This window comes from Rhipicephalus sanguineus, chromosome 7, assembly GCF_013339695.2.
Source record: "Rhipicephalus sanguineus isolate Rsan-2018 chromosome 7, BIME_Rsan_1.4, whole genome shotgun sequence".
NCBI lineage: Eukaryota > Metazoa > Arthropoda > Arachnida > Ixodida > Ixodidae > Rhipicephalus > Rhipicephalus sanguineus.
In genome coordinates, this window is record NC_051182.1 from 155,729,895 (window position 1) to 155,801,983 (window position 72,089).

Sequence of the window (72,089 nt, forward strand, 5' to 3'; positions counted from 1 at the left end):
CCGATTGATATGAAAAAATAAAATAACAACGAAAATACCCCGGACCTAATGGGACTTGAACACGGGCCCTCTGCGTGGTAGTCGACTGTTCTACCACAATGCCACGCTGGTGCTTTTAACTCATTTGTAATAAGACCCTATACAGGCGTCATGTCGAGGAAGAAATCGCGTTAACCTATGTAATACAGGGCGGCAGAACAGTAAAATAAGAACCAGTCGTCACACAATTCTAATTGCGCAACGAGTGTGCGGTTTAATGCTTTCCACCTACTGCAATGTCGTCATCATCATCATCATCAGCCTGTCTACGCCCACTGCAGAGCAAAGGCCTCTCCCATGTTCCGCCAATCAACCCGGTCCTGTGATTTCTGCTGCCACGTGATACCAACAAACTTCTTAATCTCATCTACCCACCTAATTTTCTGTCTCCTCTTGACGTGTTTGCCATCTCTTGGAATCCAGTCGGTTACCCTTATTGAGCACCGGTTATCCTGCCGACGTGCTACGTGCCCGGCCCATATCCATTTCTTCTTGATTTCAACTGTGATATACTTAACCCCCGTTTGTTCCCTCACCCACTCTGCTCTCTTCCTGTCTCTTAAGGTTACACCTATCATTTTCCTTTCCATCGCTCGCTGCGTCGTCCTCAATTTAAGTTGAGCCCTCTTTGGAAATCTCCAGGTTTCTGCTCCGTAGGTAAGTACCGGTAAGATGCAGCTTTTATATACTTTCCTCTTGAGGGATAGTGGTAGACTGCCATACATGATTTGATAATTCTTGCCAAATGAGCCCCATCTCATCCTTATTCCTCTAGTTCTTCACTGCACCTTATTCTTCACTGCAAAGTGCTCAGCCGTAATCCTTGATCGTCATCAGCCACATGCAACATCAACCAAGTTCGTATTATACTTTACAGATGTCTATCGGGTATCTCGCTTATCCGCGGAAAGAAAAATACTGGCGGAGAGAGTGCTATTCTACTTCCCAAAAATTATGATATATGGCGTAACCGATACCTTGCGGAAAGCCAAAACTTCAAACACAGTTGACCTTGTACAAGAACAAAGCTGCGCTCAGAACTCGCGTTAGGCAGTACCACAATCGTGGGTGATTTTTTTTTTCTTTCCATGGCTGAAGCGCATTCCGTTTCTCTTATTTGTGTCGAAAGTTGTGATAGCTTCTTGACGTCAAAATGGCGTTGCAGCAGAAGAACCGGAAACAGGGGGCGCATTGCTTGCCGAGCTCACGCCAATCGGCTCCTGCTGAAATGGACGGTGAATTACACGGACACATCGAGAAGAGCACCGCCGGTGACGTGATGCATCCTATGTAGAGGTTCCCCGTTCGGGTTAAAAGAAATGACTAACGGTTACGCGCCGAGTGGCGTGAGCAAAACATGTCGGCGGCGCACAGGTCTAGTATCGCACAGCCATGTATATTATCTATAGCAAGAGGGTGGAAAGGGAAGCGGAGGCTAGAAGAAGGGATATGAGGGTGAGATGGAGGGAAAGGAGCAGGGGCGCTGTATATAGTATGGTGTAGAGTACGGTACAGTAAGGTGTGCGAAAAAAAGGCTGGGCGGAGGTGGGTGGTATGGAGGAGAGAGAGGGTAATGCGTTGCAGCCATGTTTAGTATGGTCTAAGGGCAACACCCTTCCCCCTGACTTCCTTTTTTCACAAAGAGGGTCCGAAAAAGAAAGTATGTGTGAGTAGGGGAGATCTTAGGGTTAGGAGGAAGGAAAAGAGGAGGGAAGAGGGCGCCACCGCATAACAGATAAAGATTTCCTTCCCGCCATGGCCGCCGAGCATGCTGCGCCTTTGAAACGGCAGAGCGCTAGCCCGCGAACGCGAGCGTCGCTGAAACGCAGGAAAATAACTTCACCGCACTTCCTACAGATTTCACGTTGAGCGCAACTGCATACATCTTTATTAGTATCTTTGTCATTATTGCAATGCAAGAAAATATTTGCAGAGTTGATACCTATTTAAGTAAATGTTTCTCACATGATTATGGTCCTTATTATTACTGCACAAAACAGGCACAAAAATGGGGTGCTGCCCTTGTTTTACAGCAGAGCTGTTATGTTTCAAGTAGGCCGTGTGTCGTAGAGAGAAAATTATCATCATCATGAAGCCTCATGCGCTCTCTTCTTCATTGTCGTCTTCTGCTTCTCTGATGGAAACAGCACCTGGTGGTTGCCCACCAGGTCCGCTGGACCCAGTCTTTCGCGTCTTAGCGCACGCTTCGGTAATTTTTTTTCATTCAAGCGTACAAAATTACACTTAGGAAAGAGAGGAGAAAAGGCATTAACGTCTGACGACGTTCGCCCAGCTCTAACAACAGCAGTTTACGAACAAGCATTGGCAGCATAAACGTTCAAGCATAAACGGGTTCACATCTCATTCAATCCTGGATATTTTGTGTCTCATTTTATTTTTTCATGCCTATCTATTAAGTCAACGCCAATGGCAACGCCACTTAACGCAGGAACGGGCGCCTGCGAGCTGCGCTCTAAAACATGCTGAATCGTAAGTCAGGCAATCTGCCTCCGATATACACATGGTTCTTACTTCAAATAACGAAACCCATATGCCCAACAGCGCCCAAAACATATCGTAGAAGTGTCGGGCGCTGGGCCTGTTGGTGCATATGTCAAAAGATCGACGAACCCAGTTTTAAAGGACAAGAGGAGAAATTTCGGGAACACACAGGCATGCAGCGTGATTGTCCGTGAACTTTCTTCTCCATTGTACGCGTCCTTTAAGGCTGGGTTAATCGATCCTCCAAACTCAAAACTTCCTATTCATTGTTACCAAGGCCCCAGTAGGGGGACAAAACGTCCTTTTATTTAAACGATTGGTCGGTGCCTGTTATTTTCCACCATGTTACTCACATATAGGCAATGCTTATCAAGGCGGAAGCGTTTTAGAGCTTACTACAATGATGTCTCATATTGTTCTTATGTGGTTGGACAAAAGATAAGTAATGAACTGTTCTTATTTCGCAGTGAATGTGAACGTGTTGTCACAACGTCCTATTCGGGGTCACGGCGGAAGCAGCGTACCGGAACCACTAAAATGGATATCTCTCCAAGCACAGTGAGTGAATCTATGTACATGCAATAAACTGTTCAGAACAATTGACCACGTGAACGTCCACCTGCATTTGCAACACTTTCGTCCTTCAGCATGATAGTATTCCCATATCGCATAGAAATTGCTTAGGCTTATCCATTGATACTATTCCAAGTAATATGCACATATAGGTATGCCTTTAGGCGAACAGTAGAACGTGAGGCACATCTCAGACATCACCCCTATTGGCGTAAGAGAGGCTTATACTGGTTGGTACAACAAAATAGGTCGTCGTGAAATGAAATACCCAGCAGATTGTGTCCGCAAAAGTGGCCGATACATTTCAGCATACGAATGTGGACTTCGAAAAAACAAGGTCAAACTATGATAGCTGATCTGATCATATAACTCTAACACACTTGAAAGCTCCACTAAACATCTGAAAATACTTTTAGGGCGCCGCGCCTGCCGACCTCTCATTTTCCGCGTCATCTCCTTTCTAGGCTTAAACGAGCGAAGAATTGGCACACGGTTGGGTGAAAGTGCGAACGCATAACATAGCCGAGACTGAGAGAGCATGGTAGCAATCATGGAGATGGGAGACAAAAAAGTTGAAGCCACAGCGAATGCATGAGGAGGAAAGCAGAGGAAAACAGTCGCGACCGAGGAAACACCATGCCGTAGAGGGTCGAAGATGGCGACTGGATAGAGAAGGCAAAGATGGCAGCAGGAGGATACATAGTTGAAGCAGTAAGAAGGAAGCGGATAACACCGATACGCAAAAGGCGCTTATGGGAGGAGATTTTTGCACGATGCGTACTTCGCCGGGGGCCGGGGGCTTTCTGGGTGCGCATTCTGGGACCTGGGTATCACCAATGTGATCTTTGATCGCCAAGGTGCTGGTCTCCGAGTTGCCGCAGCCCGCTCCAACACGATAACCACCATGACCATCTTAGACTGACCGATCCCAATCTGCTCACGAGGTTCACAACGAGCCATTCTTTAACCTGAAACAAAAGCCAGAACACAACAGGAAAAAAAGCCACAAGTGCGTTTGAAGTCGCTAGCACGAATACTACCAAAATTCATGTCCTCGCCATTATTATCAAGGTGGCAGAACATCGCAGCGCCACAGTTTATAGTAAATGTTGTAGGCAACTCCATGTTTCCGACCGATAGCATATATAGAAATCAAACGCTGACGTTGGTTTCCGACCAACTGCGCATTCAATACTTCGTCCTCACCGCCAAATGCAGATATGAAACTGGTGAGTACGGCAAGATGGGAGGGTTGGTAAACTTGTATGGCAGACTTTTGAGGAGCGCTAAGAAAACAGGAACAAACCGGGAGAAAAAGAAGGCATACAGGTAAGGCGTGAACTTCAAATCTAAATTTATTGAGAACCGCACGGGCAATATGCACATTTAAAGTCCCAGTTACTTCACATACTGGTTATCTAAATTACTGAAAATCGAACTACAACACAATACCTTTAGCATAGGGTAAACAGCGCAATCGCAGATGTAATGAGTGTTAAAAAGATTAAAGAACAGTAAAGAACACAGCCGCAAAATTGCTTTTAATCGAAACAGTTGCATGGCAATCTTATCAGTTGACAATTAAGGTTGTTGGTTCTAATGACGTGCACCGACCGTTCTCTCACGCATGTTGTGTCCGGCTTCCTGATATGAAATGTTTTGGTTACATCTTTAATTCCTCGATTACTATGGCAAAAAATCGTGCCAGTCCCACGCCGTCGTAAATCGTCCGACAGCTAAGCTATCGCCCCTTTCCTCAGTCATTACATTTTGCTTTCGAAGTTTCGGCGAAGTTTGTAATTAGGTATTTTACACACCTTCTAGAGTGCTGGTGATGACCGTCTTGCTTCGTAAGGTCGGGGCATCGATCCTCAACCCTCAGAAATACTTTGCAGGGCTGTCACCATGAGTTAGAGCCCCCATTGGGACATCCACATAACATAATTTCTTTCTTCCGCCTACTAACAATGTTTATGGAAAACGATTACTACAATTTGCTGGAGTTAAGATCCGGAATGATATACCGCGTCAAATAAAAGAAAAAACAGTTTTTTAACACGAAAGTGTTTTATGCCGGGGTCCACCAAGACTTCAGTGACGTATTTCCGTCACGGAAATGACGTCGAAAAAATTTACACGATCAGATGGCAAAGATAAAAAGTTCCGTCAGTGGGCATCGAACCCACGACCGCTCGGTGCGCAACAACAGATGCCGGGCACGCTTTCCACTGCGCCACGGTCACAGACTCTCGAGGCTTTACAAACGCGCCTTTTCTATCTACCACTCTCCCGGTCGGCGGTGTGGTGTTGCCTTCTGGGAGCGTAAAGTAATTCTTCATTACTGCGGCCTCCGCGAGGCAGGGTTCTGTTTGGTGTCACAGAAGTCTGGCAACTTGGGGCACACCACGGACGCTGGCAAAATACTGAGAAGCGCGAAGCGGCTCGTGGGTTACGTGCGCCCCAGTGACACGGGCACGGACGCACGCCTGCCCCGAAGGGGCAGGCGCGCGGGCTAAACAGCGCTTGGCCGCGACAGCGGCCAGTAGCGCGTGACCGAGACCCTGCCAACCGGCCATTGAGCGTTACCGAAATGGCCACACTCGCGAAGCGAGGGCGAAGCCACGATTAGGTTTCCGCGCCCGAAGGGCACAGAGGGCCTTCACTGAGCTACAGGGAAAAACTGCCGGCAACTTCGCACGCGTCCGTGTCAGCGTCCGCGGTGTGCCCGTGTTAGAGTGTACTTGAATATTTTGAGTGGCGCAACCGAAGTCGGCACCCCTTGCAAACCGGTGTCCCCTTTTTTGAAAAATGTAGCGGCGGCGCTGGCGTCGCATAATCTTGAACACGGCCGGGGACGCGACAAGCGCAAATGAAGGAACGCGCGCGTCTCCCGTCTTGCCCGGCCGCGCCGAGGAAAGTTGGCATGCTCCAACTTGCGTTCGCGTCTGTGAGTTGCGCCGCGCATCAGTGACCTAAATGCAAAAAAAAAAAAAAAACAGGAACACCATTTGAATCACTGCTACGCGCCCGCTGTGTACGCTCGCATGAACCAAGGCCGCAAGATATCGCTTTTTAAAGCTCCAATTTTGTGTGTCTCGATGCGCGAAGAAAGCACGCATCAAGGCACCCTACTCCAAATGATAAAGAGCGAGAACTTGTGTGGGAAAGAAATTTGTGCCAACTTGACAAGCCCTTCGGTGCCGATAGCGCTGTCTGTGAAGATCACTTTGAGCCTCACTGCATCGAGGGAGACTACGTGCATGTAATTAACGGAGCGGAAGTTCTAGTGCCGAGAGAAAAGCCGTCTGTTCGACTTGACGCGGTGCCGACAATTTTACCGAATGCACCGTGATCTCTCTCCAAGGAAACACCGACGCCGCGGCCACGGACAAAACGGCATCAGCTTGCGTCTGAGGACCTCAGTGAAAGAAAACGACGCCGCATCGAGCAGGGCAATGCGTCGTCGCCCGACGAATGTTCAACTGTCGCTACTGAGAACGAAGGCGGTGAAACGTAAACTGAAACGGGGGATGCGGTCGTGGGCTTTGCTTTGAGCCTCCGTTGAAGACCTGCACAAATTCGCCGTTCCATTGATGTCGTGGGCAGTGCGTGAATTCCCTGAGCTTAACGCTGCATACGTTGCGTGCAATTTGATCGAAGCTATGCTTAGATCGAATTTCAAGAAACAGCAGGTTAACAAAAGCGTACATGTACTGCTACGCGAAGTAGTCCGGTGTGGCGCGCGTGGAGGTCAGTGGTCTCGTAACGCCGCGGGAAGTGATGGCTAGCGTTGCATTTCGACGCAAACGCTGCTTAGCGTCTAAGGTACGGGTAAAAGGCGCGACTTTTTCACGCACGCAAAAACGCAAAGTTACCACGTATAAAGTAAAAGAAATACATATATGTCCCTTGTGAGCGCTGCGTTCCGTCTCAAGAAAGCTACATGTAGAAAATGAAGGTGAATTTTATATATCTCACGCAGAAAATACGGACGCAATTGTGGGACTACATTCATTAGCGGTAGGATACGTGCATTGTGGCTCTGTAGCCTTCCCTTCATTGCCAAGAAAAGTTGTCCGCGAGTATAGAACTACACTATTGTCGCCGTTCACCACAGCACGACAAGGTACACTCTCTGCGCGTCGTAAAATAAATTAACAAAAAAATAAGCAGTTGTTCTATGTACGAATGAAACCGATGAGCGACGCTCCTTAGAAATGGGACGCAAACGACTATGTACTTTTGAAACTGTTTATTTGCGCCGCGCACCTTGTTTTTTTATGCTTTTTTTAGCGACGCGCGCCGAACGCCGCGCGCGCCTGTTTCTTTCTTTTTTTTTCAGCGCGCTGCGTTTTATTGTCTTTCTGCTCCGGCGCCGCATCTATGTTGCAGGGACCTTCGATGGCAACGGTGGGGTGCGGGCCTAAGGAGCTTCGCTCCTAAAAAACAAAAAAGAAAAACTCGAGTCTGCGAGGAGCTCGCACGGCGCATATTAGTTGTAGCCGGCACGTTAATGTAGTTCAGTTGCGATGGAGCGTTCATTTCTACATTATTTTTGTTCTATCTCGCCGCCTCTGAAACGCACCGGCAATCAGCCGCCTGCGATGCCGAGGGACGCTTTCAAGAGTAGTCGAGTGCAGCGCCGCCGCTATTTTCTACACAAAATGGGCCGCTCCACGGCAGCCGGTTGTGCCACTCAAAATATTCTAGTACACTCTACCCGTGTCGTATCACTGGGGCGCACTTCTCCAAGTTGCCAGACTTCTGTGACACCAAACAGAACCCTGCCCTCCGCGATTATCACCTGTGCAACGCGTTACACGTCCGTCCCATTGGGCGCGTTTTCAATAGAAGTTCAATTTTGTCAGTGCCTTAACGCACCGCGAGGTGGCGACCTCAACCCAAGCGTCGTAAAAGAGTCTGCCTCGCTCATAGCATCAAGCCAAGGTAATCCAAACCAAAAATAGCTCAGCAACGCGCGCCTGCCTCACCTGGCTGTAACACCGCGTTCCGCGCTCACGCGCTCGCCCCGAGAAAAATCGCAGCCGGGCTACTGGGGCGGCACGACGCGCTTTGAGTTTCCCTCTAGTCCGCCCGTGGTGTTCAATCACATCCTAACATACCGCGGGATGGCGACCAAGTTCTGCGTCCAATATGCGACGCTCTTCTGGCTATCGGACGCCGTTCTTTTATTACGTCTTCACCGTTAACTACTACAGCTACCCCAAGGGTTTGTTTAACCATTTAACATGAACGTTGGTCGTCGAAATGGAGATGTACCAGCAGTCATCAAAGTGGGTGCATACACGTCAAACGGTGCCATTAGCTGCCAGACGTCAATATACATTGTGCAAACTCTCATATATCAATGTACAGTAAACATTCAGTTACTTCTGTAAGGGCACGCTTTACTTTCGTGTTATTCTGATTCCTATGACGGAGGGATCAACCATCTTTTTTTCTATGCGCTTACGAATACTTTCTTCGGAAAAATGAACAGGAAAACTAGCACACACATTTTTGTGATCTCTTCTTCGATTATATGTCTAACAGAATCATACTTGTCATGGTTTAAGTACATCTCTGTATTTATATTTGATGTATAATATACATATAATCCGTTGCTTGCATGCAACATGTGGCACGATATTCCAATTGTCCAATCACAGATGTTTCTTACTTATATTTTGCTCCATTTCTTTTTTCTTGTTATGATTCAAGTGTGCTTATATAATATCTGCTTTGTTAACAGAACCTGCTCCTTTAAATGCATATTTATTTAGACCCCTACTAGCCAGTGGCTATGGGTCTAACTGGTGTTGTGTATTTTCATGTAATAAGAGAACTTGAAATAAAAGTTATTGACTGATTGATTTATCCAATTCCCGAAATTTGTTCTTAGCTTGCTTTACTTCGGCATCACTGCTAAAACTAAAGATTAAGCTGAGAAGTGCGGCTTGTTGGGCGGTTTCGTAAAGTTGAATGGTGACATAATGAAGCGCGCTGAAAAGTTCATGACAGAAAAGGAATGTAGGCTAGAAAATGACTGACTTCAAAGCAACCTTTGCTCAGAATAAGATACGTCATATAGATGCTCTTACAAATCTGGTTACCTCACATACTGTTTATCTAACTAACCGAAAACGTATTGCAACACAGTGACTTTCAACACAAGCTCAAAAGCGCAGGCGCGCATCTAATCGGTTAACACGATTAGTAAACAATAAAGAACACTGCTGCCACACATTTATCAATTGAAAGAGCAGCATTGTAATCTTAACATAAACGAAGGCCATTTGTGGTGAATACGATGCACCGACCGTTCTCTGGTGGCGCCCTGGCGCCGTGCTTAGACGTGGCGCCCAGCTTCTGGATATGAAATCCTTTGTTATATCTGTTTAATTTATTATTATGACAAGGAAATGCCATAGTTGAATGCGGTTAAACGAAATTCGAAATTTGTCGAGCGATAGTCTGGTTTTCCCTGCTTTGAGTAATGAAGAGACCATTGGTTTGCAGAGATGAAACTTTATGCTCATTATGAGCCTCACGGATCGACAGCTCCGCTCTTCCTCCTCCTTCTTCATCCATGGTTGCTCCTGGCGGAGCCTTTGGCAGGCAACAGCTTTTGTAGCATCGACTACCGCGTCTAGAATTTCACCTCAAAGAAACACACAGACGCTGCTAGGCGCTGTCAGTGCTCTCGGCGCGAACCTGCAGTGCACTAAGATGCATCCAGCGCCTCTGCCCGTATTACGCCGCATTAGCGTTATTAAGCCGCACTAGCATTTCGCTGAACCACTCAGACCATCGTTGGGACGACACACAAGGCGCATCGAACGAAGCACGTGATCAACACGCTTATACGCTGGAGGTACTTCGGTGCGAACTCGTCGGCGAGTACTTCGCGTCACTCGTGGGAAACTTGTTAGCAATTTCCTGCGGCGCTGACATGGCTCAGACAGGCTAGCATCGCCTTGGCTTAACCTTGAGGTAAAATTCGCGGTATGAGGCGGTTTCTGGGCTTGAATCTGGAGCAGTGGAGCTATTGCTCTAAGAGGAATGATTGGACCTTCTAACAAAAGCTCGCAACTAGACATGTGCGCCGGTTCCAAAATCGCCGGCGGCGGCGCGCCGGTGTTTCCACCTCCGGCGGCGGCGCGTGAACGGCGCGGGGTTCATCGGAACGGCGGCGGCGCGGCGCGAGAGGGGAGGGGGGCCGATTTGAGAAATCGTGGGGAGAGAAATTTGTCCATTGAAGTTCGAAAAAAATTATGTTTCAGCGAAAAAGCGAAGCTGTAAATGCGATAGAAATATGTCGTAATGTTGTACGAGCTATGGATAGTAGCTAACTTTATATTCCAATCTCTCGTAATGCTACAAAACGCTGCTGTATTGGAAAACGGCCGCTCCCAGGAGAGAAGCGGTTTTCGTTAAGTTAATCGTATCAGGAGCGCTGTGATCTATCTGTGATCGTATCAGTAAAGAAAAGTCGTGGGTGAAGTACATTGAACATTTCAACGCGCTTTTTGTATCTTCGAAAACATGCTAACTCGCTTCGATTGGAAACGCGAAATTCTCGGCAGTACATGGAGAGTTTTCAATCAAAAGATCAAGCAACGCTGTACTTCAGCCAAAAGCGAGCATGGACGTGTACCAGTGGTTGCGCGCCCTCCTCCTCCACCAGGCCCGACTCATCAGCCATGGCTTGCACTTTTTAAAAGTGAACGTGTGCAACGGCGTCAGCACGGATGATACAAAAAGTCACGTGATCAGTGATTACGTCTTGATGACCCCGTCATGTGACGTGATGATGACGTCAGATCGCCAAAGTTCACGACATCATTATGACTTCCTCGTGTTTTCACTATGCCGTCATCACACTAAGTCATGGCACTGTCAAAGGCGTGTCAATCATGAAGGCAGTGCAATGCCAGGTCACGTGCAGAAAGCTTGCACTGATTCTAATTCTGGAGGCAGTGCAAAACCACGTCAGGTGCACAAAGGTCTCGGTGGGTGGATGGCATATATCAATACATTGGCTTAGAAGAAAAAGGTGGCTCGCCGTCAATCCCAAGATTTTGAACCCAGTCAGTACGAGGCTCACTCTAAGACTCCCAAGTCTTGCAATAAGGTTGCTTTACTTTTTCATGTTGACATAAATTTAAGTGCAAGAAGAAAAATGCCAGCAAATTACCGCAGACGAGGGTATCTATCCTCAATTTTCAGGAGATTATCGGGGCGTCACAAGAACGTAGAATGCCAGTCGACACATGCCACTTGCAAAATTTGTTTCCCCTAGTATGCCTTGCCGAGTATGACACCTCACACATCAGCCGGCCCACTTATATAGTCAAAGCCCTTCGAAATCTATTTCATGGCAACACCATTAGCCACAGAAGGCCAGTGTGCGCACCAGCATTAAGCACAAATTATTGGCTTACACTTGCATGTCTGGACAAACACCGACTTGTGTGGCTAAAGCGTAGTCAAGAACCTCCTTTCAGAAGCCTTCAGATTATGTGGCCTTCGTTTGCGTAAAATTGTTCTGTATTTCTTTTCAAATTTTTCTTTGGGTTGCTGGACAGTGATCACACGCTACTACATTATGCACTACATATATTTCGAAATTTTAATAAAAAGAGAATATTTAAAGAAGAAGTAGTTTCCTAATGTGTGTAACTATAGATTAAATACGAGAGAAAGCTGACGTGTCATAGCCGCTCCCATGTAAATTTTCCAACAGCTTAACCTCTGCCATGTAGAGCTATCTAAAATATATATGTTTTAATATTTCTTAGTGACAGCACACTTATTCCAAATTGCGTAGATACTACTGCAGAAGAGCTTTCTTCAAAAGAACATCTCGGCTGCTGCCCGAAAGGACGTGGGTTCGATCCCGGGAGTGGTACTTGCATTACCATGGAGGCGAAATGCTACAGGCCGGTGCACTGTGCGATGTCAACGTTCATTCATGAACCACAAATGGTCGAAATGTCTCACCACGTCAGTCTCACTCGCTCATATTGTCTGCTTTTGTTTTGCTGACTGAAATGCAAAATATTGTTAGTACAGACGTGTATTATCATGCTCAAATAAATGTTTTCTACATCAAATGAAGACCTCCGACAGTCTTAAAACCTAAATATTTCGTACCTCCTACTGCACACTTCATTGCCATGCTTTTATTTTCCCGGGTACTTCAATAAAAACCTCCTTCGGCAAATGCCGACTTACAATCGCATAAAATTTCGCGGGCGAAATATATACATAGAGATTGAAAAATGTGATTATAAAAACGGCCATATTAACCAGATTTACCAACTTCCTTCATATCTTAGGATGAAAATAGCACTGAGAATTGCGCATGTTAGGCAAGAGCCGAAAATAGCTGAGAGAGAGGTATAGAAGACAATGATGGACCTAGTTATCAGTTTAAAAAGTTAGAAATGCGCACTGGAACAATCTATGCGTCCTAGCCATACAAAGGTCGTTTCTTTTTTTCAATGAGTCAAGGAATTCCTAGAAAATGACAGCGTCTCACAAAGAAATAACAACTTATGAATTGATCAAATTGACAACTCGACCGCGCCTTTCCCAACGTACTTCTGCATTCCATGTTAGACAGGGCGAGGAAGCTGTATCCTAGAATAATTCTCGTCAACTTCGAATGTCAGCAGCTCTTGAACTCTGCAGAAATACGATTGTCAGAACCATCGCAGCTCATACTACTGTATACACGTCATTCAATCTGCTAAGAATAACGTGTCAAAATAGAGATATTCACTTTCTTTCGTTGCCGCTATCATGGAGGCGCTGTTGATACATTTATCTGGCTTTTTTTACATTATAAATCTGAAGACTCATTTCGATTCTCGTTTTTGCTCCACCGTACGTCTATAGAGCGTTCAATTGGCTAGGACTACATCCCAGCTCTCAATATGGCAACGTAAAGAAAGCACTGCACTACTCTTTCTGCGTTCTTTAACAGCATGAACACGTCTTGTCCAATGGCTTCTTTTTATAGGAAGGGGAATATAGATCCGCAATTCTTGTAAAATGCGCTTAACGATTGCGAGAACCTACGGGTACCGTATAGATATTCTGGTAAGGTGAGGGACCGTGACGGTTCTCTAAGACACCTCGTGAAGAATGCAGCTGGTAATACATAAAACGTTATGTAAAACTTCTACCCCTGGCGTAGCCACCCCTCCCCTTCCCACCCAGGAAAATTTTCAAATTTGCTGGCGTATATATATATATATATATATATATATATATATATATATATATATATATATATGCAGGCACATATAGAAACGTACGCACTCGCACATAAAGCATTCTGGGCACCCCCCCCCCCCCCCGCCTGCGAAAAAAATGTTAGACTGCACCACAGACCTCTACAGAATACAGCCCTTTCCACAATACTGTATAGAAAGCGGCTGTTATTGCACCAGCAAAAAGTCGGAATTTCTACGCCCGCAATTTCTTACATTGCCTTTCAGTGTGCCCTTTAAATAATTTTTGCCGCATATGCACCATTCTGTCTAATTTATTTAAGCCATTAGAATAATCACAAGTATTGCAGCTTGCTTTTAAGCAACCCGACACGAGGGCCTAGGTGTTATGGTGCTCGACTGCTGACCCGCAGGTCGTGTGATTGAATCCCCGCGGTGGTGGCCGCATTTTCGATGGAGGCGAAAATGCTTTATGCCCGTGTACTTAGATTTAGGTGCACGTTAAAGAACACCAGATGGTCAATATTTCCGGAGCCCTCCACCACGTCGTCTCCCATAATCAAAGCGTGCATTGCGGACGTTAAAACCGCAACAATAACTAATAAATTGCGTTCAAGCAAGTGCATTTGGCTTGGTGTTTTTTACTCAGTAACGTTCGATATCTGTCGATTTGGAACACTTGCGCAATTGTTGGACAAGAGGAGTGGGCCGTCCAGCGGGCCAGGGCCGTCGCCGAGGACCTCGAAAGATGTTCCTCGAATGGTGGATCCCTGGCAGCCTAGCCCCGGGCACAATATCAACCGTTGGGCAAATAAAGTTTATTCAACTCAACTCAACTGTGGAGAGCGTAATATGACTTACGCTCTCCACAGTTTTTTTTCTGCGCTTTTGATAACCTTCATAGCCCCTTCATAGCATTCATAGCCCCTGGACTGATAAAGTTCCTCTTGTGTAATTTGTTGTAACTTGCAAAGCATGATATTATGGCACTATTTAGACAAAAAGACTTTAGAAGAACCATGCGTAGGACCAACTACTTACTCATTTACCAATTACAAAAATATTGGCTGAAATTGAAGTTGAGGCGCGTTAAGTGTAGGACGTGTGAAAATGAGAACAAAGAGAAGGGTCGTACAACAGTACAGGCGCAAATACTAAACTAAATTTCATTTGAAGAGCAAGGTATATTGCGCATGTATGGACATATGTCACCATCGTGACATCACGTCGCCATAACGCATTAGAAAGACAATTCCATTGCCGGTAACTGCCATTGACGCGTCGCTGAGGTACATGCTTTTGTCCGGCGCATTGTATAAAACCTCGGCTATCGTCCTTTCTAATCCTTCCCCAGAACGTGCCAGAAATGTACCTCAGTTTGGGCTTCGGAGGGATTTTTCAATGCTTACAGCAATATTATTTGTTGGAGTTTTACGCACCGGGGCAACGATACGATTGAGGCCCGCTGTAGTGGGGGGTCCTTGAGCGTGCCCCTACATCAAAGTACACACGCTTATAGTGTTTATCCCTTTCAGACACGGTGTGTACAATTATACACATCAACTTCGAAGTCTCATCACGCACCACGTGTTTCTTCAAATGACATGAAACTTAGTGTGCACATTCGTGAATGCTTCCTGAGTGGACAACTAGCGCTTATTTACCTTCATTATGCTGTATATATTCCTGCAGATGATCACTTCGCTAGAGACACTACCATGTACGACGATCGTTTGACGTGCGACGTTCCAGGACCAACGTCAAGAGTATCTTTTTTCTTCGCTCGAAAAACATACAACCAAAATACAAACTGCGCATGCATTTTGGGCCTAATAGTTTATTCCTTTTATGCAAGGATTGAAGCTGACTGACTGCAGAAAAATTATATATTTAATTACACGCTAATTAGCATTAATTACTGTAACTTACACAAAACAACACTCCTTCATTTTATTTCTTGAAATATAATACTGAGTGCCTTGAAATCATGCCACTGCAATTTGATGCATTTACAGACAGTGCATCATAATTCGTGACTGAAAGGGTTATAGTGTATACACGCTTATAGTGTTTTGCCGTACCCCTACACCCACTGTTCCTTCCATCCCTGATCTGTACCAATGCTCTTTCATAATTGCAACGTCCTTGTGTGAGTGGTGCCTCACACACGTTACACAGTACTGAGATGCACTTTATTGAAGCGCCGATGTAATGGTGTATCATTAATACTTCTTTTTGGGCGAGTTGGTTCATTGTATATTTAGGGAGTTACAGCGCGAACACACAGCCACAAGAGAGACGACATGGACACCCAAACGCTGTGTGTAGCTACACTTATTCTTATAGGGACTGTTTTCTGCCTACTCTGCATCCGTAACGTTTTCCGGCATCGAAATGCCACCGCCACGATTGTGATTCAATCCCGTGTCTTGTACGTTAGGAGTCGAGCACCATAAGCACTAGACCACGGTGGCGTGTAACTCACTCTAGCATAAAGTGTTGTTTGCCTATAGCCTCCCTTTAAGAGCAGTTCTGTCCAGACTCATGGCAATGTATTGCATTATTAATTGTCTAGAAAGGTAACAGTACCGAACACATCAGCCCGTCATCATTAGATATTGAATACTTTTAGTGTAACATAACTGCAGCAGTCTTGAGATAAGAGTGTACTACAACAAGCGAAATAGAATACGTTAGCGCCGAACTAGGCAGTCAGCCTACAGTATCCCAACATTACAGGGACGTTACTGAGAGGTGGCATGCCGCCAAGCTCATGCTAATATAAAATTTTGATTCTACAATAGAATTACTCGCAAATCAGGACCATCTACACACCAGGGGGCCCTTTTGCGTGGTCATTTATGACCCCCGAAAAAGAATTCTTGGCTATGTCAATCGCTCCACAAGATCCACGTTCTGAGCAGCATTGAGCACGGAATACCAGGTTTAACAAGCATGCCAGGAAAAGAAACCTATAGATGACGTGGGCTAAGTCTGCAAAGATAGGTGTGCGTTAACGTTGAGAGTTTTCCTTTCCTCCAGGAGCATATACTCACACGCTGCAATTATATGCGCAACATAAATTTCGAAATTCAAAAGAACGGCAGTATTTTAGACAAGGGGTAGTCACCGTCTTGGTGGGTATGAATGAATGAAAGAATGAATGAATGAATGAATGTGACCTTTCTTGAAAGAAAAGGACGACTCTTGGCCACTGTTGGGGATGAGGTGGGACACGGGAAATGAGATTAAAGGGCAAGAAGCGACTTCACGTCACGCCTTCGCACGAGTTGGTTGACCTCTCCTGCACCACTCCAAACGAGCTACTTTGACTACCGTATATTTCGAGAGCTTTCTGTTCTTCATGGTCAGACTATTAAATTCCTTAGAGCTGTTATGTCGGCGGGCAGCAGATTTTGAATATGCCGTCTACTTTTAAAGAGGACTTTTAAAGAGGCAGCGCATGCCCAAATGGGACGTTCTAAATCTGCTCGGCACAGCGTCTGACAGTGTCTGCATTGTGTAAAAGTATTTTCACGGAAAGGTCGGTTAGATCGCTGCCATTTGTCTACTATGTGTGGCATGTATGCAGTTTTTGCCATAACCTTGTCTTAAAAAATTCCTGTTCACGAGTAAACTTACCCTTCTCATTCGTGAATGAAATACGAATAATAGCTGCTATTTTAACAACTCATACCATGTAGAACACGCAACTTTTTGACTCCCTAGCGCGGAAATGATTAAGGCATATCATTTTTCAAATATATCGTAGTCCCAGTACACTTTTCTTCAGCAGTGCGTGAAAGCTACTAAAAAAATCTCTCTTCTGAAGGAAATGGAAAAGTTACGCGAGTTCCACTCGTTCACAATGTGCGTTTCAACGTTGCTTAGAAACCTGTTATGCGAAAGATTGATTATGCGCACATGGATACCCTACTGAAACGATCCGTATATGCGGATCTGCACATACGGAATTATTGGAATATGGAAAGCCGCATGATGCGGAATCCGCATCTTACGGCAAGCCGTATCGTGCGGAAAGATGCGGACATCCCCAGCTTATGGAAAGTGCCATATCGTGCGGAAAGATGCGGACATCCCCAGCTTATGGAAAGTGCCATATCATGCGGAAATATGCGGACAACAGCAGCTTATGGAAAACCGCATAATGCGGAAATCATGCAGCTATCTGCCGCATTATGCGAAAATCAGATGGACGTCCTAGACCTCGTGGAAAGCAACATAAGAGGCAGTTGGCCATTCACGTTATTTGTAAAGCTGTACTGTGTAGAAATAGTGTGAATATTTCTGCCTTAATGTTGCATGAAGGTGAAATATGATTGCTATCTAGACACAGCCTTGATGAGCAAACAAAGGCTTTTATAAGAAACAAATGTGTTAATAAGCTACTGAATTAATATGCTGGACATCATAAGCTGCAGTCATACTGCAACGAAATAACGCAGGGTTTTATGTAATAGAAAAAACACCAGCTAAAACTCTCCCTGCTTAGGACGGCATAAAATTTAGCTTTTGGTAAAATTCAATAAAATTAGTCTTCGCATAAAGAAAGAATTTACATGCTCTTCAAAACCAGCCCCGCTGCAAGAACTAAAACTTGTTTTATATAGCACGTTCTAGCTGTGTCAATATGCATACCTCAATTGACTGTTCAAATGAGGTCACCTTGCACCATCACTTCACGAGTTGTATCTCACCCATGGAAAGATGGTGCAAAACAATGTGCAACAACAGGAATTTAAAAATGAAAACTTTATAATGAATAAAATTAATATTCATGCCGTTTTGAAAGCCTCACAGTGGAATCATTTCTTAAGGACTTTAAGCAGGTCCCCCAAATGGCGATTGAGATTCCGGTGGCGCTGTGCCTCCAGGACGTTGCTTGGATGCGCCTTGAGGTGTTCTCCGTAGGCATCTGCATGCATAAATCATAAACACATGATGTCAGACGCACATGTAAGCAGCTTAGTTCACATGCAGAAGAAATAACACACAGAATGATGCTGAAAAAGAAATGCACATACTGCTTTTTTATGTATTTGTGTGGATAGAAAAGGAAAGTGCACGAGTGAGCTCCAGCGCATGCAAAAAATGTAATGGCATGCTTATTGCATGGAAAATAACTAGCTGCTTCTTACTATTTTGAACATATTTATGTGTAGTAAATCTGTTGAAATCTCATTACGTAAAACTTTGAATTAAATGCCTTCTGTATACTAACAAAAACTTTAAGTATTGCCAGTAAAAGCCCTAAATGAGCATTTAGTAATGTGTACATGTGCATTTACTTCCCTTAAACTTTAGTTTGTCTGCAATAATGCCATCTTGAACAGCTTTGTAACATGAAATGCTGCAAGTTATGAAGCTGAAAAAGCAGCACACAAGTAGGCAGGTCTGTGCCAGCCAGACCAAAACAGCCCACCAAACAGAAATAGGCAAAAGTGAACGGCAAGCTTTAGAATTAATCAATTCGTGTTATAAAAAAATTGAATACAACTGCACAATGTGAAGCATTCTCTATCAAAAGCATAATAGCACCATTATAAACAAAGGTAATTTATTGGCATACTCAAGACATATAGAAAGTGAATTGCAATTGAGCTGGAAGAGTATGGTAGCATAGGTGATTTCCCCTACACAAAATCAAATTTATTATGTGAGCTCTGGCAATTAGAAATCAAAATTATCACACTGTTGGAGACTTGAAAAACCAAAAAGTACTTGCGTTCATGAACACTGATGATATATCCAATAGAAAGATCGACTAGAGAAATATTTAACCACCTATCCACAAATTTCTAACACACCCCTAGAAAATACCTAATCGGCGCTTATGACACAGCAGTGTACTAATTTCATTGTTACAGAAACGACATGGAATAGCACCCCGCTCGAGCACAATGAGAGACTAATCTTCAAACTCAATTACGCAGAAAAAAACAAAGCACGAAGCAAAGCAAAGCAACGGACATCTGGCAACCTAATGCCATCGCAGGACGGGAAGTTCAGAGTGCGCATTACAAGGGAAGAATGATAATAAAATTTGGTTGACAGAATTAGTGCTGCAGTCGTAATGCAAGTAAGTGCAACATCTGGTTAACCCTAACCAGCATAGGAAGAAAAATTACAACACTGAATCCCGTGATCAAAGGCCACGAATGCTGTAAGGACTGTCTGTGGAATGAGAAGAAACATTTCAAATGGCTACAATAAAAAATTACGTTTAGTTATATTTCCTTTTAGCCAGTATCTTCAACTTTTCAATGTAAACATGTGCCCCAGTCTAAGGTGTATAAAATATTTATGTACACTTCACACCATTTATAACGCAATCGTTCACAGTGCAGGACCGGTTATAATGCTGTTTTTTCTGAATTCAGCATACCCTCCCATAAAGCACCACGTATACACGCATGCCTGCTTACTGTGCAGTCCCCCCACATGAAACATCGGCTATAAGGCGGCTGCTGCAAAATTCTCAGAGACTCGAAGCGAGTGCGCTTCGGATCAGCCTGGGAGAGAAGAACCACAGCGTTATGGAGGATGAGATGCAGAGCGAATGAACAGGAAACAGTGGAAGAAAAAAAAAAAGAAAAACAAGGGGGGCATCATGGTGTGAAGAGGGGGAGTGATTGCCTAGGCAACAGAAAAGCCTTTGCTCCCTTTGCTCTGGCTGCTTGTTGTGTGTATGCTGCGCTCTGAAGGGCCACCCGTGTCTGCATGAAGTGCACGTAACTGCTGTTTGGCTCTTCGGTTTTCTGTCGGGAAAACAGTCTCATCGTAGAGTGAGATCTTGTGCGTGCGACCTCTATTCCCCAGCAAGTGATAATGTTTTGAGACACGACAGAGCTTTTGCCTTTGCCACCAGCAGGTGGACTTACAAGCTTGGAAGACTCTTTCGGGATAGTTGGCGTGACTTTCCTGATCGCGGACCGGAACTTCGTTTCACACCTGCTGCCCACTGTTTAGGACAGGAGTCCCGATATCCGTGTTGTTTGGGGCAAACTCCCGCAAGCTAGGCCTAACGAGCACTAGCTACCTAGTTGTTAGTGTCTGCAGACAATCAAGGTTACGGTTTGGTGCCGAGTGAATGAAACGTTTTGGAGTTGTTGCAGTCAGGAGCGACTTAAAATCTTCACCGAAAACTAGGGAGTGCATGTGCAATACTAGATTGGTGGTTCAAGGTTGTCACTGTTTTTTGGACATCGCCCCCGGAATTTCAATAGCCTTTCCCCGTATAGTTTCTGGCCAGTGTTGTACCACAGCGAAGTTCGCATAAATGTGGAGGTCTGAAGAGTCAGTCAGCGGCTTTCCGCTACGGCACTCTTTCTTTTTGTTTTCTTGTTTCTGCGTTCACTATGTCGACACTGCAGGTCCGCAGACGTTAACCTTTCAACATTGACAACTTTACGCCCAAGTTGCACGCCTAGATAGTCGGAATCATGCGGGTGCCTGTTGGTCATGTTTTTCAGATGTACAGCTTTTCACAAATGTTGTTTTGTTTACAGGGCAGTACCACTTATAGTGCAGATATTTGCGACTCTGGCAACTTGTTATAAGCGGTCCATGCTGTACATGGTTTATTCATTGAATGTGCTGATATGTTTTTTTTGCAAATAATGGCCATTCACGCATCATTTATCTGCAACGAGACCGTTTGACCAGTATGCCACTGCATCTGATTCACTGGATGTGACTGATGGATTATGTAGCATTCATGAAGCAACGGATACCCAATTTTTCACCATACATGCTGACCCACCAAGGTGCTAATGATAACAAGGCCAGGCATACATGCAGGGCCTCCCGTGAGTAAAATTTCAGCATTTAATCTATGCTAGGCTCATTTGTGCTCTCACGCCCGGAACAAAACTCAAGTATAATGCAAAATTTTGGCAGCTCTAGAAGAAAGTGATATAGCGAATTTTTCCTGATGCATCTCAACATTTACCGAGGTGACAAAGCTACAGCAGTCTGTGGCGGCAGCCACAACCATGTTGAAACTTCTGAACAGGTGCACCACTTGGGGCCACTAACAGCACCGGTGCAAAAGTCGACACTACCTGGCTAGAGAAATTACCACACTTGTCACCCCTATTCCTTCTAGCCACCAAGGCTGAATCTCACCCACTATTCAGCACGTGTGACAGGACAAAAACAAAACCATCCAGGCACTCACACTGTAGAGCATGAAGTTCCTCTCGGGCTGGTCACCTCCTTTCTCCTTGATGAAACAGCAGCATAGTGCACTGGCAATGCACTACTGGAGCAAGTTTTCAATGCACCACAGTGCCCTTCCTGCTTGTGTCAGAGAGAGCTTGGGGTCCTTGGTCTCTTCTGGAGACCACTGCCACTTCTGGTTTTCTGCTTAAGATCAACCTGCACAAGGTCGTAGATAAGGTCTTTAGAATTGTAAATTATAATATCCGAAATTCTGCAGAAAAAGAAAACACTCCCATTTTCCAGAAGGCATACTGAGGCATCCCTTCTTAAAGTTAAGGTCCTGCATTTGCAACCTCTATTTTAGTTCTTTTTTTTGAACCTGCGCTTGACTTTGAAGGTGTTAGTTCACTGCGCACTGTATGTAAAAAAAGCTCATCCAGCACAACCACAACCCTAACTGGACAGGCAGGCAACGTTAGCTGGATGCTCTGGATGGCTTCTTTAATGAAATGGCTTACGTTGACACTGATGGTGGTCCTACACTGAAAAATATGGAAAGATTTATTAATCACTAAAGGGACCGACAACTGGCCAGAACGTGTGATTAGATCCTGGCGGAAATAAAAAGATCGTGAATTGCAGGGCATGCTTTTCGCAATTTGAGTAAGATTACATATTTAAATTGCTGTTTAAAGGTAAAAAAAAACAGTATGCCATGCATCCTAGCAGAAATTGCCTGATGATGTGTTATCGAGTCGTTCTGTTTGCTGTACATAGTTTGATGCTTTAATGTGCACCATAATTAGTGCTCAAAATTACACTGTATTATATTTTAACCTATCCCCGTCCTATTCTGTGCTGCTTACTAGGCAAAGGAGTTGATGCTAATAAGCAGCGTTGGCTTCGTGTCAACTAGTGGGACATGTCGAGCCATGGCACACGCATGCGGAATGCACGCATGTGCACCAAACTGCAGTGCATAAACTCGTACCGCTGTCGTGTTGACCTCCCACTGTTTGCCGCCTGTGTTGTGTGTACACAACTTCATAGTAGCCACAGATCCAAAAATTCTGAAAATGTTTCACAGCACTTTCAGTGTTACTATTCCATTATTAAGACAGTGACTAGTTAGCTTTCCAGTGAACTAAAGAGAACAAGTACCACAAGAATTGTTTGTCAGTCCCTTTAATTGTTTTATGCTTTGAGCCATGTTAATATGTTAAAATGAGTGTCCTGCTTAACACAATCTGCTCTGCATGAGCTGAATTGTGAAATGGGGACCTATGCTGGAAAACACGCAGAGCTCATGCCAAATATTTTAAGTGAACCAAGTTTTGTGTTGAACCTCCTTGTGCAATTTTTGTATTTCTAGCCTTGCTCATTGCATGTTTTTCGTACTGCTATAAGACCTGTAATGTCTAGCTTATGTAATGCTGTGCGAAAATGAAATTCAAGATTGCTCAATTCAAAGCTAACCAAGTGTGTTCAGCACCACTTCCTGTATCCCTTTCTCGTATGCCGACCGCGGGGGCGGGGGGGGGTACTGCGAGAGCAATTATATGAACAATGTCAGCGGGATATTGCGGTCGCCGCTGATCTGTACACAGTCCAAACCGATAACATCGCTTACGCATCGTCTTTTTCATGTGCGAGTAAAAGTGCGCTAGCGCTAGGGACGAATGCGGTTGAAGCAGAGATGAAACGACCCGGCCGTCACCGTCGCGCGAGGCCTGTCGTCGCTTGCTTACCAGTTATTTCGTCGGGCAAAGGACCATAAGGGGCACCGTTGAGACGGGGACGGTCGCGAGCGCTGGCGAACGCGCTATCTCGACAGACATCGGTAACGGCTACCATTTTAAGTGCTGGACTGCGGCGCAAAGTGCACAGCTACTTCATGCGCAATGAAACTGAGTTGAACCTTTCTCCCATCGTTAAAAAAGAAGAATCCTTTCTACTACGTGGCCAGACAACTTTGCTCATGTGGCCAGACAAAGCACTGGACGCGCGGGGCAAAACTGGATTTCCGGGAGATTTTCCTATGACCCGTACAACCGGGAGAAACGTTCAAAATCCAGGAGTCTCCCGGGTAATCCGGGAGACTTGGCAGGTATGCCTTGTCACCAAGAACTTGAAAGTACATTGCGGAAACAATGTAAAATAGTCACAAATACATTGCTGTCGAAGCATGAGGATGCAAATATAAAGCAAATAGAAGTGCCACTTTAAATATTACAGGCCACACAGTGCACGATGACAAATTGATAAATTCAAAGTGAAAGGCACGCGCTTCAAGTGGTGCTGCCATGTTTTCGTTTTCCTTGCTCTGCTACCACCTTACTTTACTCACCCAACACGTGTGCAGAGATGCCATGAAAACACCAAGCAGCTGATGCAACATGGATGAACACATCTTCAGGAATTTCCGCCCTTCCTACTGGCAAAGCCACCCTGCAGCCTCCACAGTGCTGCAACCAATTTGTGAGATGAGCATAGTTTGCATAATGTTTTTCAGTCACAGATATACATGCAAGACACAGAAGCATTCTATAGGGAGCTTGCACCAATGGTGGCAATGAGGTACAACCCGTTTTGTTGTCACAGCCAGATGAGCTGGCAATCGGGGAAGCGCGTGCAGTTGTGGGTTGTAGTAGTTGCATGCGAAGTACGGCAAAGTTACAGTCACAGAAAGATGGTTGCAACGTCTTCAAGATGCCGAAGGTGCGCCTCAGCGAGTACAAGACGAAGGAACTATCAGAACAGTACCAGAGTGGATGGCTTTAGCGCATAGGCAACCCTGACAAGCATCACGTATGTCCTCATTGCTTCCTTTTAGGTAGGCAAATCATGCTTGGCTTTCGTTAGCTCTGTTTTGTCCACTTACACACAAATCATATCAGGTTCTGCTGCGACAATGCAGGACCATTGTGGCTTCATGTGTAAGGTCCCTTTTTAACGAGGCATTCACTGTTTCTGCAACTGGGTACAGATGAAATAAAACAATAATAAAATTAATATTTACCAGGAGTTAGAGTGTCCTTATAACTTGCTCATGTCATGACCACAACGCTATCAGCCCCAACTTTTCTCATAGGCTTGCGTAACTAGCCGCTTCTCACAATGTTTTGGCCTAAAGCCGTTTATGACTTCACTGCTGCTGCATGACAAAGCTCGACAAAACATAAGACAAGTAATTCGCAAATGTCCGAGGCGTCGACGCGTGGCCACACGTTTACGTACATGATGCAGTCGGCTGCATGAAGTGCGAACGAGTGAGCATAGATGCCTTTTTTCGTTGTATCGTAAGGATCCTTCCAGAAGAGTGCTGCTGAGTACATATTTACTGACCTCGTGCTCCTTGCTTGGAACTACTGTCAAAGATTGCAACCTCAATGTCATCAAGGAGATCACACCAGTATGTACTGTACTTGCGCTTCTTTCCATGAAGCTACCGCACGTGCTCCCAGAAAAGCTTTGCGAAGTCCCTAAAGAGACCGAAACGTTTCGGTAGCTTTAGGGACCGAAACAGAGAAACTCCAAAAGCCAAGCATAGTTTACCTACCAGAGAGAAAGTGCTAAGGATAGACGTGATGCTTGTTGGGACTGTCCTGTGCGTAAGCCATTTACCACGACACTGCTCAAAATAGCTCCTTGGTCTTGTGCTCGTTAAAGGAGTACTGACACTATTTTGAGACATCGAAAAAGGGACATTTTTTGTTTCTTCCATATGCAGCGTCAACGCTGTCCACACACCCGAGTTGAATATGTGTAAAATATTCTAATTTGACTTGGAAGTTTTCGTCGCTGAGCATCTGCAAGCCAGCCCCACTGCAATGGACATTATCCCGACGAGTCAAGACAGCTCCCCTGAGTTAGCGAGTTCTGCATCCTGCATGCAGCCTAAATCACAGAAATCACTGTCAGGGCCACTGGACGACAATTTGCTCATCGTTGCTTACGTGCACAACGAGCAGATGACGGTTTTGCCCCTAGTACGTCGCAAGTTTCTGTATCCCCGTGACGTCACACTGCTATGAAACGTCACTGAGAAGCCGCCCCCTCGATATCGAAACCGAATGTGTCTTTTAAAGGTAGCAGTAATTAAAATATATACGATGCATTCCCAGGCACCACAATACTCGTTTTAGGTTTCTCGACACCAGTATTTTTTTAGAGCAACAATACGAAAATTTTTAAAATTCGTGTCAGTACTCCTTTAAGAGCACAGGGTAAGGCAAAATTTAAAAAAAAATCACTTTTTTGTTGTTTGCAATTTGGGAAGTGTGTCCTTTTCTCCATATTTTGCATATTCGTGCTTTTCTTTGAATGTTTTTTTTTTTGTAGCTGAGAACCTCATTTTCCGGAAGCAAGTAGTGAGTGAACACGCACCCAAGACAAGCGCCTCGTATGCACTCGGCGCTTACAGTCCATTTTCTGAAATTGTCAGCTAACTTTCGGCATGCCTAATTTCTCAGCAAAGACAATCCGAAGATGCTGTGTGCGTCTTTATTCACATTCTTGGTTCAGAGCGCGTCTATTCAAACAATTTTAGCTCCTAGTTTCATCACACCTTGTGTCTGTCGTGCCAATCGATACGTTGAGATGCTGAGGATAGAGAAAGCCTTCAGCGACAGTATATTTCGTGGCAACTAATTCAGTTGTCTTGTAACTGCGAATAAATGCTAGCGACGTACTGAGGTGCCGAACACTGAACCATCACACTCTTCGTCATTGAATCCCACCCTTTTCAGCTTCCTTCAAGGCAACTCGCGCACATTCGTATTGCTGACGACTGTACTGTAGCACAAATTGGGCAAGAAAAGCATAACAGAAAAGCCTGTTGCTAAAAGTATGCAAACATAGGTATTCCAGTGCAAACAAGACGCGGACAGAAGGGTGAGACGTAACTGTGTGCTGGTCCTGTCGTTACATGTCAACCTTCTGTCCTTGTCTTGTTTGCGCTAAAACACGCACAAGCCTGATGAGCTAGTCAGATGAGAAATTCTCCTGCATCGTACCTATAAATCCTTGCATCAGCAACTCCACAGCACTGTGATAATTACACCACTGCCACACAGCAGCGTAATGTATTCTACTACATGCTGGCTGCACATTTATGTATAAAAAGCGAAACTCTGACAGAATATGAAGTCTCACATTGTGCATGCAAGTTTTCATAACCGTCAGATGTCCAACGTGGATGCTGGCTGGTGCAATATTACTGACACGCGAAGGCGACGTGCATTTACACACAAAGATTCTTTTAACACCTCTCCCTACACAAGGCAAACACACGATTACGTTTAACTAGCTCAAGCCAGCGTTCAAGCGCATAATAAACACTTCACCGTGAATGTAGGCTCATTATCACAATTTAAGTGTTTGGCTAGGTGAATTGAGCCACGCTACGAATTATATAGCCCGCGAACGTGAGCAAAATGCTGCCCAGCAGCAAATGGCGCTGCAGGCTTTGATTTATCAACAACAAACGAAGCAAGCGCCACTTGCGTCCTGCTGACTGCAATGCACATAAGAAAAAATCGATCATCACACACATGCATGTTCTCGCAATTCTCGCGAATTCGCTCCCGTAAGGCCGTGCCGATGCGCCATGGCTACGCTCAGATCAGCGTAGTCGAAGCGAATCGGAAACGCGCACAATGTCGTCGCTCGCAAAGGTGCGTAAGGCTCTTTACGACGCCACGTCCGAGTGCGGTAACAGAGCCTTGCGCCGAGTAGCATGCTTTACACAATAAGCTGTCCCACTTACCTTTAGTTTCTTTCGCACTGGCGTGTAGCAGGTGGCCGCGGGTGTCAGCCATGGAGTCATTCGAGCGCCCGCACATTTCGTTGATTCCTTGAACGACTCGTACTTAATCGGCACTCCGAGAACAGCGGGAATTGCGTGCAATCTTTGCACACCGCACAAACGAGGAACGAAGCTTCCTTACGTAAATTTAATGCTTTTACCTTCAATCTTCTTGTGGATGAGAACACACGCGAGACGCTCGCAAACAAAGGCAAATAACATCTGGCTTCGGCTATGGATGGAGCTAGCTTGAATTGTTGTTCGTGAAAAAGAAAAAGAAAACGTCGCCGTGTAAAACTGTTAGAGAATGCATGTTGTTGGGCAAAATAGTTAAAAAATAATGACGTTTTCAAGAAAAATTTATACGAGAAAAGTTAAATACTTTTTCAGCAGCTTCTTTTTTCTTTTTTTGTTCTAGCAGACGACAGGTTTCTACTCCTTGTACCACGGACGTAGTAGTGCGGCTTTACGATCGATGTTTGCCGCCGAAGCAAAACTCTACAGTAGTTGTATGTCCGTCCTCAGTGAATAGCAGGATGACTCCAAAGCAGTAACACTTTTACGTAATGCAGTATGTGATCTTGCAAGGCATGATGTTTCGTTGCGTTGAAGCAAAGGGAAGCAAGCCGGCGTGATCAGCTGATGTCGCCGCTACGCTCGGCACTGCCGTGTGCTTCATTTCCCGCGCTGAATTCGTGATCGAGCGAGACAGCCACGGAGGGGAACACAGCTAGACGCACGGGTTAACGGCGTATCATTCCAGTTTCGCGCGATGGCTGACTATTAATCGCAAGAGAGCCTCGGGGAACAAGCTTCAACTGCTTGTGTAAATTACATTGCTTGTGTGTAAGCATCCGTGTCTTCATACGCGAGCGATCGGCAACCTATAGTGAAAAGATACGAGAAAAGTGTGAGGCGTAGATGCGGTCCCAAAATATATGCCCGCAATAATAAGTATGATCTCATAGTGTACCTACTATGCACTCTCAGATAGCGCGTAAGCACTTTCATCTATTAAATTAGGAAGATGTCATGACCTGTGTGCGGGTGGCGTAGCAGGCTGGAGTAGCAGGCTCACGCGTAGGGATCACAATTTGTTTACGTGGGTTCGAGTCCTACTCAGTTAATGCTTTTCTTTTCTTTTTTTTTTTTCATTTACATTGATGTACTGCTATTTCTGTTAGCGTGTTGGGAGCTGAAACTTAAAAATAAAACAAAAAACATTAGGTTAGAATATGTGTGTGGCACTGTGTTTGCTTGCACACCGCTTATTTTTCTCTTTTTTGGCATTATCCACTTGACGATATTGCAAAATAAGGACTGCAAAAAGGGACCGAGCTAAACAAAAAACTAGGGGTACAAAGTAAAGTGATAGAAAGTGTACCTCGCTAGCAATTGAGAAGATGATGCACTCGGGGCCCCGCGATTATGCTATCGCGCTCCACTCTTTAAGGTGAACCTCGAGCATCCTCACTTTATTGCACTCTCTAGCTGTGTTGCACATGTGTCTCCACGCAGCCATGATCTAAATTCTAAAGCCCTTGTTGCGTCTCCAAACTTATTAAAACAGGCACTTAAATTTTATCATATAACATGCCATTGCAAGCATAATCTGCAATGCGGGCTGAAACAATATGCTACTGCAATTTCTCAAAACAACCCAGTTCTGTACGTGAGTATCCGTGCATCAATGATGAACACTGTTATGTGTCCATGCACATCAGTTGGGCTCTTTTTCTGACCAGTGACCCCCCCCCCCCCACTTCCACTGTTGGGCAACAAATCAGTTCAGCCTGGTTAACCTCCCTGCCTTTCTTTCATCTTTTTCGTCTTTTTTTTCTGCTTCATTTCATCTACCCTTGTTGTTGAAAGAGGTATTAAACATATGTGTCAAGACTCATTGTGTATTAGAAAGTAGAGCACAGGCAAATTTGCTTTATTTGTCTGTACTTAAAATTGGCCACTTGATAACTTGCATGAAAAGTATAACCAAGCATCTCGACATGTGGTTTGGGATCTTCAACAGGGAGCTTCTGTATGACGATGCATATGTGTTATTGATCACCTGTGATTTGCAATGTCCACACTTGCTTGCACATACAACATGTGAATAAATGAGGCACTTGTTCAGCCACATAACCTAATGATAAAGGTATTACAGTAGCAAGATCAGAAGTGCAAGATTGTCACTTTTGGTGATAGCTTTCTCTTGAACAGATGTAAGTACATGAATACTACCTCTATGGCTGAAATACGTAAACAGATCTGTGCACTAAGACTCTTTGTACACTAGATGGGAGAGAGTGAAGCTCTTTGCCAAAAACTGAATACGTTTGACTCTTATATAAAGTTTTCGTACGCATGACACTGTGCACACACGTGGCACATCGTGGAAGAAAACGTATTTCACCAAAACCAGACTCAGAGAAGTTTAAATGGCATCATATACAGGACACACTAGTCTTTAAACCACGTACACTTGCTACCTCAAATTGGGATCCCTGAGATACATTTATTATGATCCTTTAGGCAGAAGTTAAGTGCGTGCAAGTGACATATTAAGGTGACTCTGAGTATGCTCTCATGACGTATATAATGCAGGAAGTACTGCCTAATACTGCTTAAGGCAAAGTGCTTGTTCAATGTGAATCTTTTCAATTAGCAAAAGCCTAGAGGTCACTGGGCCTTCTTTGGTTGAAGTCTTTGTTGCTTTAATACTGAGAATACCAGAAGTTCAATAACGCACACCTATGACAAATGAAGAACCGTGTTCATGAAGTCATTTTATGACAATATGAACGTGTCTTTGTTGCCAGTGCCAATGTGCTGCTACAAAGGTTAAACGAATAATTTCATGCTGTGCTTAGCCGCACCTAAATAACGTCATTCACTTACTTTAGGACATCCTACTACAGCCCACCTTGTAAAGTTTCTGGGTAGCCAATCCATGAATATATACAAATATTTTTCTCAATACTAAACTCACTTCTGTCGAACTTAATCACTTACAACCATCTTTGTGTATATATAGGTCTCTTACCTACAGTAGATATGACGACTACGGCTTGGCATACTACTCACTTGTGAGTACACACACTCATTTGAAAAGCATGACTGTGAGTACGAGTGAGTGATGAGGGGTATGAGCAAACCTGAGTATGAACGTAGTACACATCAGAGTGAGTTGGCGTGAGTATGAATGTGAGTGAGTAGGTGTGAGTACGAACGTGAGTCCTCATAGGTGCATCAATGATGAACACGGTTAAGTGTGCGTATACATCCCTTGTGCTTTCATGAGTAATTCTTCTTCTGATCACCTTCCCTCCCACCGTAGGGCAGCAAGTCAGTTCGACCTGGTTAACCTGCCTGCCTTTCGTTCGTCTTTTACCTCTTTTTATTTTCTGTTTCATTTTATGTACCCTTGTAGTATAAATAGGTAATAATCATGTGCATCAACACCCAGGGTCTATAGTAAAGTAGAGCAGACAGGCAAATTTGCTTCATATGTCTGTATTTTACAGTTGGCTAGTTGATAACTTGCATGAAAACTGATAACCAAGCAGCTCGACATGTGATCTTCAACAGTGAGCATCAGTATGACGATGCATATGTGTTATTGATCACTTGAGATTTGAACAGCATTCTTACTTATTAGCACATACGACAACATGTAAAAAAAAGATCAGGCACTTATTCAGCTGTATAACCAGCTGATGACAAAGGTATTACAGTAGTAGGATCAGAAGTGCAACATTGTCACTCTTAATGAGAGCAGTGAGCTTTCTCTTCTACAGATTTGAGTACAACAATACTTCCTTTATGGTTGAACTATGTAAACACATGTGTGCTCTTAAACCCTTTTGAGCAACTAAATGGTTGAGAGTGAAGCTTTTAAACAAAACTGCATACATTTGTTTCATGAAGTATTCATATGTACAACACTGTGCGTACGCATATCACAATATGTAAGATAATGTGTTTAATTAAGGCCAGTGTCTCAGAGAAGATAAAATTGCATCATATAAAGAGGGCACGCAGGTAGCACCACTAGTTTATGAACAATTTACACGTATGTATACCTTAAATCATGATCTCTGATATATATTTATTGTAGGCTTTTAGGCAGAACTTAAGTGTGTGCAAGCGATATTATAAGGTGACTCTGAGTATGTTCTTATGACGTACACATATATATAAAATGAAGGAAGTACTGCCTAATACTACTTCAGAGAAAGTGCTTGTTCAATGTGAATCTTTCCAAACAGCAATGCCTACAGGCCACTGGGTCTTCTTTGATTGAAGTCATTGTTGGTTTAATACTGAGAATACAAGAAGTTCACTAACACACAATTATGACAAAAGAAAAAGTTTTCGTGGAGTCATTTTATGGCAAAGAGAATGTGTCTTTGTTGCCAGTGTTCATGTGCTACTACAATGGGTTAAACTAGTAATTTCACGCTGTGCTTAACCGCAGCTAAAGAACTTCATTGACTTACTTTAAGACATGTTACTTTCAGCCTACCTTGTACAGCTTCTGGGTAACCAATCCATGAACATAGACAAATATTTTTATGAATACAAAACTCACTTTTGTTGAACTGAATCATTTGCAACAATCAATGCGTATACAGGTCTTTTACCTGGAGAAGATGTGAAAATCAGCTCGGCATACTCACTCATAAGCATAGGTCGGCAAACTCACTAATGAGTCGACTCAGACTCAGATCGAGCCATGAGTCTGAGTCTGAGTGAGTCAGGCTGACTAATATTTTTGTGAATCTGAGACCGAGTGAGTCTGGTTGAGAAAATTTTCAGTGAGTCTGAGTCCGAGTGAGTCTGGTTTAGAAAAATTTTGGTGAGTCTGAGTTCTAGTGAGCACTAAAGGCAAAATATGCTTGGTGAGTGAGCCTGAGTGAGCTCCACATTTTTTGCCGACCTATGCTCATGAGTACACACACTCACAGTCGTTTGAAAGGCGTGAGTGTGATTACGAGTGAGTGACAAAGGGCGTAAGCAAACCTGAGTATGAGCATGAATGGTTACTCATGAATGTGAGTCGGTGTGCAGTATGGACGTGAGTGAGTATCAAAGAGTATGAGTTGGTGTGAGTATAAACATGAGTGAGTACTCGCGAGTGTGAGTATGAGCCAGTGATGAAGGATGTGAGATGTGTGTATGAACATGAGTGAATATTTATCGGTGTGAGTAGGCATGTGAGTATGAGTGAGTGTTGAGGGGTGGGAGTAGGCATGAGTATGAACACGAGTTAATATTCATCAATAAGAGTAGGCATGAGTGAGTGTTGACGGGTGGGATTAGACGTGAGTATTAATGTGAGTGAATAGGCATTGGTGTGAGTAGGTGTGAGTAAGAGTTGTCGAGAGGTGTGAGTAGACACCACGTGCATACTCATTGGTGTGAGTAGCCGTGAGTCTGAGTATGGGTGAGTGTTGAGGGGTGTGAGTAGACGTGAGTATGAACATCATACCGTACAGACGACTATGAACATGAGTGAATGCTCACGTTGGGTTATATTTTTGTGCTGGTTGGTAAGTCTATTTGTGTTTTTATACTTTTGCATATATACGATTCTTATTCCTGCATTAATTACTGTGCCTTGTTTGTTTATTCAAGCCTGCATATCTTTATTTCTTAATCGCCCTAATATGATCTTTTAATATTGCAGTATTCAGAAATAAATAAATAAATATTCTGCATATTTGATAGAGAAGCTTATGCGCTAAAAATATTTTCACTTCTGCCGTAAAACTGTTTTCCGCACATGCGTATCGCACGAATGGGTTCCACTCAATAACACCAGTGCACCCATGCATCCTCATCATAGGCGTGCGCACAAGGGGGGGGGGGGGGCAGGGGGAGCGGCCCCCCCCATTCACCTAAGAGGGGGGGCGCAAAGTCAGTTCCACACACTGACATAATAGGGAAGGAGGCGCTGCGACTCGGGGGGGGGGGGCGCAATGTCAGCGCCCCCCTCCAGGTGTTGATTGTCCGATTGCTCATGTTGTGGTGATTGAGGCGGTGGCTACACGAAATTGCTGCAGCTGTCTCATTTCTGCAGCCAGGTCAGTTGTTGGCCACGTTGCTTTTCAACTGGCTCTTGGCTTGACCTCGTTCGTGCCGTGCAGCTGTGGCAAGCTGTGTAAAATGGCTGCGTTTATATTCTAGGAGCACCTTTTAGTGATAAGAAATTATTTTTGGTACTACGCGCATGTCAAGCATGTTTTCATAGATTTTTATTCCTCCCAAAGTCACGGCTCAGGAGGGCTAAGGTCATGGTCATCATTTTAAAATGACATTTGTTTTCGCCAATAGTAATGAGAACTAACAGTTCTCGTCAATATTGACGTGTTCTGATTGAGTGTTAGTTCTCAATAATATTGTGTCTAACATAAAAAACGGGCCCTTAAATTTATGCTTGTTTCCTTCATTTGTTTTCATCGTGCCAGCAACACGTACAGGTAAAATATGACATTAACTTAATGTAATTCGTTGTAAATGACATTAGATTTGCCGTGTGACGGGGGTATTGCACACAGTCATATCTGCAGAAGTTGTATCCATTCTCGAATAGCACAAATAGCGCATATTGACACAGGCGAGTGAGATGATACAGGCACTTGCCTGTGTCCTTGTGTCTTATTTGCGCTATTCCACAATGCATTCATACCAACTATAGCTCGGATTTCCTTACCAGTGAAAATGTATCTACACAAGTTGTACATTTTCCGCATGGGCCACAATCCACACGTTTTCCATACGCTTATGACGATTTTCCGTATGCACCTTACAAAATCCGTACGTTTCCATAACACCTTAGGTTTCCACATCTTCCTTATGAAAGTTTCCGTACACTCCATAAAATTTCCTTATCCTTCCATATTTTCCATAAGGAACTTTCCATACACTCCGTAAAATTTCCTTATCCGTCCATATTTTCCATAAGGAACTTTCCATACACTCCGTAAAATTTCCTTATCCGTCCATATTTTCCATAAGGACCTTTCCATATACTCCGCAAAATTTCCTTATCCTTCCATATTTTCCATAAAGAACTTTCCATATATACCATACAACTTCCGTATGCGTCCATAAAATTCCATATTTTTTCCGTATCTTTCATAAGGAAACTGTATGGAGTCCATATTTTTTCCATACGATTTTATACGGAACGTTTCAGTAGGGTAAGTGTGCACAACTTTATGGTTCAAGAAGCAGAGCAACAAACCTGATGTTTCGTGCCTCATTATGTATATTTATTTGTCGTCCTTTCATTTTCGTCAGCTGATGAATAAAAGTCTTTCACAAACTTGGACCATAATCACAAATAACATTGCAGATTCCTTAGAGCGAGATAAAAAAATAATTATATAACCATGAATGTTAGCCTAATTTATCGCATGCCTTGCTACTTCTGGAAGATATGTACTCGCCACACTGCACCAGAAGCACAGCGAGAGACGAAAATATCGTCTTCACTGCACAGAAAGACAAGAAAATATGGGACAATCGGATATGAGACAATGAGAGGTCTTGTCAAAGGTCTGACAGTTTGAAACCGTGAGCTAAGCTATTCGATACGTCATGCGAAGAAAGTCATTTCAATGAGTCATAGAATTCTCAAGTAATAGCAGTGCTTAACGAAAATACACCTACCTAAATGTGAGAAATTAGCGGCACCATGTTCTTCCTTAAGTTATTTTTGCATTCCATGTGTGGTATGGCGAGGAAGATGCATCGCTGAGCTGTTTGCGTCGTCCAGCAATGTAAACCTCCCTTCAAGTCTTCAACAATGCGATTCTAAAAACTTTAACAATTCCTAAAAAAATAACATATCATCGAAGCTTACAATATTAGCCATAGATACTCCTGACATTTTATTGGCAATAATACAGAGGCAGTCCTGATGCGTCTATGTGGCACTTCTTTACTTTTGTTGATACTTAGCAGCAGTGACAGGAATATTATAAGGCACATCATTTTTGTATATGTAAGATAAGACTGGAGCCAAAGCGCTTCCTTGTGAAACTGCTTGTCTTACGCTAGATTTATGCGAATATTGCTGGTTGCCTTCTACACACTGAGTGTGGTTGGAAAAATAATCTCTTGTCCAGTCGAGAATGGGTCCTTTCCTCAAGATAGGTTCAAGCTTTTGAGTTAATTTATTATGTGCTAGGCGGTACAAAGCTTTTGAAAAATCTAGATAGATACGAGGGGAGATCAAAAAGTTTTGCGACTTGGCTATAATCAGATATGTGACAGTGATCTCTCTACCTTTTGTTTAGGTCATCTCTGTAGCCTAGGAAGGTCTGAATATTAAGCCTTCCAGTTCGTTACTACGTCTGCATTAGTCAGTCAAAGATTGCGTCCTTCCGCAACATCAAGCTCGATTACTGGAGCGTTAACAAATGTTTGTGCAAAGAAGGAAGTTCCGCCAAGAAAAATTCATAGTAGGATGTTGAATGCGTACGGCAGTAAATGTCCTTCATACGCTACAGTGACTCGGTGGTTCAATGAGTTTAAACGACCCAATGACGACCCAAGGTAAAGGTGGCTGACCACAACAACCGATTTGTACCAATGAGCCTCTGCACAGAGCCTTATCATCAATAATCTCCGAACCAAGGTGTCTGTAATTGTTCATAGAATTGAACACCATTTATGGCAGCCCTTTCACTATCATCCACGAGTTTCTGGCTATGTCGAAGGCCTTGGCGCGATGGGTGCCATGGAACCTCTCAGTGCAATATGGACACCACCGCGTGAAATAATCCAGGGAACTTTTGCACCTCTATTCAAGGGACCAAGAAGATTTCCTCTTGCGCCTTGGGATTGGGAATGAGACGTGGTTGTATCAGTTGTACCCAGAAACAAAGCAGCAGTCTATGCAGTGGATGCATCCGGGGTCCCCTCCTCGAAAAAATTCAAGACCAAACGCTCAGGGAGGAAAGTGAATGTGAAACTTTTTTTGGGACGCAAAGGGGATCCTGCTCATTAGGTATCATGAAAACAGTAGGACAGCTACAGGCAAATACTACGCCAACCTTCTTCGAAAACTGCGCAAAGTCATCGTGGAAAAACGCCGAGGAGTAGTGACAAGAGGTGTCCTCCTCGTACACAACAACGCCCCTGTTCAGAGGTCTCGTATTGCCCAGGCTGTCATTCGAGAGTGTGATTTCGAACAGCTGGACAACCCACCCTACATCCCGACCTGGCCCCCAGTGACTTAACACCTCCAGGGAACGAAGTTTCATTACTTGAACTGGCTTCAAAGTGCCGCAGGGGAGTGGCTTGGCAACCAGGAAGAAAGATATTTTTTGCAAGGTATAAAAACCTTCCAGGAATATGGGAAAAGGGCAATATTGTGAGGGGAGATTATGCTGAAAAATAATTTTTTGCAAAGCCTGCCAGTTTTTCTGATATTCGAGTTGCAAAACTTTTTGTTCACCCCTCGTAATATCGATTTGTTTATGTAGGTCAATACTTGGACATACATCGTGAACGTGTAGTTGTGTGAGTTTGAAGGCAACTTTGCTGTGCTATGCTGGCAGGGTGTTAGTACTTTCCTTTTCAAGGTGTTTGGTTATATGTTTTAACATGATGTGTTCCACTAATTTACAGACTATGCAAGAGTGAGGTATGCGGTTAGATTTTGACGGATCACGAACGCGCACAAACGTCGCGTTGGACAACAGTTTTTCGCACCACTCGTCAACACCTTTGTCATTTTCACAAGCCTCGCATTCGAAATTTATTACACATTCGTAGATATATCATTTTGAAAAGCGCAGACGTCGACATAGCTATTCCTTATGACATGTTGGACTATTTCTGTCTTCGATTAGATGATTACGAGCGCACTCATTAATTATTTTCGCTCTCCTCGCTGTACCTCACAGCAAAGTAACTTAATATATTGCGATGCCTAAAATAATGCAAAGGCAGTATCATTAGAATCATATATTATCGCTCTTGAAGAATCAGGCTACGCGCCTAAGGAAAATAATGCCATTAAAAATTTAAGGGTATCTTTATTATGGGTTTACTGTCAGGAAGTGTATATAAGTGTACCTGGCTGCAGCCCAGAACAAGAAGCCCTATGGGAGTCATCACCATGACGAAGGAGCCGAGCCTCCGCATTTTGGTCTTATTGGCCACATTTGCCTTTCTTATATCAGCGATGCAGGACGATGGCAAATCATGTGCTAATGCAGCCCCCACTCGGCGTCCTGTTCGACCTCCTCCCGGCTGTGCTGGTCCTAGCTGCTTTGCAGGTGTTCTTAACCGTCTGATACGACCACCTGGACGAGGACAGCAACCTGGTCGAAGACCTCCTCCAGTACCTCGTCCGGGACCTGTTCCTGGGACATCTTCTGGATCATCTTCTGCATCACCTCAAGGATTATCTCCTGGCCTACCTAGTCCAGGACTTGTTTTTGGAACACCTTCTGGATCATCTTCTGGATCATCTCAGGGATTATCTCCTCCCCTACCTCGCCCAGGACCTGTTCCTGGAACACCTTCTGGATCATCTTCTGGATCATCTCAGGGATTATCTCCTCCCCTACCTCGCCCAGGACCTGTTCTTGGAACACCTTCTGGATCATCTTCTGGATCATCTGAGGGATTATCTCCTCCCCTACCTCGTCCAGTACCTGTACCTGGAACACCTTCTGGAACATCATCTGAATCAGGCCTAGGGCTTTCTCTAGGAATATCACTAGACTCACCTCTAGTATCACCTCTAGGATCGCCTCAAGACTCATCTTTTGGATCATCTCTTGGATCATTTGCAGGATCACCGTCTGCATCATCTCCTGGGTCATCTTCTGCATCATCTCCTGGGTCATCTTCTGCATCATCTCCTGGATCAGGTTTGACAGTGTGGTTTATTGGGCTAGTTTGTTAAATGGATCGAAGTGCGTCACTAGTAGACACGGACGAGGAAGACACAACGGCACGGTTTCTAACTCTTACCTGAATATTTATTGTCACATCCAGCAATATAAGCTGATCTGTACACTGAAGAAGGTCCATTCGCCGCGCATGAAAACCTGTAGCGTCTAGAAAGGCGAATTCATTTCCATTCAGCGCCACCGAAGGGTAGCTCACAAAACTATCACCGGCCCTCCCTATCACGGCGGCTTCAGCAAACTCGAGTATTTTTGTTTGCATTCATAGACAAAACAGTAACAAAGCTTCGCATCCACAATCACTAGATGTATACAAACATCACAATCCGAATATTGACCCAAGTTCTGGTTTTGTTTCCTTAATTTTTGGTTGTGTTCTCTGTTCTCTTAGCCTATCGTTCACGCATCTCTACGACTGTCCAATGTGCAATTTCCCGCAAGAAAGCGGTAAGCGATATAACGCATTGTTTACGCATGACACAATTGCAAACTGATGCTTCTTCACACAGCCCGCACGTAGCTAACGGGCCTTGTGGCCTTGCGAATAATAATTACTTTCTGTGGAGCGCAAAAGAATAAACCTACCTCGAGCTTACATCCCTTTTTCTTTAAGTTATGTGACGCGTTGTGCACGTACGGCACGACAACTTACCTATACTGTTGCTTCTGAAAACAAACATTTTTTTTAAATGTTAGCGCTTGCCCCGTGGTGTCTTCCTCGTTTGCGTCGGCTAGCGCTATGACGCCTTTCGATCCTGGATCAACATCTCGTGCAGCCTTTCGTGATGGCGACACGCAATGTTGTTTTTTCTTTTAAGTACGGGGCGTAGGCTGTCATGGGCCGTCATCTCGTGTCGCTTGGAGTCAGGCATGCAAAGCTCTGTATAGCATAACCATGTGTAGTATAATTAAGCAAGTGGGTGGAAAGAGAAGCGTGGGTGAGAAGAAAGGATGTGAAGGCGAAGAGGAAGGAAAGAAGGAGGAGAGGTTAGAGTCATAGGCATTTGCATTACAGCATAGTCAGGGGCGAAATAGGAAAAGAATGGTAACGAGGAGGGATGTGAAGGCGAGGTAGAGGAAACAGAGGAGGCGGAGGTTTGAGCAATGCATACCCTTGCATGCGCATGAAATGGAAGGGTTTGGGAAGGAACACTAAGGGCGAGGAGGGGATATGTGAGGATGAGGACGTAAAAAATTTCACCAGATGCAACCCCTTGTGGGAATCGGTTTCATGCGAAACAAGCAGTGAGTAGTTCTATGCTGCATTGTTTCGCTTTGAGTCAAGCGTTGCGAGGTGGATCGATGTGTTTTTGTAAGCGTAGTTTTTGTGTGCGCATCGTGGGCTTACCAGACACGTCGACAACACTGGCGTATAAAGGGTAAACTACGGTCTGACGTAACGACAACACTCGCGTTAGAGCACATGCGCCAGTATTAGCGAAACGAAGTGCACTTTACGGTACGACGATGTTAATATCATGCGTAACTTTCGTTAGCGTATTCATCCGGGCTCGAGTGACGCTTGAATGTAGCTTGCTGAATCAAGGCAATACAAATGTAATGTTTATCAGACAAGTGTAAAAGCGAAGCCAACATTGGAACCACAGACGTTAACCTGACATGACGCCCGCATCGTAGCTATATATATGTAGCACTTATTTCATTGTTATCAAATTAGATAACCAACACCACAACTACAAGTGACGCTACACCAACATTACGCTTATACTGGGTGTTTTTCCGAAGCACTTTCCAGACCTGGCGTGGCTCTGTGGTAGAATACCTGACTGCCACACAGAATGCTTGGATTTGATTCCTGCTGGGATCCTCATTTTTATTCTGTGCATTCGCCGGGTCAGCGCTACAGATGTCGGTTTTTACCAATGTCTGCTGTCACCGTTCTTTGATAGATATAAACTGCCAATCATCTGTGGCGCATACCCGTATAAAACGGTCCGTGGTATACGGGTATGTGCCACAAGTGTCTGGAGGAAAAGGTTTGACGATGTACGCGACAGGATTTTCACGTATTTCATGTCATGACCAGACAGTGATATTCGTCAAGTCTTCTTACCCACCCATGCTCATTTTGCTCTACACCAAGTTAAGGAGGCGATCACGAGAGCACCAAGACGTAGGCGGCTAGATAGATCGATAGGCACGTAGATAGAAACGCTTGAAGTGCTAAAGGTTCGCTAAGAAATGCTTCGCCTTTAAACTGAAGGGAAGGAAAAAGCGTAATATAGCCCTGTATTGTATAATATAGCAAGGGGGTAGAAAAAGATGCTTGATCCCTCGGTCATAGGAATCGGAATAGCACGAAAGTAAAGCGTGCCCTTACAGAAGTAGCTGAATGTTTACTGTACATTCATATAAGAGAGTTTGTACAGTGTATATTGATGTCTGGCAGCTATGGCAATGTTTAACGTGGATGCACCAACTTTCATGATTGGTGGTACATCTCCATCCCGACGACTAACGTCCATGTTAAATGAATAAACAAACCCTTGTGGTAGCTGTTGCAGTTAATGGTCAAAGCGTAATCAGAGAACAAGGTGTGATAGTCAGAAGAGCGTCGCATATTGGACTCAGGATGTGGTCGCCATCCCACGGCATGTTAAAATCCGACTGAACACCACGGCCGGACGAGAGGGAAACGCAAAGCCCGTCGTGCAGCCCCGGTAGCCCGGCCGCGATTTTTCTCGGGGCGAGCGCGTGAGTGGGGAACGTGGTGTTGCAGCCAGGTGAGCCAGGCGCGCGTCGCAGAGCTAATTTGGTTTGGATTAGCGTGATGCTATGAGCGAGGTCGACGCTTTTACGACGCTTGGACTAAGATCGCCACCTCGCATTGACAAAATTGAACTTGTATTGAAAACGCGCCGAATGGGACGGACGTGTACCGCGTTGCAGGTGCTAATCGCGGAGGTCACAGTAATGATGAATTACTTTACTTTACCGCTCCCAGAGGTCAACACCACCCCGCCGACCGGGAGAGTGGTAGATATAAAAGGCGCGCTAGTAAACACTCTAAAGTCTGTGACCGTGGCGCAATGGATCGCGTGCCCGGCATCTGTTGGTGTGGACGGAGCGGCCGTAGGTTCGATGCCCGCTGACGGAACATTTTTCTTTGCCATCTGATAGTGTAAATTTTTCCTACGTCATTTCCGCAACGGAAATACATCACTGAAGTCTTCGTGGACCCCGGCATAAAACACGTTCGTCTTAAAAAGTGATGTTGAAGAGCAAAGAAAAGGTAGGGAATAGCGTAGCCGTCTATACCGTGGTATAGCAAACGGTTGGAAAGGGGAAGTGAGGCTGAGAAGGACGGAACAGGGGCCGGAGAGAGGGCGCCGCTGCATCACAAGTGAAGCACGCACTGCACGTCTGGAATGCCAGTGCGCACTTTCCCGTGAACGCCGGGGTCGCTCAAGGGCAGGCGAATCACCGCTCCGCCCTTGCTACAGCTTTCACCTTGAGGGCAACCGCATACATTTATATTGTTATCTTTGATTACTGAAATTCACGAAATTGTTTGCACACTCGGTAACAAATTTAATAAATGTTTTTCACATGATTATGATCATAAGCAATGCTGTACAAAACAAACACGAAAAAGGCTACCGCCCTCACTTTTTGCCAACCTTGTTAAAGCTTCATATATCTTTAAAAACAAAGCAAAGTAGCAAAGTGCCACTTGATTGTAAATTAGGATCTCTATATACCATATTTGCAAACGTTACAAAAAAAGTGGGCAGCTTGCGCCAGTCGTGCAAGGCCGTAGTGGATAGTAGAATTTGTGATCAACTAGCTTTTGCGTGGCTTGACTAATTTGTCGCTAAGCTGGTCTAAGTTACCGCTAGGTTTTGCTAACTTGTCGCTACGCTTAGCTAAGTTGTTGGCAACTATTGCTAAATTGTTGTTATGCTTGGCTATGTTATTGCTTGGTTTCCCGAGGTTAATCTATGTTTGGCTGACTTATTGCTAGGCTTGACTAAGTTGCTGTTAGCGTTTGCAAAGTTACGCTATGCTTGGCTATTTCACTTTTCCGTTACAGTCGGTTCTCCTAAAGTAGCATCGACGACCATGGGAGAATATTTCTCAGCCGGTCGAATCCATGAGAGGCGAAGCTAAACGTAGAACCTGGGTGTTGACGAGCGCCGCGGTATACTGCAGCCTTGCATCACTAGTTCAAGCTGCCCACTTATTTTTAATTTTATGCCGCCGTGCATTCAGGCGACGCCTCTCACGTTCCTTGCACTGAAACTCGGGATGCTGGGCTCGGCGTCGTTCTTTCTCAGCTGCCGCTTCGGCGCGGTGTCCCGAGTCAGCTCTCCATCACTGATCATATTCTCTCTCGGCAGCTCGACGAGGTTCGCTGTAAGCCGCTTCTTCTTCGGGCGTCCGAACTTTCTTCGGTCCTCCCATCAACGCCTCGCCTACCCATAGAGCACAGGAGGCCAGAAGCCTGTCGCCACGCCCGGCGTTTCCAAGCTTTAACTCGCATGTGTCGTCACGGCCAAGCTCTACCTATTCCAGGTCGTTGCTAGGAAACGCGAGGCGGCTCACTGCTGGGACGAGTTTTCCGTCCTCGTTTCATGTACAAACCAAAAGCTTAAATAGCTCCACTTTTACAGTGTAATAGCCCAAAACTACACTTACTTCTTCAAATACTTCAAACATAGCTTGAACACCACTGTTAATAACAGCCCCTAGATGACTACGCAGGAGAAGCTGAAAAATACTACAGTACTTCTAAGTTAAGTGACTCCATACTGTCCACTTTTTTAGGTATGCTCAAACGAAACGAGCTGGCCTCTGTATTTCAGTAATGTATCGTGCAGCTCCTGGCGCATGCCTGGTGCTATTTACTCCTGGAAAATTCATCTTGCAAGATTTATGTTGTTTATGACAAAACAGCAGGAGCGATATCGCAGTCTCGCGTAACATGCATACTGTAGCGAACGGCTGCGCTGCAGCCTACCGGGACATTAAGTACCAGATTGCCGTTACCCAAAAGGAAATCAATGCATACAGTTGCAGTGACATGAAAGCTGTAGAACGTGCGCACCAGTGATTCGGCTGTGGTTAGTCAAACGCCCGACTTTCATGAGAATGGTTAATTGGGTGAGTTTGTGTGCTTCAATATTCAAGGAAAAACGAGGACGAACAAAGTAACGACAAACACGGGCGCTGTTTCGCAATGAGTTGCGACACAGTGCCTTTGTGTGTAGTTCGTTTGCAGAAGGGTGTCTTGAAGGACCACTTGGTCCTTAAAGGCACCCTAACATAACTCCGCACCCTCACGTCTGCTCTGAAATGGGATGAAGACGAAGGAACAAAAAACTAATGTACTGGTGCTGCTTGTTCTTTCGGCTTCGTCCAATTTTAGTGCTGTTTTCTCGCAGTATGGTTTCGTTGCTCGATCGTCCTCCTTTTTCGTGCTGATTATTTCATTCAAGACGCTCGCATTCGCGGTCAAGCAAGCGCTGGCGTTCCTTTATTTGAGATCCAGTGGCGCCCTCCCCTCATCTTCATTTCCTTCCTCCTCATCCTAACATAACTCCGCACCCTCACGTCTATTGCCTACCATTTGCTATACTGTACTCTAGATATGCTTTGCTCAACCCTCCCCCTTTGTCCTGTGCCTCCACATGCTCACCCTCACCTGCCTTTTCCACTCCTTGTTGTATTGTGATAGACATAGCTGTGCAATACAGGGTTTTTCCTGCCTGACGTAATACAAGGCTATGCTTTGCTTTATTCCCTCCCCTCCTCCTAACTGTGACTTTTTTCTCGCACCCTCACTACACCCTACTATGTATGCCCATGCTTTCCACTTCTCTTCTCCTCTCCCTTCCCCTCGCCCTTAAATCAATACTCCACACAATCGTTTCCTTTTCCTGCCCCCTTGGTATAATTTACTACACATGGTATGCTGTACCTGGCAACGCTAAATACGGTTTAACCTGCCTGACGCTCAGTGACATGAAAAGACGATGACAGTATACAACGATATCACACGACAGTGTACGACATCCAGGGCCCCTAAAGTGCTCCCCACTTAAAAACAGGCATCTACGCGTTCAATGCAATAAGCTGCTAGGAAAGCCTGTGCGATTTTCATGGATTTAAACTTTGTAGTTATCGAAGAATCAGTTGAATTTATCACAGGGTTGATATGAAGTATGATAATACAATAGGACTCCAGTACCATACGTCTGCAGCGTAAATGAAAGTTTCTCTTGAATCCTTCTGGTTTAAGAAGCTGACGTCCGTCACGTGCTAACGCGCAAGGTGAAGAAAAGAAAAGCTCCGAAATGAGAAGTACCTGGGCGTCGTATACACGTTTCCTTGTGATTATCGTACCCGCTTGTACAGTCAGGCAAAAATAATACGGACCACGCGAGCGCTTGCGAATATTGCCATCTGCACCACCTAGTTCCAAGCCGTCTCCTGTCGAGAACATTGCTGTGGCGAATACTCTGCTAAAGCTATTCTCTCGACAGCCGACGGCTCGCCCCTACGCGGCGCCGACGGCAATTCTGCCATGTGCTCTCATGGCCCGTAATTATATTGTGGCGGACTGTGTGTCGGTGAAACTGGTGACATTGAAGAAGAAAACAATCAGACAGCCCAACTACGGTGTAACAACCAAACATGTGAAGTAAACGTGATGTCTGAACCCACAGTGTCCACGAATCATCAGATGGACTGGGATAGCGCGACGATAATTGGAAAGGAAAACAACTAAACGGCAAGGCTTTCTCCTAAGTACCGTGACATTCATACAACTAAAACACGCTCAATTCTAACGAAGGCAATGTCGCCCCGAATATACATGATACTGACGTTGAATCACGAAACCCATATGACCAGCGCCATGAAAACATATAAAAAAATCACAGCATATCCACGGAGTGAATGATGATGAGTGGGCGAAGCTGCGGAGGTTCATCAGTAAACCGTGAATCTTCCGTGAATTCTGCCCAGTGCATCATCACCGACGTAAGATCGGGCGCGTTTATACTAAAGCTTCGATGAGTTATGACGACTTGCAGCTCACTTTAATTTTACTTGTACGCTGTGAATTTTCATTGTTTAGAAAACCATTGCTTTAGAAAACATCTGGCGTGTTTCGTTAAGCAGCTGGCGTCTTTTAGTTTTGCTTTAGAAACATCTGGCGTTCTTTCGTTTTGCTTTTAGATAACATCTGGCGTCTTTCGTTGGTTTATTTCATCAATCAACGGCGTTTTGAACAAAATTTTTATTGTTTAATCACGCACAGGAGAAATCTCACCAGGCACTACCTTGGAGGTAAACAATGGCTGCTAATGGGAATGAGAGACAGAAGAAGTCGGCTTTTAGCTAACACTTACACTTCTACTTATACTAACGTTTCCTACTGGAACATGCCAATGGCTGCTAGTGGGGAATGAGAGACAGAAGAATTCGGCTTTTAGTTAACGCGCACGCTGCGAATTTTTTATTGTTCAACAACGCACAGGAAAAATCTCCCACCGGCACCACCTTGGAGGTCAAGATCTGGTACTAGCGTTACGACTGGTTACGCACTACTACGACTAGAGGGACGAACGGGTGCCGCCTTAAGGAGCTTAGCCCCTAAAAAGTGCCGGGAGCTGGGAGTGTTGGTGCATATCACTAAAGTTCGACGAACTCAGCCTGAAAGGACACGCACACAAGAGAAGCAACTTCGGGAAAAAAGGCGCACGTTGCGTGCGTGTGAATTGTCTCCTCTTGTTTGCGTGTCCTTCAAGGCTAGTTCGTCGATCTTTCCAACTCAAAGCATATAATAAATTGTTAACAAAGTCCCCGTAGCTGACTGAAACTTTGTTTTATTTCAACGCTTGTTGGCGCTTGCTGTTTCCCACCATAATGCTCACGTCCGTCTAGGCCATACTTAAAGACACCGAAGTTCAGCCATTTAAAAACATGTTTTAGAGCTGGCAATATTGATGTATAATATTGTTTTTAACTGGCTGAAAAGTCGCTGAGTAAATATTTGTTCTTATTTCGCAGGGAATGTGAACCAGTTGGGAAACCGAAGGATTAGGGGTCCTGGCGCGGGCAGGCGCTGACTGGGCTTGTTCCATTGGATCTATGAATAGTTCAATAAAGCATTCTAAGCTCTAGTGTTAAAACTTGGAACAGAACCTCCTCCTGCATGGTGAACACGTTTGTCTTTCAGCATGATGGCATTTCCATGTAGAATCGAAATTGCGTAGAATTATCCACCGATAATTTTATAAGCAATACGCGTAATCGGGTAAGACATTGCGCGAACAGTAGGACACGGGAAACATCTGACACCACCCAAATTGCTGTTGGACTGGCCTATATTGGTTGGTACAAAAGAATGAGTCATCTTGAGATGAAATATGGAGCAGATTTTGGTCGCAAAACGGACCTATACATTTCAGCATACGATCACGATAGAAGAAATGAGTATGTAAGTCTGGCACGTTTGAAAGCTTCACTAAATACCTCAAAACACTTCTATAACGTAGCTCCTGGCAACCATTATCATTCGTCACCCTCTTTCTTGGTTTAAACCGGTGAACAATTGGCTCACGGTTCATTGAGAGAGAACAAACGCAGAGCACAGCCGATACTGAAAGAACGTGGTTGCTAAGTGGAGGGGGATGAAGAAGATTGGAGGAAGCTACAGCGAAATCATGAGGAAGAAAGTGGAGGAAACGGTTGTGGCCGAGTAAGCAGAGTGCCGGAGAGAAATGACGATGGCGACTGGATAGAGGATATGGGCCAATATACTGCGATACATTCCCACACGTTGCTGTGAAGCTTGCGTGCATCTGGTGTCAGCGACCGACTAGCGTAGGCAATGATGCGGTCTTTGCCATCTTGAAACTGCGACAACACTGCTCCTATGGCCTCGCCAGAAGCGTCAGTGGTCACTGTTGTAGCTGCAGTATGACTTAAATGAGCAAGACGCGGTGGCTTTGTAAGAGTTGAGCGAACAGTATGGAAGGCACTTTCACATTCTGCAGACCACAGAAATGTGGAAGACTTGACAAGAGCTTGAAGGGGGGCTACCTCTTTGGCAAAACCCTTGATGAATCGGTGGTACAAGCTGGCTCTCTGTATCCATGAAAGGACTTTCTTTTGGTTTCGGGAGGTTGCGATACAACACATGGCAGCTGCTCTGTCTGGATCTGGGCGATGACCATCACGGGATATGATAAATCCAAGGAATTTGATGGTAGAGAGACCGAAGGAGCAATTGTCATGTGACGCCTTAACGCCACTGGTTAGCAGCAATTGAAGAGCTTCTTGGAGTAAGTCCGCAAATGTGGCAAAAGACTCTGCGTAGACAAGCATGTGATCAAGGTATACTCGTATTCCGCACTTGTCTGAGCGAGGCTGAAGGCCTTGAATACCATCTTCATGGCTCGCTGAAAGGTGGAAGGTGCAGTTTTTAATCCAAATGGCATTCTGTTCCACATGTAGGTTCCGTGGTGGGTGATGAACGCCGTTTTTTTTACAAACTTGCGGCCTTAGACTGACTTGCCAATAGGAACACTTAAATCCATTGTAGCGAAGTAGACACGGCCAGCCATGTCTTGGATGATGTCGGGTCTGTCGTCAAGGGTCTGTCGTCAAGGCGAGCCAACACAGCAGCTAGCGACAGTCTGTGCGAGCTGCAGCGAGGGCAGCGACAAATGGTATGGTCTGTCGTTTCTTCGCTGTCACACTGAATGCAAGCCGCAGTGGCTGCCATGCCCTCCCCTTAGTGTAGGGCAGCAAACCGGATGCTGCAATTCTGGTTGGCCTCCCGGCCTTTCTCTCATTTTATTATCTCCCTCTCTTTCTCTCTAAATCTCAGCACATGGGCTTCTAGCTTTCCTCTCTCCCGTTTTCCTTCCTTCCTTCCCGCATCAAAAAGCGGCCTCTACGACTGGGATTCAATCCCGTGTCCTTTCGGCTAGGAGTCGAGCAGCATAAGCACTAGGCCACGGTGGCGTGTAACTCACTCTAACATAAAGTTTCGTTTGCCTTTAGTGTCCCTTTAAGAGCAGTTATGTTCAGACTGGTTATAATATATGCATGATAATTTGTCTAGAAAAGTAACGGTGTCGAACACATCAGCCCGTCATCATTAGACATTGAATCCTAATTGTGTAACATAAGTGCAGCAGTCTTGAGATAAGATTATATTAAAACAAGCGCAATGGGACACATTAGCGCCGAACTAGGCAGTCAGCCTACAATACCCCAACACATCAGCGGCGTAACTAAGAGGTGGCACGCCACCAAGCTTATGCTAATATAACACTTTATGTTTACAATAGAATTGCTAGCAAATCAGGACAATCTACACACCATGGGGTCCTTTTGCGTGGTCATTGATGACCTCTGAAAAAGAATTCTTAGCTATGTCAACCACTCCACAAGATCCACGTTCTGAGCAGCATTGCGCACGGAGTACTAGGTTTCACAAGCATGCGGGGAAAGCAAACCTGGAGATGGCGTGGGCTCGATCTGTAAAGGTAGGTGCAAGTCCCCATTGAGAGTGTTCATTTCCTCCAGGAGCATATGCTCATACGCTACCATTATATGCGCAACATAAATTTTGAATTTGAAAAGCACGGGAGCATTTTAGACAAGAGGTAGTCAGTGCCTTGGTGAGTATTAATATGAATTAATTAATTAATTAATTAATTAATTAATGCGGCTTTAATTAAAAGGAAAGCACGACTCTTGCCCTCGATTGGGGATGAGGTGAGACAGCGGAAATGGGATTAAAGGGCAAAGAGCAACTTCATGTGATGCTTTCGCACGAGTCGGTTGACCTCTCCTACACCGCTCGAAACAGGCCACTTTGACTACCGTATATTTTGAGAGCTTTCTGTTTTAAATGCGAAGCATTTCTTAGCGAACTTCTGCGAGTTTGAGCGTATCTATCTATCTATCTATCTATCTATCTATCTATCTATCTATCTATCTATCTATCTATCTATCTATCTATCTATCTATCTATCTATCTATCTATCTATCTATCTATCTATCTATCTATCTATCTATCTATCTATCTATCTAGCCGCCTACGACTTTGTGCTCTCCTGGCCGTTTCGTTAATCGGAAGTATACCAACATTGGTGTGGTATTACATGACCGTATTACGAACATAAATGACATGTCATAACATGAAAATCTTGACATGCATGTCATGAACAGCATGATTTACCTTCCACGGCCTTGGGGCTCTTGCGGCCATTCCGTTAATTTCATATATACCAAAATTCGTATGACGTGACAAGAGTTCATGGCGAACATAATAACAGGTCCTAACGTGCAAATCATGACACGCATGTCATGTGCGGGGCATGATTTACATGACATGGTCTCGAGGCGCTCGCGGCCGTTTAAATGAATGGATATATACGAAAACTGGTATGACGAGACATTTCTACATGACGAACATAACTGACACGTGGTAACATGAAAATCATTACACGCGTGTCATGCACGTCATGCTTTACATGCCACGCTCATGACGCACTCGCGGCCGTTTCGCTAGGGTGATACACACCAAAACTGGTATTGCGCGATGTGACTGTATAAGAACATGAATAACAGGTGGTAACATGAAAACCATGACATGTATGTCACGTATGGCATGATTTACATGCCACGCTCATGGCGGACTCGCGGCCATTTTGCTCGTTTGATATACACCAAAACTGGTATTGTGCGATGTGACTGTATGACGAACATAAATGACAGGTCCTAACATGCGAATTATGTTATGTATGTCATGTGCAGTATGATTTACATGACACTGTTATGATGCACTTCCGGCCGTTTAGATAAGTGGATATATACCAAAATTGGTATGGCGTGACAGGAGTGCGTGATGAACATAAATGACCGGTCATGCAGTTTATATACCAGAATATACGTTTCATTGGCATGGTATATACCATATTGTGCATGCACGCGTGCATGGCAAACATGCGATATATGGTGAACTAGATGTCATGGCATGAATGATTTCATTTGGCTCAGAAATAAACAAAGCGATGCATGCAGCTCTTTCTGGCTGCTTCGCATTACATCGATTCCCACAGTGCGTGGGATCTGACGGATTTTTTTCATGGTCAGACTATTAAATTTCGCAGAGCTGTTATGTCGGCAGGCCGCAGATTTTGAACATGCCGTCGCCCATTTTAGGAGGCTGCGCATGTCCCAATGAGACGTTCTAAATCTCCTCTGCACAGCGTCCAACAGTGTTTGCACCGCGTAGACGTATTTTCACTCGAAGGTCAGTCAACTTGCTGCCATTGGTCTAGTATGTGTGGTAAGTAAGCGGAGTTCGCCATAACATTGTTTAAAAAGTTCTTGTTCACGAGTAAACACACCCTTGTCACTTATGGATGAAATACGAATAATACTTGCTATATTAATAGCTCATACCATGTAAAACACGCGACTTTTAACTCCCTACCGCGGAAAAGATTATGAAATATCATTTTTCAAATATTTCGTAGTCCCAGTATACTTTTGTTCAACAGCGCGTGAAAACTAATAAAGAAAAATCCCTCTTTTGAAGGACATGGAAAAGTTACGTCAGTTTCACTCGTTCATAGCGTGCGTTTCAACATCGCTGACAAGCCTGTTATGCGAAAGATGAAATATGCGCACATGCATAAGTCTTCTTAACTGTATGGTTCAAGCGGCATAGCAACAAACCTGATGTTTGGTACTTGTTACTGTATATCTAGTTGTCGTGATTTCATTTTCGCCAGTTGATGAATAAAATTTTTTGACGAAGATTGGCCCATAATCACAAATAATGTTGAGGATTACTGAGAGCGAGATAAAAAATTTATTTCTATAACCATTGATGTGAGCCTGATTTATCGATTGTCCTGCTACTTCTGGAAGACAATATGCACTCGCAACACTCCACCAGAAGCGCAGCAAGAGACGAAAATATCGTCCTCACTGTACAGAAAGAGAAAAAAATATGTGGCAACGGGAAATGGGAGAATGAGAAGTCTAGTCTTAGACAGTTTGAAACCAGGACCTAAAATATTCGATATATCATACGAAGCAAGTCATTTCAATGAGTCATAGAATTCTCAAGTAATAGCAGTGCTTAACGAAAAAAGACCTAACTAATGTAAGAAATTAACCGCATCGTGTTGTTTCCTTAATTTAATTTCGCATTCCATGTTAGGTATGGCGACGAAGCTGCATCGCTGAGCTGTTTGCGTCGTCCAGAATTGTAAACCGCTCTCAAGTCTTCAACAATACGATTCTCAAAACTTTGACAGTTCCTAAAAAGTCACAGTTTCACCGCAAGGGCGAAACAATGAATGCGATAGCAACAAATTGTAGTGTCAAACCAAGTCAGGCTGGCAGCTAACTGTTTTGTATCCGATCTCGCGTAACTACAAGACGCAGGTGTGAGAGAATACAGCCGGTCCAGGGAGAGATGCTCTTCGCATAGTCACTTCGAATTGATAGCGCAGCACGTAGAAGGGTATACGAGCCGCCCGCTGTGATGGCTTTCGAGATAGCGCGCGCGCCAGCGACCGCGACCACGCCGATAAATTCAAAGTTCAAAGTTGCTCCTCCCGCGACACACCTTCTCCCCCCTTCGTGTCTTCGCGTATTTTAAGGCTTGGTAAAGACTGGCGGGGCGTTTCTTGTCTGCCTCGACGGCAGATCTCCTGAGCGGGGTGATGTTGTCGCATGCACCCTCCGAGCAACGGAAATGAGCCGGCTCGTTTAAACTCTACTTCTGCCGCGTTCGTCGCCCCCGTTCGCGCGCTTTTACCCGCGGTAGAACGTACAATGCGCGGGGGGATCTTATCAATTTGAACTTCATACCGGAAGGACATGACGGTGATGGCCAAAACCCGTTGAGACTGTCCATATAATTACTCTCGCAATTAAAGGATAACATATCAAACAAGCTTACAGTATTATCCATAGATATTCCTGATATTTTATTGGCAATAATACACAGGCATTCCTGATGTCTTTATGGGGCACTTGTTTACTTTTGTTGATACTGAGACTCTATTGGCATTCTCTTTTTGGCCCTCTCCCATTGCCCATAGTGCAATGCCGCGCTGAATTAGCTATCACTACCCTGTAGTGATGGCCAAGCAGCATTCATTCCAGCTCTCAATGTTGCAAAAGGAAAAGCGCACTGCAATTCAGTTTGTGCGTCCTATAACCTCATCAGCACGTTTAACTCGATGCAATGCTTATATAGAAAACACGGGAAACTGACATAAACTTTGTGTTAAATACGCCAAATCCCCTTAGACATTCCTACGTGGTGCCTTAGTGTACATGTAACATATGCGTCGTCAGGGTGCTTCGTGACAACCCACGAAGATGAATTTCAATGATTATTAAAACTTCATGTCAAATCTCTACAACATGCTGGCTGTTCCGCAAGACTTCATACAAGAACAGCTGCCTTCGCTGCAGTACGAAAGTAGAAACCTTGAAGACTATTCTATGCGCATATTTTGAAGACAGATTATTAGTATGACTTTTATATATTTGTAACACTTACGCACCATTGAACCTCATATATTCAACCCTTTGGAATAAGCTGACTTTTAGCGGCTTACTCTTAAGGCAAGTTTATTGCTCGGGGCTGTGTCCGTAGGTCCATTGGCGACCGTCCGCTTTCTACCACCTAGCATAGCCATCTGATCGCGCGCTCGCGCCAAGAGAAGCCTTCTTCGTCTTGTTCTTCGACCGTATTGATGATGATACGTGCAGAGCACTTTAGGGGCCCGGGCTGTCGTATGCTGTCCTAGCTTTGCGTAACGCAGACAAAGCCATGTGGGCTGCACGCGCAGCACGTTCGGGCCTGTGTAAGGGGCTGGGTAAACCGCTGTGGCCTCTACCCCTTATACCCTCTTAGCAATCACGTGATGGCGTCGGGGAACGAGATTCTGCAGACGCCCGATGAACCCGCATGGGGTGCTCCAACAAGAGTTCCGGACGAGTAACAGCAACAGCAACTACAGTGAATTCATGTTGTGAGCCACTTGCAAGGACGCGTTAACATCGTGCAAGGTACCCGTGATGAACGGAACTTTCAGTCGACCCATGGGCTGCTTCGCATCCCCACATGGTCCGCTTTAGTGGGAGATGGTGTAATTTTTTTTAGTTCGCCTTATGCTATCCGCCATTGTTTCATATCCGCGGACATTTTTTTTAGAAATGTGCGGGTAGAGGTAGTCTAGTCCTTTATTTGCAACATTTAGTTCTGCGTACGGTGCAGGCGTAACGGCATGGCGCGCGCAAGAACATCTCGCCTAGCATATAGCGGGCAGCGAATTTAAAACTGTTTATGATGGTTAGTGCAAACGGAACATAGACGAAAAGAAAAAAAAAACGACAACACATTTTTCTTCTTTGTTTTCTTCTTTTTTTCCTTTTTTCTTCTTTTCATCTGTGTTCCGTTTGCGCAGATCATCATGAGCATTTTGCAACTCACCCAATTCGCTACCCTCCTACGGTTTAAAACTGTTTATCCACGCTATGCGAAACGTGGTGTTCTAATAAACAACTTCATTGCCACCTCCAGTAAGGCTGTGATGAAACATCCAAGTCGAGATTTTTATAGCTGAGTAGCCAAGCGGCTTGCGTATCCAAGACGTTGGGGTGGCGGTATGGAGCATACGTGAACCACCAAGCACATGCCTCCCGGGGTATCGATACCGCAAGGGAATGTTTTATTAGGAAGCACAACATAACAATACGAGTTGCAGAAATTAGAGCGCATAAAGACATAGGCAGTTAGCAAAGACAACAATGAAACGCATTATTTGATCGCAATAATGTAATGGAAAAATGAAGGGAAGAAGCACTCAGTCGGAAAAGCTGAAAAAAAGACAGGGAAAAAACACAGGGTTAGGATGAGGTAAAAGCGGTGAAACTAAATGACGTAATTGACTGAACGAGAAACACGAGGTAAACAGGCAGACAATTATCATAAATGAGAAATTATGCGCATTGCAAGGCACCTAGATTACGTTTCACAAGAGTTGCTATTACCTTTCCGGCTTTTTAGATATAGAGTATGAAATAGACTATACTGATAATTAAATAAATAAAAAAATCCGGCAGATCCGACGTACCGTGGGAATTGATGCTAGGCGAAGCATGCGGCGGGAAGGTGACTGTGGCGTTACTTTTTTTACTGAGCGAAACGCTACAAAACGGCGCTAAAATACGTATACATTTTATACGCACACATATATGTTGAAGGGCCGCATATGTGTTATATAAACAGCTGTTTACAGATGGGTAACGCTGCGAAATGGCAACGTGGGTATCACGAACACCAGAAGCGGTAAGCTGATACGTAGTGTTTATACCTGTCCCTTATGATAGAGAACGCACGCACGCTTCACGAACACGTGTGCATGTGTGGAAGAGGTTCTTGACAGTTCTTGCACAAGGTCATCAACACAGTGGTCAGTGGGCACCAGCAGCTGTTCATGGCTTGGTATAGGATCCAGTCGTGATCGCTGTGACGAGGTGACGAGGAGTCTATGTGTAGTGAAATATGAGGTATGTCACAGCTTTTGGAAATGTGGATGCCTCGGTCATTTCTTCGACAGTTTGTATGTCGATAGATGCGGCGACATGTCGGAACCTGAAGTCACTCTTTTCTTTGGTGAGTTATAGGCCGACGAGGCTGGTAGGCCTGGATGGTGCTACGTGGACCAACATCAGTGGATGGCGCTTGTCGTATTCGTAGACTAGCTGGGCGTATGCGGCCTACGTAGCCTAGTTTGCAAAGCGGCTGCCATTCTGGCATTATCCTCAGTCAGCATAAGGTCATCACCCAGCCTCGTAAGAAATGGACACTGCGTCCTTCTGGTGGACTAATTGCACTATACGGTGCGATGCCATGAATATCATGCGTAACTTTCCTCAATGTATTCCTGCGGGGTCGATCAATGCCTCAATATAGCTTGCTCAATCATAGGAACAAAAATGAAATGTTGATTAGACTGCTCTAAAAGCGGAGCCAACATTGCAACCACACACGTCAATCTGATATGACCCCTGTATCGTAGGAGTACACGTCGTAGGAGTATCATGTACTGTTTATGGCTTTCTTGCAAAATTAGATAGCCAGTACCATAACCACATTTGACGTTGCACCGAGATTGCGCCTGCATAGGCTGTTTTTCCAAACCACTTTACAAACCAGGCGTCGCTCTGTGGAAATGCCACGCAGAATGCCTGGGTTCGATTCCTGCTGGGATCCCCATTTTCATTCTTTCCATTCGTCGGGTCAACGCTGCCGATGTCGGTTTTTCCTAACGCTCTCGCATTTAAGTTACCAATGTGTGTTCTTGCCGTTCCAGGGTAGATATACTCTGTCAATTACCTGTGGCGCAATCCCGTACACCGCGGCCCGTGGTAAACAGGTATGTGCCACATGTGTCTGGAGGAAAGGGTCTGACGACGTACGCGACAGGACTATCACATTATTCATGTCACGACCCGACAGTCATATTCGTCAACCTTCGTATGTCAATTTTAAAGACGATAGTCTTTCTTGGGGAACTTAAACGCAGAAATTTTGGTCTGTCTTTCTGTCTGTCTGTCTTTCTGTTTGTCGGCACGTCCCTCGATTCAGCCACTCGGCCAAAGTTGAACCCCTTGCACAAGGGTCAGCCATCGTGAACGGCTCACTAGGTTCATACTTGTCTACATGGTTGATCAAAAAGCAAACATTACGCATATCTGAGGCGCAACATCACTAGGTAAGTATTAGGTGGTGTGTTCCTTTAATAGAAAATACATAGATACGTAATTCTAGAGACCCTAGTTTCTTAAGCTGCGCTGAAAATGCGACTGCGCCGAAACTTGGCTTCCTCCGTGCCCTCTGCGCGAGCTCATTGTTGTGTTTCGGTTTCAGTTCTTCTTCTTCTTCTGTGGTTATTAAGGAAAGGAAAAAGGCACCTAATTTCTGTCTGCCTATAGGCGACACGGCGCAGTGCCTTGTAGGGGTGGGGGTAAGGAGGGAATAAAAGAATAGTGGGAAAATAGAGAGAAAAGTTATAGGAGCACATCCATCCAACGAAGAGAAAAGAGGACAGGAAAGATGGGGAAACGGTCACGGGAGTTCAGGGACGGGTCCGCGAAACACAGCTAGAGGCACGGTGCACAACATCGGCGAAGGCCCCGTCGATGAGCGGCGCACGGCATAGCGGGCGAGGAGTCCGTCACGGGGCGCCGGTCAGCGAGAGGTACGAGGAGTAATCCAGGACATGGCGGCAGGCACGTCCGTCTTGCTTGAAATCCAGCGAGCGAGCTCAGTTGCGCTCTGGCATTCCTGCTTTACCCAGGCGACGTGAATATAAAAGAGTGTGTGGAGAGTACTCGTTGAGTGCGGACGTTTCTTCTGCTTAGGCGCTTCGCGCCAAACCGCGTGTTCGGGCTGGCTGGCGACCCCGCCTGTCTTGCCTGCTGCTGCGCCGGGACTACCAGCCCGCAACACAGCATTCACGTTTCCCGACGTATTGCCAGATGGCGTTCATATCTCACGCAGCGCCTCTTCTATCGTCTTTACACGACATTTGCAGCGAAGCACGCAGATACGCGGCCAATTTTTTGTCTACACCGAGTTAAGGAGGCGATCACGGGAGCACCCGGCCGTAGGCGGCTAGATAGATAGATAGATAGATAGATAGATAGATAGATAGATAGATAGATAGATAGATAGATAGATAGATAGATAGATAGATAGATAGATAGATAGATAGATAGATAGATAGATAGATAGATAGATAGATAGATAGATAGAAACGCTCAAAGTGCCAAAAATTCTCTTAGAAACGCTTCGCATTTAATAAATGCTACAGACAAAAGGGTAATACAAGTAATAGACAAGGTGTAGCATTGAATGATAGAGGCCCGTGTACCTAGATTTAGGTGCACGTTAAAGAACGCCAGACGGTCGAAATTTCCGGAGCCCTCCACTACGGCGTCTCTCATAATCATATCGTGGTTTTGGGACGAAAAACCACAGATATTATTATTTAAGGTGTAGCATTATTTAGTTTTCGAGCAAAGTTATGAAAAAACATAACGAAGCGGTGTTTGCTGTAATAGGATCCAGCTAGTTTCATTCACGCGTCATTAAACCAAAAATGATTGCGTATGAATTTACGTTTGTATTGCATGCTCGACTAAGGATAATTTGTGTTTGTGGTATAGGTAAGTATTTAGAACTGGCTCTCTTTATGCCGCTGTGGATTAGCTGGTACGTACATGATTTATATTTGCGTAAGCCTAGCTTGGTTGCGTAAGGCGAGGAAATGCATCTTGGTGCACTCCGTTGGGGTGCTTCCAGCTTGTTAATGAGTTCATTAGTAAAAGAAAACCTAACAACATTAGTGTATTCCACCGTCGATCTGACAAATATCCTATGTGCTAATAGAGTTTTGCTTCGTGACGCATGAGTGTCAGTATTTCTTCCTCAGACGTCTATTAAAAAGAAAAACTTTTAGTTCGGTCGCGTTAAGGGTCTTTGCATGGCGGTACCATCTAAAGTTGTAGGTATTTGTTAAGCCAAGGTATCTGTACACTTTGACTGCGCTGAGTGTGATGTTCTGTTCAGCATATGGAAAATGATATGTAAATGTTTTGTTATGTATTGATGGAACAGGTGAATTTTTAACGTTCAAGATCATTTCCTAGTCTATAAATTATTTTAATGCCACGAATAAACTTCGTTTAATGCGAAATAAGAGGCACTTACTTGATATAAAGCGCCTTCTTGAGCAAAAAGTCTAACATTGACAGGAATATCTTAAGGCACATCGTTTGTGTATATATAAGATTAGATTGGAGCCAGAACGCTTTCTTGTGAAACTGCAGGTCTTACGCTAGAGTTATGAGAATATTGCTAGTTGACTTCTACAAACTAAGTGTGGTTGGAAAGATAATCTATTGTGCATTCGAAAATGGGTCCTTTCCGCAAGGTAAGTTCGAGCTTTTTAAATAATTCATCCTGTGATAGGCGGCAGAAAGCTTTGAAAACTCTAGAAAGATACCAGGTGAGCTTGGCTATAAACAGATAAGTGACAGTGATCTTTCTCTACATTTCCTTTAGGTCATCCCTGCAGCCTAGCAATGTCTGAAAATATGCCTTCCAGTTGGTTACTTCATTTGCATCAGTCAGTCAAACATGGCACCGTCCCACGAGTTCAAGCTCAAGTCCCGGCGCGTTATCAAATTTTTGAGCGAAGAAGGAAGTTCCGCCATAAAAATTTATAGCAGGACCTTGAATGTGTATGTCAGTGAACGTCCTTCATACCATACGCTACAGTGACACAGTGGTTCAATGAGTTTAAACGTGGCCTTGTGCGCGTGGAACACGGCCCAAGGTCAGGGCGGCCGACCACTTCAGCCGATTTGGACCACTCAGCCTCTGCACAGAGCCTTGTCATCAATAATCGGCGAATCAAGGTGTCCGAAAAAAACTGTTCAGAGAATTCAATCAATCTCATGGCAGCGCTTTCGCTATCATCCACGAGGTGTGTATGTCGAAGGTACGATGGTTGCCACGAAACCTCTCAATGCAATATAGACACCACCGCGTGCATTCATCAAGGGAACTTTTGCACCTATAGTCAAGCGGCCAAGAAGATTTTATCTCGCGCCTTGGGATTGGGAATGATACGTGACTGTATCACTTGTACCCAGAAACAAAACAGCAGTCTATGCAGTGGAGGCATCCGGGGTCCTCTCCCCCGAAAAAATTCAGGACCCATCTCTTAGGGAGCAAAGTGATGGCAAAACTTTCTTGGGACTCAAATGGGATCCTTCGCGTTGAGTACCAAGAAAACAGTAGGACACTTACAGGCGAATGCTATACCAATATTCCTATGAAAACAGCGTAAAGTCATCGTGGAAAAACGCCGAGGATTAGTGACAAGAGGTGTCCTCATCCTACACAACAACGCCCCGGTTCCCAGGTCTCGTGTTGCCCAGGCTCTCATTCGAGGGTGTGATTTCGAACAGCTGGACAACCCACCCTATATCCCCGACCAGGCCCTGGTAATTTAATTATTTCAGAATGTGAAGAAACACCTCCAGGGAACGAGGTTTCATTGCTTGTACTCGCTTCAAACTGCCGCAGAGGAGTGGCTTGGAAACCACAAAGATACTTTTGCAAGATATGAAAAGCCTTCGAAAAAATGGGAGAATTGCGTTAGTGCGCGGGGCGATAATATTGAAAAATTAAGTTTTGACAAGAACTGGCAGGTTTCCTGATTTGCGCTTTGCAAAACGTTTGGATCACCGCTCGTAAGCTCGGTTTGTTTGTGTATGTCTACACTTGGGCATACATTGTTGAACAAGTTCGTGCAGTTGTGTGAGTTTGAAGACAACGTTGCTATGCTGGCATGGTGTTAGTATCTGGTCATTTTCAAGGTGTTTCGTTATATGTTTTCAATTATATGTTCCACTACTTTACAGACTATTCATGAGTGAAGTATATGGTTAGATTTCGACGGATCACAAACGCGGACAAAACGTCGCCTTGGAGAACAATATTCCGCGCCCCTCGCCAACACGGGCGTCATTTTCACAAGCCCCGCATCGGAAATATCTTACACATTCGATGATAATGACATTTTGAAAAACGCAGACGTTGAAATACCTATTCCTTATGACATGTTGGACTATTTCTGTTTTCGATTCGGTGATTACGAGCACACTCATTAATCCTTATGGCTCTGCTTCCTGTACCTCCTCCCAAAGCAACTTATTATATTGTGACGCCTTAAAATATGCAAATGCAAGCAATCCTTAGAACCATACATTATCGTTTCTGAAGAATCGCGCTACGCCCTTAGGCCAGTATTACCATTACAAATTTAAGGATGTCTTCGTTACGGGCATACTGTTGGGAAGTGTATATAAGGGTACCTGGCAGCAGTCGAGAACAAGAAGCCCTTTTGGAATCATCACCATGACGAAGGAGCCTAGCATCCACATTTTGGTCTTATTGGCCACATTTGCCTTTCTTATGTCAGCGATCCAGAACGATGGCAAGTCATGTGCTAATGCAGCCCCTACTCGGCGACCTGTTCCACCTTCTCCCGGCTGTGCTGGTCCTAGCTGCTTTGCAGGTGTTCTTAACCGTCTGAGAGGAGCACCTGGTCGAGGACAGCAACCTGGTCGAAGACCTCCTCCAATACCTCATCCAGGACCTGTTCCTGGGACACCTTCTGGATCATCTTCTTCATCACCTCAAGGATTATCTCCTCGCCTACCTCGTGTAGGACCTGTTCCGGGAACACCTTCTGGATCATCTTCTGGATCATCTCAAAGTTTTTCTCCTCCCCTACCTCGTCCAGGACCTGTTCCTGGACCACCTTCTGGATCATCTTCGGACTCAGGCGTAGGGTCATCTCCAGGAATATCACTAGCGTCATCTCTAGTATCACCTCTAGTATCTCCTCTGGATTCACCTCTTGGATCACCTGGAGGATCACCTCATGCTTCATCTCCTGAGTCATCATCTTCTGGATCAGGTTTGTCAGCGTAGTTTAGTGGGCTAGTTGGTTAAATGCATCGAAAGGTGTCATAGCGCTAGTAGACTGGGACGAGGAAGACACAACCGCACGATCGCTAACTCTCAGCTCAATATTTATTGTCAGATGCAGCAGTATAAACTGATTCGTTCACTGAAGAAGGTCCATTCGCCACACATGAAAGCTGCCGCGTCTAGAAAGGCGTATTCGTTTGCAGTCAGCGCCACCGAAGGGCAGCTCACAAAACTATCACCGGCCCTCCATATCAGGGCACATTCAGCAATGTCAGTATTTTTGTTTGCATTCATGTACAAAACGGTGGACTCCTTTTACAAAGCTTTGCATCCACAATTGCTAGATGTACAGAAACATCACCATCCCAATATTGACACAAGTTTTGTGTTCGTTCCCTTAATTTGAGATGTTCTCTATTCTCTAATCCTATCGTTCAGCCATCTCCTCGACTGTCCGATGTGAAATTTCCTGCAAGAAAACGCTAAGCGATATAGCGCATTGTTTACGCATGACACAAATGCAAACTGATGCTTCTTGACACATCCCGCCCATAGCTAACGGGCCCCTGGCCTTGCAAATAACAATTAATTTCTGTGGAGCGCAAAGTATCAAATCTCAGTTAACCTTATATCCTTTTTACTTCCTTACATCATTTTTACTTTAAACCATGTAAAGCGTTGTGCATGTACGGCACGACAACTTACCTATGCTGTTGCTTCTGACAATAAACATTTTTTTTAATGTTAGCGCTCGTCCCGTGGTGTCTTCTTGTCTATGTCGGCTAGCGCTATGACACATTTTGATCATGGATCAATATCTTGTGCAACCCTTCGTGATGGCGACAATCGTGCTTTTTCTTTTAAGTACGGGGCCTACGCTTTCATAGGCCGCCATCTCATGTCCCTTGGAGTCACGCACGCAAAGCCGTGTATAGCATAGGCATGTGTAGTATATTAAGCAACGCGGTGGAAAGAGAAGCAAGGGTGAGATGAAGCATGTGAAAGTGAGGAGGAAGGAAAGGAGAAGAGGAGGTTAGAGCATAGCATAGCCATTTGTATTACAGTATAGTAAGGGGCCGGATAGGGAAAGAAGGGTAACGGGGAGCGATGTCAAAGTGAAGTACAGGAAATAGAGGAGGCGGAGATTAGGGCACTGCATACCTTTGTAGACTCAAGAAATGGAAGGGTATGGCAAAGTAAAGAGAGTAGCAGGGGGATATGTGAGGATGAGGAGGTAAAAAAGTTCGGCACATCACACCTCTCGTGAGAATCGCTTTCATGCGAAGCAGTCAGCGAATAGTTGCATTTGTTTTGCTTTGAGTCAAGCGTTACTAGGTGGATCGACGTGTTTTTGCAAGTGTAGTGGTTGTGTGGACATCGTGTGCTTACCAGGCAGGTCGAGAACACTGGCGTTGAAAGGCTAACTTAGGCTCTCACGTTAGAGCACATATGTCAGTATTAGTGAAACGAAGTGCACTTTACAGTACGATGATGTGAATATCATACGTAACATTCGTAAGCGCATTCATCCGGGGTCGAGCGACGCTTCAATATAGCTTGCTGAATCGTAGGAATGCAAATGTAATGTTTATAAGACTGCTTTAAAAGCGAACTCAAAATACACTATCTCCCGCTAAAGGGGACCATGAGTCGATGCGAAGCCGGAGCGCTTGCACGACCGCGTTCCGTTGGCGTTCGTTGCGCATGCTACCAACCTCGGTGAGATTGGTATCAAACCAAAGTCGGTCGCACACGTTGCAGCTTTGCCCGAAGCTCCGGTCGAGGAATTCGCGCTGGAACTGGGCGTCGGCACCGCCGAAGCCCGGCCGTTGAAGTTGTTTAGCGAGGCGTTCTGCACGAGCGTTGGACTCGCATCATCTGTCCGCAGCCGACGCGTTGGCTCGACGCTGACACTTAGCTTCGACGTCGGCGTTGCGTACGGCGGCGTTTGCTTGCCGACGATGCCGTTGCGTTTCGGCATGTCGAGCCCGCGTTTCATCCGTAGCAGTTTCCCGCCGACGTTGCCGTTAGCTCTGCGCTTCGCTACCCCGGCGTTTGGCGTCCGCTTGCTGACGTTTCCCTTGCGCTTCGGCCCGTTGAGCTTTCCGCTGCTCTACCCGCTGCTCCGCGATCTCGGCAGGCGTTAAGGTATTACTGCAACTGGCGCCGATGTTGGCGTTGAAACTCATGACACCGGCGCAGCCGGCGCAGTGACTCAACGTCTGTACGACCTAACGCGAGTCTTTTATCTAAAAGAGGAGGGGCAGTGGTAGAATACCTCACTGCCACACAGAATGCTTGGGTTCGATTCCCGCTGGGATCGTGAGTTTTATTCTTTGCATTTGTCGGGTCAATGCTGGAGGTGTCGGTTTTTACCAACGTCTGCTGTCGGCGTTCTTTAGTAAATATAAACTCTCATTCACCCGTGGCTCATAACCGTATACCACGGTCCGTGGTGTAACGGGTATGTGCCGCGGTTGTCTAGAGGAAAGGGTTTGACGATGTACGCGACTGGATTTTCACGTTATTTGCGTCACGGCCAGATAGTCATATTCCTCAGGTCCTCTTACCCTCTCCTGCCAATTTTACTTTACACCAAGTTAAGGAGGCGATCACGACAGCACCCAGACGTAGGCGGCTACATAGATAGATAGATAGATAGATAGATAGATAGATAGATAGATAGATAGATAGATAGATAGATAGATAGATAGATAGATAGATAGATAGATAGATAGAAAGAAAGAAAGAAAGAAAGAAAGAAAGAAAGAAAGAAAGAAAGAAAGAAAGAAAGATAGAAAGAAAGAAAGAAAGAAAGAAAGAAAGATAGATAGATAGATAGATAGATAGATAGATAGATAGATAGATAGATAGATAGATAGATAGATAGATAGATAGATAGATAGATAGATAGATAGATAGATAGATAGAAACGCTCAAAGCGTCAGAGGTTCGCTAAGAAATGCTTCGCATTTAAAAGAAGGGGGAGGGAAAAGCGTAGTATAGAAGTGCATTGTATATCAGAGCAAGGGAGTGGAAAAGAGAAGTGATGTTGAGAACAAGGAAAGGGTAGGGAATAGTGTAGCCGTGTATACTGTGGTAGTGGTATAGCGAATGGTTGAAAAAGGCAAGTGAGCGTGGGCATGACGGAAAAGGGGCAGGAGAGAGGGTGCCGCTGCATCACAAATGAAGCACGCGCTGCACGTCTGGAACGCCAGTGCGTACTTTACCGTGAAAGCCTGCGTTTCTCGTGATTCCCCTCCCGAGGGTGATTCCTCAGAGTGGGAGTCAGAGTGGGCAGGGGGAACGGAGAGGGGGGTTTGGTAGTAGAAAGGGGGAGAGTTAAGTGGAGAGGGGGAGCGGAGAGGAGGTGCGTGAAGAGGGTATGCGCATACGCAGTTAGGGTGGTCACGCCGCACCCCACCACCACCACCACCACCGTTTGAACTCCGCCATAATATGCTTCACATCTAAAAGCACTCTGCCGACACCCGTCAGCAGAATGCTAAATGCACTCTGCTGAAGGGCTCGCCGCCAAAACCGTGCGGTGAGAGCTCGCGAGGCCGCAGAGAGACGTGAGCGTCGTGCGGACCCCGAGCTACAAGCCCGCGACGCCGAAGCAGCGCGGAAGCGGCGGCAAGAGAAGCTCGAAGAGGTACAGCCGCGGGATGCAGCAGCCAATCGCCGAAAGCGGTCGCTACTTGAAGTTGGTGGCGCCGACGCGCACCTCAAGCGCGATTTCCTCAACCACACGTTCAGCCACAGCTGCAAGGTCTGCGACCGCTTGTGGTTCGACAACAACCTGACCACAATTGCTACTATAACAACGTGTGACGTCTTTATATGACAGTAAAGAAATTGTACGGAGCATTCATGGTTTACCCGATTATCTCCGAGCCAGCTCATCAATCATCATTCACTTCGTTGATATGGTGTGATTTTTTTTTGTTTTACGCCCCCGTGGATTCAGGCAAACAGGAGCCTGTGGCTCTTCCTAACACCAAATATTCTGCATACCATCACAGAACAAAACACGTTGACGCCTCTCACGTTCTTTGGACTTAAGCTCGGGGTGCTCGGTTCGGCGTCGTCCTTTCTCAGCTGCCGCTTCGGTGTGGTGTCCCGAATAAGCTCGCCATCACCAATCACACTCTGTCTTGGCAGCACGAAGTGTTCACCTGTAACCCGCTTCTTATTCGTGCGTCCGCACTTTCTTCGGTCCTCCCATCAACGCCTCGCCTACACATAGAGCAGAGGAGGCCAGAGGTCTGTCGGCGCGCCCGGCGTTTCCGAGCTTTAACTCGCATCTGATGTCACGGCCAAGCCCCGCCTATTCCAGGTCGTTGCTAGGCAACACGAGGCGGCGCACAGCTGGGCCGTGTTTTCTGTCCACGTTCCGCGTACAAAACAAGAGCTTAAATAGCTCCACTGTTACAGTGTAATAGCCTAAAACTACACTTACTTCTTGAAATATGGCCTGAACACCGCGGTTAATTACTGCCCTTAGATGACTACGCAGGAGAAACTGAAAAATACTACAGTACTTCTAAGTTAGCTGACTCCATACTGTCCACTTTTTAGGTATGCTCTAAACAAAATGAGCTGGCCTCTGTATTTCAATAATGTGTCATGCAGCCCTTGGTGCTTGATTGGGGCCAACAATTACTTCCAGAAAATTCATCTTGCAAGATTTCTGTTGTTTATGAGAAAACAGAAAGAGCAATATCGCACTCTCGCGTAACGTGCACACTGTAGCGAACGGCTGTGCTGCAGCCTACCGGGACATTGAGTACCAGATTGCCGCTACCTAAAAGGAAATCTATGAATGCAGTTGCAGTAACATGAAAGCTGTTGAAAGTGCGGAGCTGTGATTCAGCGGTGGTTAATCGACGCCCAGGTTTCATGAGAACGTGTAATTATACGAATTTGTTGGCTTCCATATTCAAGGAAATAAACAGCGCGAAAAGCGAGGACGAACAAACTAACGACAAACACGGGCGCTGTTTCGCAGGGAATTATGAGACAGCGCCCTTGTGTGTCGTTTTTTTTGCAGGAGGGCATCTTGAAGGGCCAGTTGGCCCTTCAAAACACCCTTCTGCTCTGAAACGGGACGAAGGCGCAGGAACAAAAAAATTGCAGTGGCTTAGCTCGGCTATGCCAGGATATACGTAGCGCTAGCAAAAGTTCAGCTGAATATTCTTAGCTTTCCAAATTGCCTAGGATTATTAGCCTTCTTCTGTTCATTCTTCGTACGCTGAACCGCTAATTGCCAGGAAATTACTTCGCGATCCAATGAGATAAGCTCCTCGGCTCTTCTGCGCCGTTGAGCAGCATTTGCGCTCTCCTTCTCCATGACGTTACCCACCTGCAAACGCCAGTCAGAGGCGCTATCAAGCGACCCCAGCGCAGGAAAGCGGCCAGGAAAGCCTGCGCGATTTGCACAGATTTAAACTTGTAGTTCTAGAACTATCAGTTGAAATTATCGCAGGATTAATATGAAGTATGATAGTTACGACAGGACTTCACAACCATACGTCTCCGGCGAAAATGAAAGTTTCTCCCGAATCCTCCTGGTTTATGAAGCTGACGTCCATCACGTGCTAACGCGCAAGCTCAGACACACTGTGCCTACGGTAAAGAAAAAAAAAGTTCGGAAATGAGAAGTACCTGGGTGTCGTATACACGATTCCTCGTGCTGATCGTACCCACGTGTACATTCGGGCACAAAATAATACGGACCGCCCGAGCGCTTGCCGAAACTGCCGCCTGCATCATCTAGCGGCAAGCCGTCTTCTGTCGAGAACATTGCTTAGGCGAAGTTCGGCCAAAGCTATTCTCTCGACAACCGACGCCTCGCCCCTACGCGGCGCCGCCGGCAATTCTGCCGAGGGCTCTCGTGGCCCGTAATTATATTATGGCGGACTGCGTATCGGTGAAACTGGGGGCATTGAAGAAAAAGCAATTAGACAGCCCAACTACAGTATGACAACCAAGCAAGTGGCAGCAAACGTGATGGCTGAACACACAGTGTCCACGAATAATGAGATGGACAGGGATAGCGCTACGATAATTCGAAAAGAAAACAGCCAAACGGCAAGGCTTTTTCTTAACTCCCGTGACATTCATACAACTAAAATTACGCTCAATTGTAACGAAAGCAATCTGGACCCGAATATACATGATACTGACGTCGAATCAGGAAACCCATATGAACAACGTCATCAAAACATATAAGAAAAGTGCCGGATGCTGGGACTGTTGATGCATATCACTAAAGTTCGACGAACTCAGCCTTAAACGACGCGCACACAAGAGGTGCAACTTCAGGAAAACACACGCACGTTCCGTGTGAAATTTATCCTCCTGTTTGCGTGTCCTTTAGGCTGGCTCTTCGATCGTTCAAGCTGAAAACATAAAATAAATTGTTAACAAAGTTCCCGTAGCTGATTGAAACGTTGTTTTACTTCAACTCTTGGTCGGCGCTTGCTATTTCGCACCCTAATACTCACGTCCGTCTGGGCCATACTTAATAGCACACATGTGCGTCCCTTACAAAACATGTTTTAGAGCTTATAATGTTTACGTACAATATTTTTTTTAAATGGCTGAAAAGAAGCTCACTAGATAATTGTTCTTATTTCGCAGGAAATATGAACGTGATGGGAAACCGAAGGATTAGGGGTCCTGGAGCGGGCAGGCGCTGACGGGGCCCGTTCTATTGGATCTCTTAAATGGTGAACCTATAAACACGGCAATAAAGCATTCTGAACTGTAATGTTAAAACTTGAAACAGAACCGCCTCCTGCATGCTGAACACGTTCGTCTTTCAGCATGATGGCATTGGCATTTGCGATGTAGAATAGAAATTGCGTAGAATTATCCACCGATAATTTTGTAAGTAATACGCGTAGATGGGCAAGACATTGCGCGAACAGTAGGACACGGGGAACATTTCAAAGACCATCCAAATTGCTCTTGCAAAGGCCTATATTGGTTGGTACAGCAAAATGAGTGATCTTGAGGTGAAATACGCAGCAGATTTTTGTCGAACAACGGACATATACATTTCAGCATACGACCATGGGCTTCGAAGACGCAAAGCTGACCATGAGAACCGAAATGAGCGTGTAAGTCTGGTACGCTGGAAAGCTACACTAAATATCTCAAAACCCTTCTGTAACGCAGCTCCTGGCAAACATTCACGCTTGCCATGCACTTTCTTTGTTTAAACGAGCCAAGAATTCGCCCACGGTTGATTGAGAGAGAACGAAGGCAGAGCACAGCCGATAATGAAACAACGTAGTTGCTAAGAGGATGGGGGAAAAAGAAGATCGGATGAAGCTACATCGAATGCATGAGGAAGAAATTGTAGGAAACGATCGTGGCCGAGTAAACACAGTGCAGGAGAAAATTGAAGATGGCGACTGGATACAGAGCACGAGGATGGAAGCAGAAGGGTAAAGAGCCGCAAGACATGACGTGCAAACACGGACACTAGAAAGTAGTCCAGACAACAACATCGGCGCTTCACTTCTTTCTTGTGTTCGGGTTTGCACGCACAGTCTTTTAAGTATCAACACTTACCAACTAGCTGAGCTCTCTGATATACACAGCCGAAGCATCAGGAAGGAATCCGAGGAGAAGGAGGTAGTAAAGCTGGAGGAGAGAGTTATTTTTATTGCGATAGCAATTATATGGACAGTCTCGGCTGGATTTTATATGGACAGTCTCGGCGTGGCGAGTGGCGCTTGCCACTACGCCACGAAACGCAGATCCTCCACGTAGGTAACGGCGAGCGTTATATACACACGCTTTACCGCTGGACGGACTCAGAGATGGCTGCGCTTATAAGCGTTTCTTCATTACCAGCGAGATGGCGTTAGGAGCGCGACAGGCGCATTTAAAAGTCGTCGGCGAGCTCGCTCGCTTCTTCTTATTCGCAATGCCCACGAACTATAGACCAGAACACAGCGAATTCGATGCGCATCGCCATATTTGCATCGCGCGTCGCGCCATCTATCGCACACGCGACGAAACAACATGCGCGGGCTGCCACCCCAGCAGACGCTACACAGAGCAAACGTGAAACTCCCGAAACTCAGCCCGTCGGATAGCGTGTTTCGCGTCTTTTCTAGCCTGGACATTTTCGCTGATTTTATTGGAACATCAAGAACATCTTTCTCATGCAAGTCCACAATGTATACAGTACGTGCTCAGTGGGCTGCGGAAGCAACCTCGTCAGATACGTACGCTGTTACATTTGTAAAAAAAAAAAAAAAAACGTTCTCGCAGTAGTCCGCGTGAATCGTAATTGCAGTGCAGCTCGCGAAAGAGTGAAACGATGTTTTGTTGCCCCATATTACAAGTTGTGCGCAAAGTTTCGTGAAAGCTCATCATTTCAGCATGCATCGCGTAATAATTAGAGTACGCTTTACGGGTAGTTTCGCGGAACGTAATTTTTGTTTCACGAGCGCTCTTACAATAATGCGTCTTGCTCACAAAAGCGTGCTATCAGAGAGTATAATTTGAAGTATCGTTCAGCGATCCCTTTTGGAAGCTACTTGTGCGATTTTATTCTTCTAACGATGGTGCTTTACAAGCGAAACTGTGCTACTCTTAGTTAAGCCGGTTAGCTACGCCTGCGATGTAAAGGACACTGGCGCGAGTACTGTTTACATACGTGCCAATATATGTATTATGTGCAGCTGTATGCCTCGTGTCCAAATAAATTTGGGGACATCAAACACTGAAATGAAAACACGAAATTGTGGCCAGCTGTTGAGGAACACCGTGCCATTTATTACCTTTTGAAGACGAAATCTCGAAGGCGTGGATGCCATCAAAAGCACTAAAGCTTAATAGTACGTTGAAAGTGGCAAAGCATGCTGATTGCTTGTGCTTGAAAGCACTACCTTGCACTAGATTTTCGTCAAAGGAAACGCTCAAAGGTATGAAGTGCACCCCCACACAAAGCTCGCGCCTGCCTTCAACCCAGCTGCGTGTCACGCAAATTACGTTCGCAAAATGAAATGGGTGGGCATCACACTGCAGAATACACGCAGTTAGTGTACTTACTCGCGCATTTTCACTCGGCTCCTAGTTTTTCTGCTTGAATCACAGTTATCCACTCGCGGCGAAGCTGAAAACACCGCACCGGCACTATTTCCGTGGCGCGTCGTAATCGTCGCAGACAACGCTAATGTCCTCTTGTTGCGCTGCTTGTTTTGACATCCAGAAACGACGCAGTAGTGCCCAGACGAGCTCTTATACGCTGAAGCGGCTTGAACGGGCACTTTTTCGCACTTTAAAGCCTCAGAACTGCAGCTTGCCCTGTTTACTTGGTGCAGCCCGCGCACGCCTTGGCAGCCCCGGTCAGCCCGGCGTCTGGGTGCGAGAGTATCCGCTCGGCTCGCCAGCAGCCTGGGTGCGAGACAGGCGTGCTCTGGTGTATAGGTGGCGCGGCGTGCTTTTCAAGATGGCGCCAGGAGAAGGGTCAACCCGTTTGTTAGCATAGGAACAGATAGGGCGTGCGGACGTACGGCCCGTGCCACTTTCACCGGATGAAGTCATGAGCTGTGCTGAAATGGATATGAGACTAAAATACTTTCCCAAACCATGGAAAGTGCTAAGTACTCGCCACCTAATTATTTGCTGCGGTGTGAAAGGTTATATTTCAGCTCCGTTACCGTGCATAACGATGCTTTGCGAAATCCTGTGCGTGCTACATAAAACTGCATGAACTACAATTGATGCATGAGTTGAATGGCACTCCGAGGTAGTACGTAACGAGTATGCCTGACGCATTTGCCGCAGTAGTAGGCCGCCAGCGAGTAGCGCCATCGCTGCTGCACGGGACCGCACGTTTAACGTGGTGATGGTTTGCAAACATAATACGCCGTCGTCATTACTTGCGCAGTCCGGAACGCGGAGTTACGTCTTCGACTTAACATCCCATTCAGCAGCGCTTTGTCACAGCCATGCCGAGATTCTAGCCGCGTGCAATTCACTTCACTCGCATGTTGTAGGTTCGATCAGCACGATCAAAACATGAATATCGAAAAGAATGCACACGTATGCTTTTCGCAACGTCGAAGATGTTAACCGAGAGGCGTGGATTGTGGCCGTGACTGCACGTTCCATCGCTCTAACCATTTCGCTTCGCTGGTCGAGCTCGAGCGTGTTGGCGGCATGCGGCGCTCCATAATACCCACAATAATTGTGATACATGCAGTGCACAAGAGGAACTCGCTCAAGGATAATGTACATTACATACAATCAAAGTGATACGAGCGTGAAAGAACATTAACGCACGAGGGGACGTGAAGTGCAACTCGCTGCTCGTGAGTTGGCAGCTGATCGTTCATCGTCGCTGTCACTCTCGGTGTTTTCACAGTCTTCTACGTGCAGTGAAAAATCCTTGGCGTCAAGATGGTTTCTTTCAACATCACTGCTGAAAGCAACCCGAAGAATTTCCTCCGCCGAACGACTTCGACCACTCCGCGTCACCACGTTTACATGTAGCGGCATCTTCATCACCGCTCACGATCATCATCACCATTTTACCACTTACGCGCCGCGCCTCTCACGCAGCTCATGCTGAGAGCTCGAGGCGCGAGCAGTTAGGAACGTGCCCACGCTCCTAGAGGCTGGACGCCGGCAGCCGCTGCCGCTCTGCTTGTACCAGGGCCTTCGAATAAAGTGGCGAGACTTCGGCACGGCCACGTCGGCCGCCTTCACGTCTACCTCTCTCGCTACAATTGGTGACCCGGAGAACACGCCCTTCGCCGAGCGGCCCGCTGCCATGCTTCCGCGACTCTGCCCTCCAGTTCCGCCGTTTCACCCGGCCTACCCACGAGCGTGGTTCTGGCAGCTCGACGCCTGCCTCGCGGTGAATGACGTCACCGCGCAGCCACTAATGCACGACATCCTGCTTGACGCCCTCCCGGCTGAGCTGCGTCATCTGTCCGCCGCGTCGTCCTCCAGCCCGCAGCCATATGACGACCTCTGCGCTGCTGTGCTGGCCCGCTACGGCGAGACGTACCGTCCGCTACCGGGGACCCGTGAGTTCCGGGTTTCCCCTCCGCCAACGCGAGCGGTACCACCCGGCCCGCAGCCCTCCCATAACCACGACCTACCTTCCCCGGCTACGTCTCTATGCACCTCTCGTCCGGCCACCAGCGCATTGGTTCCCGCGCCGGACGACCCGCCCGACGATGTTC

The 72,089-nt window shown here is 45.4% G+C and overlaps 1 long non-coding RNA gene across 1 annotated transcript; it reads right to left on the minus strand.

Moving 5' to 3' along the window:
- Positions 1–18,113: 18,113 nt before the first annotated feature.
- Positions 18,114–27,571, minus strand: LOC119400344 (uncharacterized). The gene is made up of 4 exons (XR_005185068.1): positions 27,307–27,571; positions 23,887–24,004; positions 21,556–21,755; positions 18,114–18,291 (listed from the first exon to the last, which is right to left on the minus strand). It is a non-coding gene; the product is annotated as an uncharacterized LOC119400344 (long non-coding RNA).
- Between the last annotated feature and the right edge of the window lie 44,518 nt (positions 27,572–72,089).